Raw genomic sequence first — 64,029 nt, 5'->3', positions numbered from 1 at the left:
AAGACCCAGGCATCCACAGATCAGGGGAAGTTGTCAATGCTTCCAAAGACCAGCCCTCCTTGGAACCTAATAGTCTTGCCCAAGTCTGAACAGACTCTTACAGAATGAGACCAGAGCCAAGTCCTGGATCAGGGATCCAGGGATATCTGTTACAGGGAATGCAGGAAGAGATGGATCAAGTATCACGTTCCCAGCTGGACTGTTCTGCAAATTCTGTCTGAGCCGGACTCAAGGAAGAAAGGCATAGGCTCGGAGAAGAGGAAGGCTGTAGGCAGTGGGCAGAACGCTCCCTGGGTGTCCCTACCCTGAAGGCGAGTGGGGAAGTCACACGTAACCCAGGCCAGCAACCCTTATTTAGCTTCATGAGGCCTCCCCACTGCCCTTTGCATTTTTGTACAGAATCCCAAGGGGTGTCTAGAAAGGCCCAGGCCACTCTGACCCCATCCCATCTAATTAAAAATCCTGCTGATACCTGCGAACTCTTTTGGCAACAGGCATGAGGCTAGGGGCAGGAGAGGGCTGGGGTCCTAACCGTGTCTGTTGCCTGCTTCTCTTCTTCCATTCGCCTACCGGGATGGGCCGGGTAGACCCCGCAGCCCATCAGAAAAGGACCGGCAGCCCAGGTCAGCCCAGCCTGGGTGCGGAGGACTGTGAGCTCCTGGTTTAGAGTACAATTGAAACCCCCCCTGGTGTCCCCTCCATTTCCTCCAGCCACCCCCAGCCCCACTGCCAGCTCCTTGGGTTTAAAGTTCTTTCCCTCTCCCACCCTGGAGCCCCAGGGCAGCGGCAGGAGGGCATGGTGGGGCAGCCAGTGGTGTTCGAGTGGGGATGGGGAGAAATGACAAAGGGGATGGGCAAGAAGCCAGCCCCACTTCCTCTCTGATAGGACCCCACCCTGGGGGCTCCCTGCCTTCAACTGTGTTTACGGGGAGGCCTTGAGGTGATGGAGGAGTGGAGAGGAAGAAAGGGAGCAATGTCAGTAGACAGGGCACCAGGGGCCTTTGGAGAGGATCCGTGCTTGGATGTTAGTTCATCCTCTGAGCAAATGCTTACCCAATTCCTCCTACCCTGGACCAGCACGACACTGGGCTAAAAAGGCGGCATAGACAGAAGGAGCTCAGGGGCTCTGCCGCCCCTCTCCCTCCATTCCTGGCCCCAGGGAAAGCAGCCAGGCTAGCAAGGAAGAGCATGGATTTCAAAATTGGTTCTTCCTACTCGGGTGGGGTGGGGGGAATGACTTGAGGTCTCTGGGCGTCGGTTTCCTTGCCTATGAATGGCAACATGTATGACTAGGTATTGGCAAAGATGGAGGGAATGCATATGTAGGATTCAGAGGAGTGCCTGGCACCTAGCCAGTGTTTGAGGGCCATTAGCCTTCATTATTATCATTCTCCTCGCCTTCTGGGGATCCTCGCCTCTAAGTGGAGGTCCTCTTCCTTACACAGAGCTCCCTCCCCTCAACACACACACACACATGGCCAAGGCAGGGTTGGAGGAGCTTGCAGGTGCACACCTGTCATGGAGGGCCACGCTGGCACCCCAAGGGAGCTCACTGCCCTGCTCACTCCCCCAGCTCCACCCCTGTGGGCAGGGCAGCTTCTGTCTGGAGCAGAGCTCCCCAAGGAAGGAGGAGCTGGGGCTGGAGACCAGTTGACCATGCCTGGCCTGAGGGCACTCTGTTCCAGTCCGGGGCTCTGCTCCACCCCATTATCTCCTCTTGCAAGGCCTCCTCCGCCCATCAACCCCCAACCGAGATTAGAGACCCTCAACTGTCTCCAACTGCTCTGATTCAGGGATAAGGCTGGACCCTTGTCCCCGCTGCTACACACACACACACACACACACACACTCTCACTCACACCCCGGCCACCCCATCTCTGTGCCATGGTGAGGGAGGCCGTCTGTTCTTTGGGTCCCAGGGAGCTAGGAGGCAGGTGTCCCCAGTGGGGAGAGATCTAAAGCCTCCCTCTGTCTTCTTCTTGATTCAGTGCTGCTAAGTCTTTCTTGTCTCTGCCTCTCTGTGTCTCTAGGCTGCTCTGGCTGCTTCTGTCTCGGGCTGCTCCTCCCCCACCCCCAGAGCACACCTGGCTCCTCACATCAGATAACCCAACCACAGCAGCTCCCCTCACCCCCACTCGGCTTCCAGGAGCCCCCTCCTCGCCCCTTGCCCTCTTCCTCCCCCTCTTCCTCCCCTGCCTCCCCCACCTCATAGCTCCCTGACTCACCTAGATTCCGGGGTGGGGGGTGAGGTGGGGGGAACAAAGCTTTAAGGCCCTATTGTGTGATGAAGGTGCAAGAAGACAACTCTTTTTACCCCCTAACACATTCTCTCTCTCTCTCTCTCTCTCTCTCTCACACACACACACACACACACACACACACAGAGTGTGGAAATTCTATACCCCCATGCCCTGTAGGAAACAGAGTGGGGGAGGGACCCAGGGACCAGCCTTGAGGTATGAGGAAAATCCAGCCTGAGGAAGTGAGGGGGTGGTGGTTGGGGGGCGGCTGCCTCTGTGTCTAGGGGCTCCACAGCTTCTAGGCCGAGAGAAACTTCTTCCCTTTTCCAGGGCTTCCTGTCTGTGAGTGGTCACCTCCAGTCCCAACACCACGTGCCTTCCCAGCACAGCCTCTCTCAGGCCAGGTCCTGGGCCTGGGAAGCAGATGGACTCCATCTGGGCCATTTGCTGCCCCTGCCTCCTGCTCCCCAAGGAGCCAAGGAGGGAGAAGCTGGGGTGGGGTACTGTGGAGGAAAAGGGGCTGAGAGTGGGGGGTGCGGCCAGCACTGGTAAGACCCATCGGGAAGGGGAGCGGTGGCACACAGGGGTGCTGGGGCCAGGGGACCAGTAGGTGCCTGGGAGCTGGGGATGGAGGTCTTAATGCCTCTTGACAACATGTGAATCATAAGCAAATTATGTGGAAATGATGGCATAAATAAAGATGTGTTATTTCAAGGCCCCAGTATGTCAATGAAGGAAGAGAGTGGAGGGGGAGGAACGGCAGGCTGGCCAGGCCGGATGGTGCCCGTAGGTGGGGCCCAGGTAGAGTTCCTTGGGGGGTGGCTGTGGAGGTGATGGCCCACTCCCACCTCCCATCACCTTCAGGGAGGCATGAAACAGTAGGTGACAACCACAGCCCCCAACCCCTCCCCCAGGGCAGAGCAGTATTCACATCCCCCAAGCTCTTTGGTGATCCCCCAACCCTCCCCCGCCTCCCTGGGGCCACGGTGCCTGCTCTTGACTTCCCTGGGTTCTGTGCCCTGGGGTATGTCCCTCCGTGCCCAGGACCTTGTCGGTAACACAGGACTCAGTAAAGCTCCAGGAGCTCGGAACCCAGACAGGGACTCAGAGCTTCTCCCATCAGGGAAGGGCTGAGCTGATGGCACAGTGACAGCACCTGGCAGGTGCGCAGAGCCCTGTAAATAAACTCAGGGAATGAAAGAGATCATCACCTCCAGAAGGTGGTCAGGGCCCTCCTTGTAGCCCAGCCCAGGCTTCTTTTTTTTTTTTTTTTTTTTTTAAGAAGGGAGAGACTCAGAGACACAGAGGGAGAGAGAGATAATTTTTTTTTTAAAGATTTTATTTATTTATTTGACAGAGAGAGACCACAAGCAGACAGAGAGGCAGGCAGAGAGAGAGAGAGGGAAGCAGGCTCGCTGCCGAGCAGAGAGCCCGATGTGGGACTCGATCCCAGGACCCTGAGATCATGACCTGAGCCGAAGGCAGCGGCTTAACCCACTGAGCCACCCAGGCGCCCCAGCAGCCCAGGCTTCTGATCGACTTCCATCCCCACTCTCCACAGCCCCTGACAATGCTGACAATCCTTAAATGACTAGAAAAACACGTACACTCATACCACCCCACCTGATCAGTACCAGCTGCGTATTTCCTCTCTGTCTTTTCCTCTAAGCCCCTGTTGGGGTTTTTTTTGTAATATGTTGCCATCACATTTCATACACAAATCGATACTCCCTTGCGATGCTATGTAGCATTCATAAACATCTTTATAACGGCTTCATAATTTTCTATTAAGTGGAAATATAATTTGCTTCACAATTTTCCAGTTGTAGGTGTTCAAATTGTTGGTAACTTTCCATATTCTAAATAATGCAGGGGTGAACGTCACTATGCACGTATTCCACTCCCCCTCCTGAATTTTGGCTGCAGAAACCTGGTTTAAGGTACATTGGGTGGCGTAACTGAGCAAAGGGTGAGGCCATTTTATAGCTCTTACTATCTGTCGCCAAATTGATTTCAAACATGTAAATTTCGCCACACTCTCGCTACGGCTGGAAAACAGTGTCTACCTCCCTCTTATTTTAATTGGCATTACTTTGATGGCGATCCCCACCTCCCCTACTAGCTGTAGCTCCTCTTCCCCTGAAGAGCCTTTTGCTCTTTGAACCTCGGTCCACCACTCTTTTCGTGTTCATTATCAGTTTGCGTCAGTTTCCGTCAGAATGGTTTTAAAGCATCATCAGTCGCAGCAGAGGACAAACCTCCCCTTTCCCACCTTCTCTCTCACTTTGGATTCTGACACGTACTTTCGCTTGCTTCTTTAAGATCTCTGACCCCTCCTTCTCCGCCTCGTTCACAGCCTGCAACCTCTCTGCCCACCCCGAAACTTTGTTCTCTCACACTCCTAGAGTTAGCGGTCTTTCCAGTTCCCATCCCTTCCTTTCCCTGCTCTTATGATCTCATCCATTCCTACCTACAACTCCAGTTCTCACTCAGGACCCCAGATCTTTATTTTGCTTCCCTCCTTAGATAGCAACCATTCACTCAACCCCCGCTCCCCCAGATGTCCCACCAGCATCTAAACTCCACACGTCCGCTGCTTGACTGTATTTCCCCCCAAATTCACTTCTCCTCCCACACTGCCTAATTGTGCTGCCTGCATCCCTTTGGGTTTGCGGTTGTGTTTGGAAGGGGACAGAGAAGGGTAGAGGCTGGCCACCTGAAGAGGAAATAGGTTTCCTCTAGCCTTCAGCTTAGAGCAAGAGGTCGAAGAAGAGAAGGAGAAGACCCGTTGTCTGGGAAGATGCTGCTCTGTGATTCAGTTTCCCTGCTTGCCTATATGTTAGGACTGGTTGCAGGTCTAGATGCTTGAAAATTGAAAAGTGGGGAGCCTCCCTCCTAGAGCCTATTAACACTTCATGTGGCCCTCACCTGCCACTCCTCCGTTTCTGGAGCCTCTTCCCCAGCAAGGAGCTAGAAGGGCTGAAGAAGCAGCTCGGCTAGGGGCCAGCTAGACCTGGGCTATTCACTACAGGGGCTGCTCGCCCTGGAAATGTGGCCGGCCAGGACTGTGATGTGCGGCAAGGGGAGAATTCACACCGCTTTTTCAAGACTTAGTCTGAGAAAAGGATGTAAAACATCGCATTAATAATATCTCTGTTTCAGTTACATGCTGAAATGATACTATTTTACATACATTAGGTTCAATACGCTGTTAAAATTCACTTCATCTATTTACTTTTACTTTGTTGGTGGGATGGTGGAAAATTTTAAATTACATATGTGGCTCACATTCGGTTTCTACTGGATGATGCTGGTCTAGACTTTACCAGCAGGCAAAGCACGGGGCTCAGGTCGAGAGGCAACGATGGGTCGTTGACAGATACCGCCACAGACCCCAGTGGAGACGTGGGCCAGCCAAAGCTCCGAATGGATGTCATCAACCAGTCAGAAACCGAAGGACAGAGTCTCAGTGGCCAGCCTCTCTCGGGCAAAGCAAAGCAACATTTCTGGGAAAACTTCTTTAATCCTAGACTTCATGAAGCCCTCTGGCCTAGGGCTTGGCTCTCCAGAGTGTGTCCCTGTGGATGCCCTGTTACTCCAGGAGAACAGTCACCCAGAGCTGCCAGCCCCCCACCCCCCACCCCAACGCTTTGGATCTCTTCAGCCCAATGGTTCATGGGGAAGTTCTCCATCATTCCACTGGGGCCAGGCCCTGGGCCCCTCCAGCAGCCCAGAGGCCTCCTTTCTCCTGTCTCAAGACCTCTTTCCCACCTGCTTGGGTTTCGGCTCAGCCCACCTGTGGTCTGGGAAGGGACGGGAGAAGAAGGTGGGGTGGACATAACACCCAGCTCTAGATACACGGCCTGCCTGGTATACATATTTTGAGCTCCATTTCTAATGCCTGTCCTTCCTGTCGTCCCACTGATAGGGGAACAGAAAGGGAACAGGAGAGGGCCGGGGTGGCAGCCCCAGTACACTGGACTTCCCTTGTCTGTTTGTCTCCCTCGCCTGTGCCCCAGCTGAGCCATAGGAGGGCCCTGGGTTCTGGGGCGACAGCCTGCGTGGGTCTGCCCTTCCCTCCCCCCTCTCAGATGGCTCCACCTCTCCCAGGTCCTGGCTGGGATCCGAAGGCCCCAGGCAAGTGGGGGAAGGGGAGCCACTCCTACTTTCCCAGCAGCTGCTGCTGCCTCTTCCTGTTTTGCTAAAACGCTGGCTCTGGACCCAAAGGGGTGGGGGAAGTCGTCGACAGCCGCTCCCGCCCCCCAAAGGTCAACCTCATCCCCCTGGTCTTCTTAGCTAGTTATTTATAGCCCCCTAGGCCCTGGCTGAGGAGCTGGATCTCTCCACCCTCAAATGTCAGCAGCTGTGAACATTGCCCCAGGGATGCAGCCAGATGTGCAGATCACTCCAGATGCTTGGTGCCAGGATTGGAGAGATGCAGCAGGGCCCTCTCTGCTGTCTGGTTGGCCGTTCCCAGCAGCCCAGTCCATCCAGACTTCCCTCAACTGAGTCAGCTCGGAACCCACACCTGTACCTCGGGAGGGTCGAGAAAGCTTGCACATAGTTCCCCATGGCCACAGCCCTGCCAGGCTTCACTGTGTGCCCCAGAAGGGTTAGCTGGCGCGAGACTCTGCAGATTTCTTTGCATAAATTAGGACAGTATTTATTTTGAGACTGAGTTTGTAGGGGGAAACCGTGTCTTAGAGGGTCAGAGGGGACAGGACACTCAGGACACTGTCTTCTATAACTAACATCCACGTTGGGCTCTGCCCCGAACAGAGCCCAGTGAGGCCAAGCTCTGCACAAAGCACTTCACTCCCCATCCAGACGGTCATCACGGCAGCCCTAAGGAGGCGCACACCTGACATACCCATTTGGGGATGAGGAAATGATCTTCCCAGAGGTCAAATAGCATGCTGAAGGTCACACAGTGGATAAACAACAAACTCCAGCCCAAGCAGACTGACTCTAAACTCTTGCCTTGAACCACAATACAACACACCCTCTATTTAGCAATACCTTTATAGATTTTTTTTAAAGATCTTATTTATTTATTTGACAGAGAGAGACAGTGAGAGAGGGAACACAAGCAGGGGGAGTGAGAAAGGGAGAAGCAGGCTTCCTGTCAAGCAGGGAGCCCAACGCAGGCCTTGATCCCAGGACTCTGGGATCGTGACCTGAGCCAAAGACAGAAGTTTGACGACTGGGTCATGTAGGATCCCTTCCTTTACAGGTTTTTAAATGTTTCCTTGAAAGTTCAGTGTAGAGGAGCGTGGAGCCCAGCCTCAGGGTGTCTTCTCTGCCTCCTGTGCCCTCCTACCCCTAACCACTCTGGGAGAGCTGGGGTGAGGGATGCAATGGGGGCAGAGACTTCTAGAATTATGGCTTCAGGAACAGAGGGCAGCAGGTCATTGCAAGACAACTGCCCTGGCCCGTCGAGACCCCATTGTCCAGCGGGTCCCTTCAAACATGGAATTTTCACGACTCTGAACCCGGCGTATTCTTGAGGGCATGGGTGTGATTTCACTGGATGAAAACGATTTCACTGGATGGTCATATGTAAGTGGGGCACTTCAAGGTCCTAGCAAGGAACCCCATTCACATCCCAAGTAGCCAGTCTCACCCCATTCACCCTCCCCTCCGCTCCTTGCTCCTTTCTTGCCTCCACTCCCCCAGCCTACAGAGACACCGTCTAAACCCACCCTGAAACACACCTCTGGGGACGATGGGTACAAGCCCGGAGGCCAGGACCTCTTCAGGGTCTTCCTAGAGATGCTGGGGCCAGAGATAAGTGCTTCCAAAAAGGAATCATCAAGACCCATAACCAAGTCAGAAACTGCCCTCCAGCCAATTCGGCAGTTGAGGCTGCAGAGGGTCCTGCTGGGGCCAGGGAGTGAGGTTGAAGGCCCCAGCCCCCCCCCCCCCCCCCCCCCCCCCCCCGGTGGGTGGACCACAGCATCCCTGCAGGGCCACGCCCCACCTCCAGAGCCAGTAACAGTGGGCTGGTCGCAGAAAGGCATTTCGCTGCTCAGACGGATTTCTTCTTGCTCAGGATTAGAGTATGGCCCAGTGGCTGCCTCCCTGACCGTAATCTCTGCTGGCACAGGCATCCCCAGGGCTGGGCGGTGTGGGCTGTTAGGAGGAGAGCTGATCTGGAAGCTGGGACACCTGAGTTCTCTGCCTGCTCCCCACCACTGATTAACCATGTCCTCTCCGGCAAGTTATTCCCGCTGGGGCCCCCAGTTTCCTTATCTGTAAAAGGAGCGGTTTGGATCAGATCAGTGTCCTAAACCAGAGATTACCTGATACTCTGCACCCCAGAGCGCCTGATGGAGTCTGTGAGGGGGGTCCAGATATCTGTTTTTCACAGATCCTTCTAAGTGATTTTGATACAATGTCAGTTTTGGGGGGATCGTACAGATGAGATAATCTTATAAATCTACTTGCAGCTCTTCAAGAGCCAAGATTCTAGTAAACAGAACAATCGCCTCAAGTAGTTCCAGGGCTGTGGGTTTGGCAGGCGGTGGGGGAAAGGGGGACTTTACCTCCTTGTCGTCGTCTTCGTCATCATAACTATTATGATGATTTTGCCCCTGGTGTTCTTGTTGTGGAAGGACGTGGCAGGGTCCCCATCTGTTTGTTTCCATCACTAATGGAGGCTCTGGCTCCAGGGGGCCCTGGCTTACCTCAAGGCTGGGAGTGGGGCTGGGAGAGAAGGGAAGGGTGGACGGGGCCTCTTGACAAGAGAAGCTTTCTTTCCTTCTCTCCTGGGTGGAGTTTGGCTGGATGGGCCCTGGCACCGACCTGTGGGGGCCAAGAGAGTGTCTTCCCACCCATATCCCTCCCCCACTTTCTTTTTTTTTTTTTTTTTTTAAAGATTTTATTTATTTATTTGACAGAGAGATACAAGTAGGCAGAGAGGCAGGCAGAGAGAGTGAGAGGGAAGCAGGCTCCCTGCCGAGCAGAGAGCCCGATGCGGGACTCGATCCCAGGACCCTGAGATCATGACCTGAGCCGAAGGCAGCGGCTTAAACCACTGAGCCACCCAGGCGCCCCCTCCCCCACTTTCTATCTCAGCAGCCTCAGCGGTGACTGCCTTTCCCCCTCCTCCTGTCCTGACGTCCTCTCCAGATTCCCTGAGTCCTTACCAACCTCATTCCTGAGCCTCCCTAATCTGTTTGCCACCCCTCTGCTTCCTCGCCTAGACTCGCACATGCCATTCTCCCCACCTGGAATGTCACCCCCCCCCTCACCTCACACTGATTCACATTTCTGGGCTCCTCCAAAACCCAGCTCAACACTTCCTACTTCATTCGGGCCCCAGTCCACTCAGGTTGCCCCTCTTTGCCTATGCACTCGTGGACGCTTGGAATAACAGGATCCGAAAAACTGCTTTGACTCAGAAAGATAAGTCAAGGTGGCCGAAACCGGCTCCCTCACTTCATAGATGAGAAAACTGAAGCCCAGAGAGGCTGTGACTTGGCCAAGGTCACACAATAGTGAGATGTTAAAAAGAGTTGTTTTCTTCCAAGAGGCTTTCAAGTACTTTATATTTTTGTTTCCTCAACACACTGTGATCAATAGGAGGACAGAGATTGTGTTTTTGTTTTTGCCTTTAATGTCCTTTATCCTCACTGTGGTATGTGCATGCACACGTGTGTGCTGTATCCAGGGACTATCAGAACAATGATTCTAAAACTCACAGTGTTTGGACATGTCCTTCATGTGACCTCAGATCAGCCCTGTGAAGAAGGAGCCAAGATACTGCTATTTTACAGAGCAGAAGACTGAGGCTCTACAGAGCAGAAGACTGAGGCTCAGAAAGGTGTGGCTTGGGAATTTAATGGCAGAACTAGGTCTGGAACTCTAGTGGGTTGGCTCCCAGCCCAGAGCCCTGATCCCCACAATGCCTTTCTTCCAGTTCTCTCCTGATAGTCCCAGCTGGGGCCCTGGAGTAGTCAAAGGGGTGACCTCTGCCATCTTTTGCATTCATTCTGTTTTCTTCATCTTGGGGTTAAAGAGACCCTGTCTTTGGCTTCCTGCCCCTCCCCATCCTGTCCTACCGCTTTCCCTTGTGTCCCCCACATGTCATTGTTGGTACATAGACACATACACGTATACTAAGAACTGCAGGTGTCTAGAGCAACAGACCACAGGGGAAACCACATCACCTTTGTTGACATTGAAGGGGGGCAGGGGGACAGGCTAAGGGACTCACTTCGTTCCTTCCACCTGCCTTAGTCCCCACAGTCATCTGGTCTACCAACCAACCTGAGCCATCTGAACTTGTAGTCTCTTCTGGACTTAGCCACCCAATTCTGGCCTGGAAGGATGTATCCCCCCTTCCCTCCCATCTTGAAATCTGAGGTGGGGGGCCTGGCTGGCTGCACTCCTGGTCCTAAGTGGAATACTTATATAGCTCCTCTAATTCTGACTGTGTGATGCTGACAGAGAAAGGGGGGAGCCGGGGATGAGACACTATGGCTGGGGTCAGTTGGGAGGTGCATTTGGCTTTGAGAATGTCACACATAGATCAGCTGAGACCTCAAGCAGCCAGGTTTACACGAGGCCAGCAGCTTCTCCATTGTTCCGACGTGCCACGAGATACTGCACAGGCTCTGAATCAGACATTCAGGATTAAGTCATTTACTGGCTGTGTGGACTTGGGCAAATCATTTTGTCTTTCTGAACTTACGTTTGCTCATTGAAACAATGGGGCTGGGGCGCCTGGGTGGCTCAGTGGATTAAGCCGCTGCCTTCGGCTCAGGTCATGATCTCAGGATCCTGGGATGGAGCCCCACATCGGGCTCTCTGCTCCCTGGGGAGACTGCTTCCTCCTCTCTCTCTGCCTGCCTCTCTGCCTACTTGTGATCTCTCTCTCTATCAAATAAATAAATAAAATCTTTAAAAAAGAAAAAAAAAGAAACAATGGGGCTAATGACAAGATATAAGTGAAAGGACCTTGAGCAGCACATGATACAAAGGAGACGCTCAGTAAATCCAAATTATCTTCCCTCCTTCCTTCCTTCCTTCCTGCCTTCCGCTTGCTATATCTGGTCCCACGAAACCCTTTATTTGGAGCCGGAGACCTACCTCCCCTATCAATCCGCAAATCCCAAACCCTGTGCATTGACATTTGATCCCAGGTTCAGAAACGGCAATGCAAGGCCCACCCCAACCCGGTGAAAACTGTGAGGTCTCACGGAGGCCATGGGGAATGAGCACTTTCTGATTGGCTTTGTGGGGAGTGTGTGGGAAGTGTGGGTTAGGGAGGAATTGTGGCTTTGGCTACCGCATCTAGAAGGCAGGGACGAGAGTGGTCTCAGAGCCCTGAGTGTAGACTGGATGACTTTCTGGAGCTTTGAATCCTGACCCAGGGTGGGCACCCAATAATATGTGTTGAAGGAGCAAATGGTCCCATCGCTTACTAGTTGGGTAACTTTGGTTCAGGTTTCATAACTCTCGTGGGCTATACTTTAATCATGAGCATAACAAGGATTATTAAGAATAAATGATCTAATGTCTGCCAAGGGGATAACATAAGCCTGCTACATGACATATAGTTGTAAAAAGTACTTAAGTAAAGAAAGGAGAGGAGAAAGAGAAGTTCAGGTAGGCCCAGAAGCCCAAAGAGAAGCAGAAGGGGTGTGCCCTGCAGCTTGGGACTGGCCAGAGACTCCAGGAAGATTCGAGGGAGCCAAGGGTTGTATGGGGGCTAAAGTCTTCTGCAAGGTGCTTGGCTGAGCCCCCTGGGAGATAGGCCTGACTCCAGAGCCCTGCAGAGAAACTTCCCATGGTAACCAGGATAGAGGAGAGACAGGCAGCCTGCACTTTCCTGCCTCATGTCTCTCAGGGTTTCTGGGGCCTCTGATACATCCCAGCAAGGGGCATGGGACTTAGAAACTGGCTTAAGACCCTGCCTCAGGTGGGAGGGTGGTGGTCCTGGAGTGAGGAGTTCAGCTGTCCAGGGAGGGAGGGACACAGTCCAGCTTTCTGGGTGCAGGTCTCAATGTGGTCTTGCTGTCTACAGTTTGGGGATGGTGAGTCCTGGTGGGTGTAGAAAGTACTGGATACTTGGGGGACAGACCGAGGCAGGGGGAGACAACCATTTTTTGCTCCAATCTCTTAGAATTCAGTGATTAGGTCAAAAAGAAAAAGAAGGCTCAAAAGAAATACGTGAATGATGCACATGGCAGAAATGAGGCAACAGGGGCCTGATTTCAATCCAGAAATAACTCCAGGAGGCCTGGGGTGTATTAAGGTGGGGGGATGGCAGGGTTAAGGGAGAGAGACCATGTGGGGGAGGGGAGAGGCAAGGAGTCTGAAGTGGCCAAGCAATTTTTCTGGAAGCCCTGGGCACGGAGGAGGGATCTGGAAGGATCCAGTCATCTGGTTTGGAGGTGAGAGCTGAGAAGAATGCACCTGAGGCAGAAAAACATGCATCTTGCAGTGTCAGCATGGGGGGTCAGGGGGAAAAGGGTGTCCAGCTCGGGGAGGAATGGTCCTTGACATCCGGGAACATCTGTCTCACTTCAGCAAAGAACTCATAGAGAACTTGAGTTCTGTGCAAGTCATTTAGCAAGACACTACAAGAAACACACCCATGACTAAGGGCTCAGGGGACATCCACTCTTGAACATTCTTGGGAAGAAGGAGAGTTGAGACACAGAGACTAGGTAGATGAAGGTCAGTGCACCGAGTAAGACTGACAAAGTGCTGGTGGGGTCCTTTCAGGGAGGGGGAGAATCCCTTTGGCTATAGGAATCCTGGAAAGTCTCCAGGAGAAAGTGGCTACAGACCCCTGAGAACTGGGAAGATTTCAACAGGAGCAGCAAGGGACGGGGAGGGCATCATTTGTGGAGGAAACGTGATGAGCCAAAGTAAGGGAGTAGAAAAGCCTGAGGGCATGATGGGGCGCAGACAGTAGCCCAGTTTAGCTGAAATAATGCGAGAAATAACAGCAACTAATATTGTTGAGCACCAAGTACCAGGAGCCACTGCGCAGAAGAGCGAGAAAAAAATAGCGGGATATGGGGGGAGGGAGGGGTGTTTGCACAGTGTGCTGCCGTGTCATAGAAGGGCTTGGGTGCCAGGCAAAGAACTTGTGAGCGTAAGTTGACAAGAGCAGAGGGGTTGGATCTGCCTGCTGACTGAGCCCTGCGACAAGGAAAGGGACTGCTACAAACCCCAGGCAGCAACAAGTGAGGAGGCCCAAGCTGCGCATGCGCGAACGAGAGTCTGTAGTCAGAAGCTGGACCTTGCCATGTCCAAGCCCTCCTAGGCCACCGTGGACTCTTGCTTCCCATGACTCTGCTTCTGGCCCCGCCTCAGTTTCTCCTTTCGTAGAATCGTGAGGCTCTTGGGGTTCCAAGGATAGAGAGAGGTAGGATGGGTAGGAAGTCAGAGGGAAGCAGCATCCTGCCCCTGGAGGTGACACCTCCCATCACAGGAGAATCTAGTGTTTTGGGCTGTGGACCTCTCCCCTTCCCAAAGCCAGCCTCTGTCTCCCACCCAGCCCATTGCCAGAGGCCACGGAACTGATAGGCTAGGCCAGGGAGCACAATGGGGAGGTCCTCAGCCCCTGACCCCTGAGTCTGACCTTCTGGTTCTGTTAAGAGGTGGGGGGTGGGGGTGCAGGGAGGACTGCTGCGCAAAGCTGGCCCAGAGCTGAGTTTACTAGCTGAGGGAGGGCTGGAGGCGGCTGCATTCCGACTCACAGACTGGAACATTTCTGTGATCCGCTGTAATGCACTGGGAGACACTGGGCACATTGCTGAAGTTTGACTCATAGGGACCGGGAGGGGGAAAGAAGGGGGGAGGGTTGTGGGGGGAGAGGAATGGGAGGAAGAGAGGAAGAGGAGAGGAGGGAAGGAAATCCCTTGAGAAATTTCTTTAAAAAAAGAAAACTTTCAAAATCAGCACCGCCCCCACCCCCTTTTTCTTTTAATAGGAACAGGCTGGACCCTTCTGTTCCCCTCGGCAGGCGTGGTGGGGGGGGCAGTGGGGAGGGCTGGGCAGTGATTCAAATCAGATCCTGGAACTTTCCTCAGGCAAGTCGTGTTGATGAGGGGTATGGGGGGGCAGGGGTGTCCGTCTGGGATTCCTTGGCCGGGACTTGGGACTCCACGAGTGCCTCACGTCCCTGTGTGCGGCTGTTTGCTGGTGGGGCCGTACGTGCGCGCACTTGCGAGCGCGGGGGTCCCTCCCAGAAGTGTGTCTGTGCGAACGATTGTGCCCCTGTGTAAACAGGGCTGTGCGCTCGTGTACGCTGTGTATGCAAGGCTGCGTGCGCTCAGGTATCTGGGTTTCCGGGAATTGTGCGCGGTCGGCGCGCGGCGCCTCGGGCTGGGCGGCAGCGCGGCGGCCGCGCGCGGGTCGGGGCCGCGTCCCGCGTTCCGGGTTCTGCGCTGCCTCCCGGGCGGCGCTGGGTGTCCGCCCGCCGCCCGAGCGCCGCGCGGGGCAGTGTCTGCCGCGGTGGTGTGTCCCCGGGCCGCGAGCGCCTGCCCCCTCCCTCCCCTCCCCCTTGGCCCGCTCTCAGACTCAGATAAAGCATTTCCTTCCATTGTCATCCTACCCGGCCGGCCGGGCTGCCAGGGCCCTCCCCCTCCCGGCCCCCTCCCTTCCTCTCGCCGTCTCTCAGTCGCTCTGCAGCCGCCGGCGACTGGGGGGATGTGAGGCCGGCGCCCCAGCCCCCCGCCCCGCCATGAGCCCCCCGCTCTGAGGGCCCCGGCCCCTGGATGCACAGCCCCGGCGCTGGTGAGTACTGGGCTGCGCCCCCCGCCCCGCCCGCCCCGCCCTGCGCGCTGCACCCAGCGCCGCCCGCCCCGGCTCGGGCTCGGCTCCGGCTCCGGCTCGGGCTCCGCGCGGCCCGCGGGCCGGGCCTGGAGTGCTCCCCCCGGCCGCGCCCGACCTGCCCGGCTCCGCGGGGGCTCTGGCAGGTCCCCCCACCCCTCTCTCGGCCGGGGCCGGTTCCGGGGCCGGAGGGCTCGGGCCTCCCGCGGGGCGCCCACATCCGCCCGCCCCGGGGCAGCGACAGGCCCGAGGGAGGGAGTTGGGAGGCCCCGGGCCGCCGGCGCGCAGGCCGGGCGTCCCATCACCCCCAAGCCCGGGGAGGACCGACCGGCGGACCGGGGAGGGACAGAGGGCCGCCGCGGGGCCCGGGAGGGGGCGGTGCTCCGGGGCGGAAGGTTTGGAAGCGCGAGGGCAAAGGGCACGACCCACCGAGTTGGGGCCCGGCTCTTGGCGCTGGGCATCAGCGCCCCCATCCCGCGGGGCCCGGGAGGGCCCAATGCAGCCGACCCCTCGGCAGGGGGTCCCGGACCGTGAGGTTTCTCTTGAGCACCGCCCCCCACCCTTGCTCACCCATCAGGGCGAGGAGACACCTGTGCCCAAGTGAGCTGCTGAGGTGCCGGGAGCGGCACGAGAGGGTGGGGACCACAAGACTGTGTACTGAAGGGTGGGGGACGGGATGTGCGCCCCCCAGGCTGAGGTCTGTTGGTGCTGGGGAGCGTGAGCAGGGGTTAAATCTGGCAGCTCCGACGCCCGGAGTTCCATAGGCCCGTGCTAGGAGAGAGCCCGCTGGAGCTTGCAGGCCACCGAGTTCCCCCAGCCCCGTTTCCTTCTCTCGGGCTGCCCATTCGTATCTGACCTCCCAGCCACTGCTGCTCCTCCCCCTGAGTCCTGGCCGTTCCCTTGTCTATGCTGGCTGTCCTGCACACAGAGGCCTCCCGCCGCATCTGGACACTGGCTGTCTTGCTGCTGCCCATCCTTCCCCACGCCCAGATTCAACATCTGCTTGAGGCCCAGCTCTGCCTGCCAGTTTTTAGGTTGAGAATGAGGCATTGGCCCTCAGTGACCATGCTGGGGACTCAGCATCTGGATGCATCTGCCTGTCCCCTGGACTTGCAGCAGGACCCATGGGAACCTTCCCCAAGACCACTGCCCAGCCACTGGGCTGAAAGAAAGTAGACCGTGACTCAGTTCCCTGCCTCCTAATGGGGTACTTTGGCAGCCCATATCTCCCCAACAAGGACCCCCATAGTCCAGGTCCCTAAAGTGGCTTGGCTGCCACACACACTTCTTTCCTCACTCCTCACCCCAACCCTTTTATACTTCCCAGTCTCCTTCTCTGGCTTCTGCAAGCCACTCTTAGCTCATTGTTGCTTATCAGCTCATCCTCCTTACTCTCTGCTCTGTGTTCCCTCTACTTGCCTTAGTTTGTAAGTAATTTTCTTCTCTGTAGTCACTTTAGAGGGAAACTAAGGCACAAAGCAGTCACTGTGTTGTACCCAGTGAACCTAGACCGGAACCAGGTCTGGACCCGCTAGTACTCTTCCCTGCCTTTAGTCCCCTGATGTTCCCCCACCCTGTAGGGACAGGCTCTGAGCTGCCCCTTGGTGTTACATCCAGAATGGCCCTGGGGCAGTGTCCTCCTGAGGCCTCTGTGTTCTTAGCTTTGGCCCCCCCGGTGGGTGTCTCTCAGGCCACTTGGTGTTAAGCTGGGATCCTTAGGCTGGCAAGGTTTCACTTGGCTCTCGCACTGACCCTCCCCCCCGCAAGAATCTAAACTGGTCCCTCTGCTTTGACACTGAAGCTCAGTTTCCCCATCAATAAAATGGGGACAGTATTTCAGGTGCACTTCCCAGAGCACAGAAGAAGAGAGGTTGACTTGAAAGAAATGGACTGGCGTCTAGTGTGGAGACTGTTATGCTGCCCCCAATTTCCTTCAGGGATGATGGACAGACCCCAGCTTTCATCCTTGGTGGCTTCTGGGAAGGAGAGTTGGAACTCTTTCTTTCTCTATCATCTCCCCAATCCTCAGTGAAAACCCCTGGGAGTGATGATCACATGTGTGATGGGGGTGGGGACCCCCCTTTAGTGTAGGCATGCTGGCTCAAGGACCTGGAAGGCAGAAGCTCTTGTAGCTCCGGCCTCCTGTTGTCCTTCTCCTGGCCTTTCATTAAGAGCTGGTAATTTTCAAGTGCAAAGGGGAGGCCCGAGAGAAGATGAGCAAGGCCCAGGGTCACCCAGCCAGGGAATGGTAGGCTGAGTGGGCCAGAACCAGACCCTCTAACTCTGCTCGTGCCCATTCTCCTGACCTTCCCCTCCTCTGGCCTGGCTGAGGGCCTTCCCAAGCTCACCTTTGCACCTTGGCCTTGGCCTGTCCTAGGTCAGACTAAAGACTGGACGGGAGGTATTGCTAGAAGCAGGGCTGGAGGAAGGCCCGGGAGCTGGGGGGCCGGGGGGAGGGCTTCTGTCCAGGACTGTGCATTTGTGTGTGTTGGATTGGTTCACTAGATGGGGCACTTCCTCTGGGGCAGGAAGCTTTGATTTCCTGTGGTGGGGGCGTTGGTAGGATTAGGAGTGGGGGGCTCAGCTCTGGGCCATCCCTGATGTCCTTTAGAGCCACAGAGGAGCACTTTTTGTCTAAGGCTGCTTCCCCCAAGCCAGAGGAGGCAGGAAGGAGCGTGCTGGTGAGGAGGCCCAAGCTGAGGCCAGAGAAGGAGGCCATGAGGGCAAGGAGATGGTGTGTGTGTGTTGGGGTGGGGGGGGTGGTTAGTGGTGGGCAACACAGCAGGAAGCCTGGTCAGCAGGTGACCCTACCGGCTATTGTGCTTCCCTGTGATATTTCCCCCCTGTTTCTGTGGTAACCTTCCCAAGGGGACCCAGGCCTTTGGGCCACAGGAAGGTGCCCCCAGACAGCCCTTTCCTTAGAAGCCTGAGTATTAGGAGGAGTCCCTCAATCGGGCCACCTCCCTAGCCCTTTTGGCTCCCGAGAACCAGGGCCTGGGAATCCGGGCGAGTGGCTGGAGCGAGCACTGATGGGGGTGGAACCTGGGCGTGGACCCCTTCGCATCTCCTGGTTAGGGGGTGGGGGGCAGCAGGGGAAGAGGAGGGTCTGCTGGACTTTGGAGAGGGCTCTGTACCTCCCCTCATTCTGTCTCTCCTCTCTCCTCCTCCAGCAGCCCTCCCTCTACCAGGGGCCAGTGGACGGCATGCTGCCTGGGGCGTGGGGTTGGGGTGGGGGTGGCAGAGGCCGGACAGACGTTTTCATCAGCAGAGCATAGCTCCTTTGGTCCTGGACCGGTTCCCAGAGGCAAAATAAATTCAGGAGAGCATTTGTTTAGTGTGGGTCCCCATGTGATGGGTGTGTGTGCATACGGGGTTTGTGGTGGGGGTCTGGTTGCGCGCCCTCTGGGACCGGTGTGTGTACTTGTGGTGTTCCCGTGGCAGTTTGTGACCCATGTGGTGGCTCTGGATGAGGTGTTTGGAGAGCACGCACACATGTAATTCAGAGGTTCGACATCCGTAGAGTTGTGTACCTTTGCAATTTATTGCTCTGTGTGGGATGTATGGACGTGCGTTGGGGGAAGGTATACCCATGGAAGAGCGGGTTTTTCATAGAAGTCCGGATGTTTGCTGGAAAGCACTGTCTCGGCCGTGGTCCTCCAATGCCGGTTCCCGAACTGTTTGCTTCCGGCACCTGGGAGGGGGTTAAAAATAAGGATCCTTGGGCCCCATTCCAGACCAACTCAGAATCTGCAGCATTGGGGCCCAGGAATCTGGGTTATAATATGTGCTTCAAGTGATTCTGGTGCAAAGGCATGTTTGAGGACCACTGATCGGGGCCAACATTTTCGTTTTTTCTTTTGAGAAGACCGAGATCCATAAAGGTAATTTGGTTTGTCCAAGGACACAGGGCTATGGAGAGGAAGATCTAGGACAGAAGTCCACCCTTTCGAAACTAGTACAGGACCTACCCAAGTGTCCTCTCTGTGCGCGTGTGTGCACGAGTCCACACTGGGCCTGATGGGGCTAGTGTGGATGCGAACTGGGCCTTGACCTTTCCCCTGGGGCGCCAGGCTTCCTGACCTTGCTCTTCCTGTTACAGCCTGCTTTTTCTCCCTGACAAGTGCTGGAACTGTTGAGCATCTACTTTCAAGGGGATGGTGACCGCCGGGGGGGCCCCCATTACTAAGCTGGTCGTTCAGCTAGTCACACCTTCGTTGGAGGCTTACAGGCCCTGCCATGTGCCAGGCACCGGGCACAGATATGCAGTGAACACATAGGCAGAGTGTCTGACCTCAGGGAACTTCCACTTTAGCGGAGGAGAGAGACAGTAACGAGGAGGCAAGTCAAGAAATGAGTGTATATATATCTCGTACATTGTGATAAGCCCTAAGGAGGAAATGAACTGGGTGCAGCAATAGAGAAATAGCAAGAGGCTTCCTTAGAGAGGGTGGCCAGGGGAGGCCTGCTTGAGAAGGTGACATTGATGCCTCCTCTCACCTCCCCAGACCAGAAGTGAGTCCTCAGAGCTTCTGAGCGTGCTTGGGAACCGCCTGGATCCCGGTGGGGCCCCTGGGCTGAGCACTGGCCTAGGACTGAAGCCTCTTTCGGGGCATGGCAGGCAGCAGGGTCTCAGCTCCGCAAAGCAGTTGGCGGAGGGGAGGAGGAGGAGGGGGAGCTGGGCAGTGCTGGAATTGAGGCTGCTCCAAGGAGCAGCAGCTTTTCCCTCTGCCAGGCTGAGTCCGGGGGCCCCATGCAGGCACGTGCTGGGTGTGGGGAAGGCAGCAGTCTCTCCGCAGGAGCTCCCAAGCACCACCCCATTCCTGACGCTCCAGCCTCTCCTTCCTCCTGCCTCATCCCCTTCCTCCCCATGTTTCCACCTGGGAACTCTGGTGCCAAGTCCCTCCTCTCTGGGTCTAGCCTGGCTGCCTCTGTAGCCACTGGGATTTATTCACCTGGCTCAGGAATCACTGTGGAGAGGGTCAAGACTTAGAGAGGACCCGGCCCTGGGAGGGAGAGCGGACCAGAGAGAAGCTCTGGGCCAGGGACCAGAGAAGCCAGGGCAAAGGAGAAGGCCAAAGCTGGCCAATCGGTCTGGGGTCCGGACAGGAGAGAAGGCCTGGAGAGGTCCTTTGGCTGGGTGCCCCAGAGCCTCTCCTGGGCCCTTGGAATCAGCTTCCCAAAATGGGTGAGCCTCTCAGCCCAGGGGGCAGACATCAGCTAGTACCCCTGCAGTCCTACCCCTTCTCCCTCTCAGGAGGCTAATTTTCACATCGGGCAAGAAGCCCTCAGACCCTCTCTCCTCCAGCCTCTTCTGCAGTGTGTGTGTGTGTGTGTGTGTGTGTGTGTGTGTGTGTGTTGAGGGGGGTTCCCTGGGGGACATAGAGCTGAGGCTGCAGGGAGCTGCAGCCCTTTCCTTACAGACCCAAGGAGTTAGAGGAGCCCCCCAGGTAAGAGAAGAGCCCTCTTCCACCCTCTCCCCCTCCTGCCTCGGCTAGCATTCTACCCCGGGCCTCCTTTAGGCTGCTCAGTGCACAAGCCCCCTGGACTCCTGAATCTCCCAGGCATTCACTCCCAAGCTTAACCCCAGCCCCTGTGTACCTGCGACAGCAGGATGGGGAGGGGACTTTCAGTAAGGAGGGCTGGGGGCTATACTCACCATCCCCACCCTGCTTCCTTCCCACTTCCTTTTTTCCCCACATTGCCTGCAGGGATTGGGATTGGAAATCCCAATCAGAGGTTGGGGCTGTCAGAGACCTTGGGCATTCAGGGAGAGCCTCTGCCCTGGGGTACCCTATTCCCACTCAGCAGTACAGCTCAGCTCCCTGCAGAGCCCACTCTGAGGAGCCCAGCTTTGGCTCCTGCTGTCACTCCCAGCCCAGGAAGTCTCATTCTTGCCTCCCCCAGCTCCCAGGAAGGCTGGGAAAGGCGGGGCCAGCTGGGAGCCACAGGTTCGGAAAGAGTCCGGGGTGGGGGAATTCGGCAACTGGGCTGTAACCGTCTTGTTTTGCTTGCCCCACAAACCTGCCCGGGCATCCGCTGCACCCGCCGGGGCGTTCAGGTTAGAGAACTGCTCTCAGAATGACAGGCTGGTGGCACCCGGTTGGGGCAGGGGATGGGGGTGGGGTGCAGGGGGGAGCCCCAGGCAAGGGGGAGCTGGAGGGTTAAAAATAGCAGCAGCCGGGTTTCGGTTAGCAAATGTGGAGGCGGGGAGCTGGAGGCGGGGCAGGAGGCAGGCAATGTTTGCCCGCAGCGCAGGGCTGTGTTTCCCCTGGGTCCCAGGAGTGAGTCACGGGGGAGACGCCGAGGAGGTGCTGGCACAGCACCCCCTCCCCCAACCCCCCCACCGGGCCGAGGGGCTGAGCGCAGCCTTCATCTCCATGGTTCTAGAGGACGTGCACCTCCCTTCCAGGCCTTCAGAACCGTCCTGAGAGTTGGGCCAGCGGACTGTAGGACCTAGGGGAAGAAATGTACCCTTCTGAGGCCAGAGACCTGGCTTGGATTCTGAATGGTTGTGGAAACTTGTGCAAAGCCACGAAAAGCCCCCCAAGGCTTGGTTTCCTAGTCTTTCAAGTCGGGATTTTCTCAGATGTGGATGCAAACACGTGGGGGACTTGAACGCACCCTACAGATGTTCCTTATCACCTTTGGACCCCCCTGTGCCCATTGCAAAGCCTGGCAGCAGAGCCTTCCAGTGAGGACACAGAAGGAGGGATGGGATGGCCTTGCCAGAGTCCCTTTGCCTCCCGCAGACAGCTAAGTGTAACCTCAGGCACGTGGCTCTCTGTGCCTCAGTTTCTCCATGTCCGTAACATGAAAGCAACAACAGTTTCTACCTCGTGGAGTTGTCGTAAAGTTTAAAGTAAATAATGGCAGTGCCGTGCCCCGTGTGAAGCTCGTGCACGCAGAATACGCATCATTCTTATTGATGTTATTGTTCATATTTCTGAAGGTCAGGGATAGGGAACGTTAAAGACATGAAGAACAGAAACTGGGCCCAGCCCCAGTTCACAGGCAAAACCAGGCCAAATTCACTGTTCCAGATTCCTCCACCCATAAGGGCCTGGAATAGCAGGAGCCTGCTGCCAGAAGTCCCAGGGTGGACCCCTTCTTCTCTCTTTCAGTCCACTGCCCCCAGGCTCCCCCCGCAAGGCAGGATGCTGGAGGACCCCCGGGCCTCCCAGCCAGCCGGCACTGGGGAAGGGTCTGGAATGGGGCCGCCCTCATGGGCCTGATGTGGGATACCTTGCCAGCATCTGCTGCAGTGACCTTTATTTCAGCCCCTCCCTGGCAGCTCCTAAGAGGAACATGAGGCTGAGGAGCGGTGGGAAGGTCAGTGATGTCAGCAGTGAGTAATCCCAGCACTGTGGCCCTGGAAGAGGCAGGAGGCATTTCTTTCAGGAAATGATCATTATTCAGCCTACAAGCATTTGTTAAGTCAGTCCTAACGGGGTGCCCAGCCCTGTGCTAGGCCCTCTGGGTGATTCAGGAGAGGCAGGGGATGCAAGGTGGTAAATAACGCGGAACCATGGGGGCTGTCAGGGTCCCCGAAAAGGATGCACGGAGTTCGCGAAAGCCTGCTGTCCTCGTTCTCATGGGAACCAGAAGCCGAACCTCGACTTCGCGACCCATCATGACATCCTTACCACACACGTGTGTTTGTGTACATACCTGTCTGTGTTCTGTTTTATCGTTACAGAGGCAATTCTTGTGTATTGTACATGATCAGACAACCCAGACAAGCAGAAATTTAAAAACTGAGAAGCATTCCAGTCCCAGTGGCCAGAGACCATGGCCACAGTACCGCTTCGCATCTCCCCGTTTCCTGACATGCCTCTCTGGGTCACATTTTTTACGAAAGCCAGATGACACTGCACCAGCACTTGCCGCACCTTCCACAGCAGTAAATTCTCCTCTCCTCGAATTCCCAGGTGGCCAGAAATTGTCCTTCGCAGCTGGTTTGTCCAAATCAGTACCCAGGCCCATGCATCTGTTTGCGGAGTTCCCTGAAGGCTGTGTGAGCACTGGCTGGATTCGTGGTCAGGAAAAAGCCTGGCCCACCATATCCCAAGGGCAGCCGCAGAACCCTGGTTGCAGGAGGGAATCCTGTCACCGGGAGAATCTGCCTGGCACACCTCTGCCATCTTCCAATGATAATAGGCAAAACGAGGGGAACACCTGGGCCCAGCTGGGTTGGGGATCTCTGGGTACTTAATGTCATTAATATTAATGTGGGGTCCTGTGAGTGCCAGCATTCAGAGGTATTGCTATTCACAGCCTCCTCTATCTGTAACGGCCTGGGCCTCCACAGTGGCCTCCACTTCCCCCTGCCCTGCCGCAGGTCCGAGGGCACTGATGGTCTTTGGCTGTGTTCCTGGTCCCCAGGAGTCTGCCCTCCAGGAGGGTGCTCTGTTCTGCACTGGTGAGGGCCTCCGTCTCTTCTACCTGCCCAAGGCCTCCCAGTGTGTCTGAGACCTGGGGGAGAGAGCAAGAAAGAGAGAGGTGTGTGTTGGGAGGGGGCAGAGAGAGGGAGCAAGCTCCTCCTGAGGGAATTCACTGAAATAGCCGCTCCTCGGGGGACTTGCTCTGGTTGTGCAACCTGCCTTTTCTCCGGTGCTTGACTCCTTTTTTTTTTTTTAATTTATTTGACAGAGAGAGAGGTCACAAGTAGGCAGAGAGGCAGGCAGAGAGAGGGAGAAACAGGCTCCCCGCTGAGCAGAGAGCCCGATGCGGGGCTCGATCCCAGGACCCTGAGATCGTGACCTGAGCCGAAAGCAGAGGCTTAACCCACTGAGCCACCCAGGCGCCCCTCCGGTGCTTGACTCTTTCCAGAGCGGCTGCACATGCGGCTGACCCTTCGTGGCAGCCCTGGGAGGGTTGCTTCTCTGTTTATATCCTGCTGGAGGCTGCTTACAGGCAACAAGGACAGGGGAACAGGTACATTTAAAAAAACAGGGAAAACAGAAGACGTAAAGGGGAGTGAAGATGGGTTCGGGAGCACCGCCTGGAGACAAAAGGCACGTGGAGGACACAGGCAGAGATGACTCTCTCTGTTGTTATTCTTGTTGCCGGCGATGTCTTCTGGGAACACACCGCCCCTGGGGGACACACCCAGGCCTTCGGATGCTGGGACCCACTGTGTAGTCCTCTGGCTTCTCATGACCTCACCTTATCACTTGGGGAGGTGGGCGGACCAGTGTGCCAGGGTCTCAACTATGAGCGTAGGTCCTGGAGCCCCAGGAGCCCACTTCCCAGCTGTGCGGCCTCTGCAGGTTTCTTGAGAACTCCACACCTCAGTTTCTCCTTTGTAAAAGGAACATGCTTACCGTATCTGCCAGACAGGGTCTTTGTGAGGGCCAAGTGAGACAGGACGAGGAGGGTGCTTCACACAGGAGCTGCCACCCAGTAGGTATTTGGTACAGAGTTGTAGATCACCCCCCATCTGATTCATTCGTCATTATAAGACACTAATTATTGATATTAATCTGATAACTTGAGCTTTTCCCTGCGGTCTCTGGAGTGGGCTGAGTGGCCTCCTGGTGGCACGGGTGGGAGGAGCCAAGGAAGGCACATCTCGTGGCTCAGGGGCGGTGCCTTGCAGTGGGCAGGGGGCCAGCGGGGGTTGGGGATGCTGGAGGCCCTCCGAACCAAGGAGGGCCCAGAAGCCAAGGGAACAAGGAGGAGTTCCAGGGAGGGAATTCGAGACCTTGGAGGGGAGAAGGAGCAGGCTCTGAGAGGCAGCCCCAGGGCGGTGACCATGCTTCCTGTTGGGGCAAGCGCTGGCCCTTGAGAAAGACTGTCTGGGGCTGGCTGCTAAGAGGGAGCAGCTGGTCTAAGTGGGGCAGCAGGGGCTGGGGGAGGGGAGAGACAAAGGCAGGAGCTGACGGAACCTCCACCCCTCTCCCCACATTAGAGCTGGGGCCCCCATCTTGACTGCTCAGGATGTTTTGCTTATGATAGGAAAGATGGTGGTTAGATACCATGGGGAACTTCCTATCTCAGGGATTGGAGCTCCTGGAGCAGTGGAGCAAGGGTAAGTGGGCACTTAGCCTTTGAGGGCTTTCCGGGCCAGAGAAACCCTAGGGCAGTCTGACCAGGGGGCTGGGACTGGGAGAACCTACCAGCTCAGGAATTCCCTAGGTGCTCAGGCCGGCCTGGCTGTCCCGGAGAAGGCTGTGGGTGACAGGAAGTGGAGGCAGGCTCTCCAAGGCCAGCCACCCTGAGTGAGTAGTTCGGCCGCCCCTTTGCACCCCTACCAAGGACAGGCAAGGAAGACTGAGGGGTGGTCTGGAAGGCCCCTGAAGGTGGGCCGGGCTTGGAGGAGACCCTGTTTCTCTTTGCCAGAGGACAGTGAGGCTCTCCAGAGAGGGCCAGTCCCAGGCCCAACTCGGGATGGCTGGGCTCCCCCTGCCTCAGCGTCCCACCGGTCTCTGGCTAGGAGGAGAGGCTGCGGGATGGAGGAGAGGACCTGGGCTGGGGGCAAGGAGCCAGGAAGGACGCTTTCCCACCCCCAGGGAGCTCGAGCTGCCGCTGCCATGGTTACGTCTGCTTCCTGTTTGATTCATCTCAAACAGCAGAAGGGGGGGGGGTGCTGGCTCCTAGCTCAGGCCACCGCTGCGTGGGGCTGTTTACAACAGCCGCATGTGGGATTCCCAGAAAGAGACTCCAAACCGGACATCCTGCGGCTGCAAAATACCCAGGTGTCAAGAGCTAAAAATAGCTGCCCTAGGGCCCCAGGCAAGGAGAAAGGGGCATGCTCACCACGGGGCGGGCAGCCGGCCTGTGGCCTCCCATCCAGCCTCCTGCGAGGCCCATGGCTGTGAGCTGCAGGGCCTCAGTCCCCTCGGACTGAGTGCCCACCCCCCCTTGGAGTGACAGGGGCCCTTTGTCTGGGCCCATGGCCCAGGCCACTCACCTGCGAGCAGCCCAGCTTGCTTTGGGACGCTAATGAGAGTCTCAAAGGGACTTGGGAGCTTCTAGAGAGAGGACTTAGTAGGCCCTGGAGAGCAGGGGAAATGAAGCTGATGCTCTTCCCAAGACCCTCACCCATCACCAGCCCCTTGTTCCCACACGTGGTCTGAAATCATTGCTTGGAATCTACGAAGTCAGCAGTTGCTGTCCTTCTGTGATTATTACGGAGACCTCGAGATGAAGTGGGCAGCTTCTGCCCTCTGAACCTCCAGCGGGCCTGGGGCCTGCCGCCGCTACTGGTTCCTGGGGGGCTGTGTGCTTTCTCTGTCTTTCCCCACCTGCCGGCCTGCGGGAGCGGAAGTGCTGGGGAGCAGCCGGGGAGGGTAAAGGTTGGGAAGACGGATTCTGGAGCCCCGTTGCCTGGCTCAAGTCCCAGCGGAGCAACTTCCATGTTATGTGACTTCACACAAGTTATTTAATGCTCTTGGGCCTCAGTCTACTGACCTATGTAATGGGGATAAAGGTGGTACCTACCTCATCTGGTGAGGGTTGGATGACTTCGCACATGTGAGGCACTCAGAACAACTGGCCGGTAGCGAAGTGTTAGTTTACAGAAGTTCGGAGGGAAGAGAAAGGGAGGGGAGTGCAGTCAGCAGAGGTGGGGCAGGGAACACATGGGGAGAAAATGACTGTGGCGGGAGAGGAAAGGGCGCAGCCGGGACCAGATGCTGAAACGCGCGAATGCCGGGAAAGAGGCCGCCCGGTTCAGGGACAGATGGTAGTAATGGAGACTATTGAGGGAGCACCTACCGTGTGCTTGGAGCATGCTATGCAGGGCTGCTAATCTCAAATGACCTCTTCCAGGTGCATATTCTTGCCAGTGGGGCAGCCAAGGCTTGACCGGATTATCCTGTGTCCCTGGCGCTCCCTGCCAGTCACGGAAGGGAGCCAGGGTTCAAACCCACATCCATCTGACCTCAAAGCCAAAATGCTCTATGTCGTGGGGCCTCGTTTCCATTACTCTGTGTGGCAGGAGTTTCTGGCCAGCTTGCGGCCCCCTGGGTTCTGGATAAATCTGAGCAATAAGCAGCTTCATGCCAAGATAATGAGCAGTAGAATTAATAATGAGCAAGAGAATTTCTGGAAGGTGGGGGAGAGAGAAGAAACCGTTCGAGGGTTGACTCTAGGCAAGTTCTTGGGAGTCGGACGACTGAGAAAGTTTTTGTCTTACGCTTTTTGAGACTCAACTTTTTTTTTAAGTATCTGCAAGTCGTCTACTTTTTAATTTTTAAAAGGTTGTGGGCTGTTTGTGAAACTCCTTGAAAGTGAGAAGTGATTTCATTCATAGGTCCATCTTTTCAGGGCCTGGAGCGGTGACCTCATGTAGAAGTACGGGGTTCCTGCCTTTGGGATTGCCTTCTTGGCTTTTCCCTGGCCTGGCCAGACCGCTCCCCTGCTGGGGGACAGTGACCTAGCCCCTTCCCCTTGCTCTTTTCTCCTCTCTGAATTGAGAGGGTTGGCCTGAGTGGGCTGTCAAGCCCCATCAGCAACTAAGGTTCTCAGATTGTGTGACCAGAGTGCCTTCGAGAAGAGCCTCTCCTCGGTGCTCAGGCTCAGTCTGTGTCAGGAGGGCCTGGCAAGCGTGATGTTCTTTCTCGTGTTTATTTATTCTTGGATCTTCCTGAAGCCATTTCAGCCCCAGCTTTCATCTTCTCTGCCAGCCCCCATGCAGAGTCAGGCTTTGTCCTGCCTGTGTCAGGGAAACAGAACCAGAGCCGCAATGTGGGGTGTGGAGGGAGACAGCCCTGAACCCGGGACCTGGCCTCCTGCTGCCGCCTGCTTTCCTCCAGCATGCTGGGGCCCAGGCCTTCCTGCTGCTCCTCTTCAGCTAGCCGGGAGATCAGGGAGGTGGGGGTAGCCTCAGAAAAGACATCAGAGGCATGGGCAGGGGGCTTCTGCTCCTGGGGAAGCCGTCTTCCTGACAAAGGGCCTGAAACACCTGGGAGGGCAGGTGAGCAGACCTGGCTCAGGTTTCCAGTCACCGTGCGCCTGCCTTGGGGCAAAGTCCCATCTGTGGGGGAGGTGAGGCCCAAAGGAGGCGCGGGAGACCAGCTTGCCCAGGTGACCCCGGGAGACTTGTGTCTGCTCTGGGGGTTTCTGAGTGCTGTGGAGGATGCACTGCGTGGACCCACTGTGGCAGTATTTCTGGGGCTCTTCGGTTCTGAGTGAGGTCGGGGCTCTGGTCTGGGAAGGTAACCTAGTAGGCCCACATGCCTCAGTGCCAAGTAAACTGCACCTTCAGTCTGACTGCAGCGGCTTCGGAAGGTAGAGATGGGGGGATAGTCAGAATTCCAAAACGGAGAGCTCTCCACCCTGGCAGGGAGCTGTGTGGAGAAGGGTCCAGGCCAAGGCATGGTTCAGGCCCTCAGGTCCATTCACGCCTGCTTTTTATTGCCTGGTCCCAGAGTAGTGGGAACAGCACCCTGAGAGGGGCCAATGAGAAGTGTCCCGCAGATCACAGCCAAGAAGCCTGGCTTGCAGGATGTTCGCTTTCTGGTGTGAGTTCAGCTGGCACCTGGGTCCCCTCAGATACCTGTCCTCTCTCTGGGACCCAGGAGAGCTGGTTCACAGCTCTTATCTTCTTTGCTTTGGGCTCTTCTGAACTCAAAGACTGTCAGCACAGAGACAAGGAACTGGGGGAGAAGCAGAACTTTTTCCAGGAATCGCTTCTGGAAGCAGCTCCTGTTGGCAACATGCGCGCGCACACATGCGTGCGTGCTCCCAGCTTTTTGAACAGAGTTTCTATCATAGATCATCATCACAAAACATCCCTTTGGGCCCTGTAACAAGCACTGTGGAGTTCAGGGCCATTGGCTGGTCTCCTGTCCAGAGAGTGCATGGTGTCCTGACTCCATGGTTACCAGGGGAGCAAGGCTTGGCTCTGATCCCAAGCGCAATTGCTGCTGACCGGCCCTTGGGCAGGGACTGAGGGGAGGTAGGGGACAATTCCCACTGACAGGGGCTGGAGGCACCGGACTGACACACGGGCCTGACGCAGCCTCTGGGAGTGTACGCGGGAGCCCAGTTCAGAAACCTCTCCTGTGGGACCAGCAGAAGAGAGAGGAGGTCCTATGAGAGCCTGGAGTGCGGGTTACCGCATCCTGGGGAGGGAGTGTGTTCCTACTTGCCACACTTGTGTTCCTGGGGGGTCCCGGAGCTTGAGAAGGCAGGGAGCTGGGGGGCAAGTCACCCCTTCCTGATGGAGCCTGGCATGTGTGCACCATGGTGGTAGGTGCAGTGGGCACAGCTTCTGAATGACACCGTGGAGGCCATGACTGGCGGAGTATTGAGGTGGCGCACACAGGGCGGGTGCTCTGGGCAGGGAGCAGGAGGGAGGTCGGGGCGAGCCTCATGAGGAAGCCCGTGGACTGGGGCCGGCAGAGTTTGGGGAGGTGGAGCTGCCCTTCTCTACCCAACGTCAGCATCTGGAGCATGGGGCACGAGTGTTTGAGGGTGGCTGGTGGGGAGCTCTCTGGGCCTAGTGTTGCCCCCTCCCCCAGCGGGCCTGCCTGCAAGGAGTTCTTTCTTCGGCTTCTGGAAGAGGAACTGTGGTTGCCCCTTAAACACAGACGCAGGAGAACAGCACCCACTGGTCATTCTTCAGAAAATAGTCCTTCTGCCCCGAGGTTGGCTTGAGGAGGTCTTCTGTGTGTACCTCGAGGGCCCCTTCCGGGTGGCCCTCCAGTCTCCCAGACTCCTGTCCCTAGCGTCCTGAGCTGGGACAGCAGGAGGAAAAGGGGTCCATCTGGGACAAGTGACCTCAGACTTGTGTCTGTCTCCCTACCCCACTGGGCTTCTGGGCAACTTCGTGCCTCTGCTTCAGCCCTGCTTGGGCCCTACCATGGGGTTTCGTGGGTTCTATATGGGATAGGGGGCTCCGGGTTCGGCTTCTGAGCTGAGAGAGGTGACCATTTCCAAAAGGAAAGACTTCTATTTCAGGTTATCCAAAAAAAAAAAAAAAAAAAAGTCTGAGAGGTTCTGTTCACTGGGGGAGCACAGGCTGCAGGACATGGGACAGGGTGGCAGGAGGAAAGGGCATTCCTACCGTTGGGGCCTTGGCTGTGTGCTCCAGACCTGCAGCTTCACAGCTCCCTCCATTTCTGACTTGATCTTCAGGCCATGACCCAGCCCCTCCCCACCTGGGAAGCTCCCCTGCTCTGGGTCTGCTTCTCCCCATCTCCCTCCTGGCAGCCTCACTGGCAGTGCTCTCTCTCCTCCGGCCCCCTCCTCCCCCAGATCTCTTTCCCTTTGGGTTATGGGAGCCTGGGCCCTAGGACGATGAGGTCAGAGCACATCCGGGAGGGCTGAAGGCCGTACTGGGTGAACTGGGGCCTCCTTGGGCCTGCTGTGGACTGGGCTCCAGCGGGGCGACATGTCTGAGTCACAAGGTGACTTGGGTGAGGAAGAGAGGGCTGGTGAGTGCTTGCCTTCAGCGTGGAAATCTGAGGGAAGGAATGGGGCGGAATCCTTGCTTTTTGGTTAGCTTCTGTTGCAGGTGCCGGGTTTGGGGGTGCTCAAGCTGGAGTGGGGCCTTCCTGCCTGATCTGGCCCTCACCCTTTCCCCACCCCTTCCCTGCAGCCCCTTCACACCCTCCCTCTTCTCTTTACAGATGGGACCCAGGTGAGCCCGGGTGCCCGCTGTCCCAGCCCCCCCGGCACAGGTAAGAGTCAGGCCTGAAGGAGCCTGAGGCGGGAGTGCAAGACGTGGGTGGAGAGGACCTACGAGGGGCGAGAGAAGCAGGGTGGCTAGCTGATGGACGGGAGGGTTGGGAGGTTGGGGTTCTGGGTGTGGGACGAGGAGTGGGGTAAGGGGCAAGTCTGGCTCTCGGCTGGTCCCACTGTTGGGAAGCACAACAGGAAAAGGAAAGGCAGGAGGCTCTTCTTGTCCTTGTTGGCTGCGGGGGAAACAGGAAGGCAAGTAGGAAGCTAGTGTTTACACTTAGACCCCTGCCTCACATCAGGCTCTGGGCGAGGCGCCTGGCTCTTGTTTGTTAGCCTCAGGCCTCACACTGGCCCCGCAGAGGGGGCGCAGAAGCCCTCACAGGGGGAAAGATGCCTCTTGCTGTTGGGACGGGCTGCGGGGAGGGAAAGGATCCCTCTCCTGGGTTCTCTCACTGCCCCTTGCCTCCTCTGCCATTTGGCCGTTTTCTGGTTTAGGATGTGGCCCTAGGGCCAGGGCTGGAGTGGCTGATGGCCTCGGCCAGTGTCCTCAGAGGGCCTCCCGGGTGCCTGACGCCTCGCAGTTCCGTATGGCGGGGAGGAGTGAGGACTGGGTGTCTTCTTTGCTTTGCTCCTGGTTGTCCAAAAGCTTATAGGCAGGCTGGGGAGACCGGACACACCAGGAGGGGAATGCCGTATGTGACCAGGGCCAAATGAGGGCACAGTGGACAGAGTTCATCCCTTCAGTCAAGAAACACTAAATCCGTACCTGTTGCCACGTAGTCCTCCTAGATATTTAATATAAAAAAAGAAGACAACAGAAATTGGAAAAAGAAACATTGATGAACCCCATTCCTGTGCCCGGGCACTCCCTAGGCATTTTAAGGGGGCAGATATAGACATTTATTCATCGATTCAGCCAGTATTTACTAGGTTCTTGTCATGTGCTGGGTACCATTCTAGGTGCTGGGGTCGTGAGAAGTAAACAAAACTGAGTTCCTGCCCTTGGAGCTGGACTCCGATGGTCCCACCCACGCTGGGCTTAGAGGGCACCGAACCGTCAATGGGATTGGAATCCAGAGAAGGGAGGGACACAGGGCGGTGGGCTGAGTGCAGGGAAGAGGGAAGATTCCAGCTGGACTTGGAAGAAAGGGTAGGATCTGGAAAAGTGGACTCTGAGGGGGTGAGGGCGTTACCGCCAGGGTCATTGCAAGCACACGCTCAGAGGGTGAAGGGTACGTGGGCTTGCGGCAGGATGGGGCTTGACGGCTGAGAGCAAGGGTTGTGTTCAGATGTAGGAGACAAAGGGAAACTGGCTTAGCCAGATCGTGGAGATCCCCCACATGCTAAATGACCCAGAACCCCATTCTGAGAGTTGCTGGCAGAGTCCCTCCCACATTCTCGGCAGCCCTGCACTCGGAGGGAGGGATGGGGCCTCTCGGGCCATGCGAGGCCAAGGCAGCAAGCCCTGTGTCCTGCGGCCTGCCTGGGGTTCTCTGAGGTCCCTCTTACCTCATCGGAGGAGTCACCCCAGGAAGCCAAGACACCAGATGTAGACGAGTGTGTTAGCCTCAGAGGCCCGAACTCAAGCCGAATGAGAATCTGGGTTCCCCGAGTGGATGTGTGAGCAGGAGTGGGGGCATGGAGGCCATGCATGGCCTGCACAGGGCATGTTTGGAGGCACAGCCATCCCCTCTGGTCTCTTACTATCTGGACAGTCGTGGTGGGCACCTCCCTGCTTGGCTCCCCTCTTGTCTCTAGCTGCTGGGCAGAGAACCTTAGAGCAGATGCCCCTAGTGCAAGACCCTGTCCCTCTACCCAGCAAGAAAGCCCCGGGAGGAGTGCTGACTTCCTGAAAGTCCAGGGGACAAGGGAGCCAGAGCAGTGGCCTCGGCAGGCCCCGCACCCACGTTCACCATGCCTCTCGCTGGATGGCTTTGGCGAGGTCCCTTCCCCTGAGCTCAGTTTCCACACTTGGGATAATGGAATAGCAATAACCACCTCCCAGGGCCTGTGGGAGTTTCAGGGCAGAAGGGTTTTGCAGGCATGCCCGCATGTGTGCCCTAGATCGAAGGGAACGATTGGTAACGGTTGGTAACGGATGAGTTGGGTCTGGAGACTGCGTCCCCCGACTGCTCGGCTGCTGCTCCGTCACAGAGCCTTCCAGCGCCCCTCAGCCTGTGGCTGCCTGATGGGGGCCGCCGCGTGTTGGTGGACGAGCCGAAGGAGGCCTCTCCAGAAAGGTTTCCCCAACTGTGTGCTCTGTCCTAGGGCCCCTGCTCTCACCCCCACCAGCTTCCCGTGCCCCAGGATAACGGCCCTGCAGACGCTCCAGCCGCTCAGTCCAGCCTGGCCCAGCTGGCTGTGTGGGCCTAGAACCTGGTCTGGCAGCCAGTGAGAAATAGCTCCTGCCCCCACGGCCCTGGAAAAGTGCTCCTGGTGTGGGCTCAGAGCACACTTGAGAAGAGGCGGCTGGGCCTGCCGTCCTCACAGGGATGGGCCTGGAGCAGGCCCCAGGGGTGTAGGGGCCCAGTGAACTGAGGAGGTTGCCCAGCGAATAGGGCCGTGCAGGCTCGGGGTGGTGGGCCTGGGCTGCTGTCCCTTCAAGGCGCAGCTGCTTTAGCCTCTGGCCCCGGGTAGAGCATGGGGTGGGGGCTGGCACCTGGGAGAGCCCACGAGGCCGGGGTGGGGCTGGAGGCTGAACAAAGGGGACTGGCGGATCACTGTCTTTGAGGGCAGCAGCCTGACCAAATCTTTATTCCGGCGGGAAGAAGGGAAGGAGATGGCAGGGCCCAGAATGTTCCCCCGCAGGGCTTGTCACTCAATCTTCCTAGCTCCCAGCCCCTGCCCTGGGGCAGCAACACCAGTTAGTGGAAAAGCATGGTGCTCGGGATCAGGAGGGTCCTTTCCGGCACAGCCTCCATGGTCTAACCCCACCTGGCTCCACGCCTGCCCTCCGCCCCTCTCGCCCCCCCCGCCGTGAAATGGAGCTGGAGGTACCTATCCCGTGGGACCACAGTGACAGAGGAAAGGTCCCTACACAGTGTCCCGCTGTGGCCCAGGGAACCTGTAGGAGGCTGAGCGGGCCCTGAGCGTGCCCCCCTATGTGTGCCCGCAGGCCGCCCCAGGCCCCGCGCGGACACGCCCAGCCTTCAGCCCCAGCCCATGGACCTGCGGGTGGGCCAGCGGCCCGCGGTGGAGCCCCCGCCGGAGCCCGCGCTGCTCGCCCTGCAGCACCCGCAGCGCCTGCACCATCACCTGTTCTTCGCAGGCCTGCAGCCACGCTCCGCCGAGTCCATGAGGGTAAGGTCTGCGCTCCCTGCCCCTGCGGCGGCCTTGAGTTCAGCCCCCAGCCTCCCACCCTCCCTTCCGCCTCCCCAGACCCTCGGCTCAGTCTTCAACTCCTTGCCCCTTCCTGGGCGGCCGGCCCTTCCAATAGCTCCCCATGGACACGCCGGTGCCCCAGCTGCAGGTGGGGCCCCAGGAGCAGGAGCTGCGGCAGCTTCTCAACAAGGACAAGAGCAAGCGAAGTAAGCAAGGATGGAGGCCTCCCCAGGCCGGGGTCCAGGGCCCGCCGCAGAAGGCAGGGTGGCGTGTGAGGGCTGGGGCGGGAGTTACTCTGGCCGGGGGCCTCCCTCTGCTTGCAGTGAGTCGTCTGTGAGTGTGGGTGGGGGTCTGGAGGCTTTGCGGAAGGGGCGGGGCACCAGGCTTGGCTCTTGGTCGGGACAGGGCTGTGGGCAGGCAGTGGGCCAGGGAGGCCACCGTCCACCTGCCCCCGACCCACTCCTGACTGCCCTGCCCCAGGTGCCGTGGCCAGCAGTGTGGTCAAGCAGAAGCTGGCAGAAGTGATTCTAAAGAAGCAGCAGGCAGCCCTAGAGAGAACAGTCCATTCCAACAGTCCCAGCATTCCCTACAGGTAACGCTGTCCCAACGGCTCCCTTGTGTCCCTGTCGTGCCTCCTCCTGAAGTGTCCACCCCATGAGCCCTCTTACTCACTCCACCTGCCTCCCGGCTGCTTGTCAGCAGACCCATCCCCCTCACTTCTAATTACAACGCTGCCCAACCTCTCTCCTCCCACCTGCCCCCTTTTCTCCTTTAATTATCACTCCCGACCCCACCTGAAGCCCTTCCTACCTGTCCCCCCCACCCCCGCACAGACATGCCACGCTGGCTTTCTTCATCCTACACAAGTCCCTTTTCTCTTCAGGACTTCCCCAAAGAACAAAAATATCCTGATTCCTAGAGCAGTTTCCTCCCACAGGAGACAGAGTCCCCACTGTGACTGGCCCACACCCAAGTCCTGGGACCCTGGCTCCTAAGCTTAGATGGAGGCCTGCCTAACCAGCAGCTGGCAGGGAGGCTGGCCCGGTGCCGCCACCTGGAGATACCCCTATTCTTGACGGCCACACGCTGCCTGGCCCTGTCAGCGACTGCCTCTCCTGGCAGGGTCTGGGGGCCCAGGCTCAGGAAGAGCCCTTTGCAGAGCCTTCTGCTGCCAGGCCTCTGGGCATCCCTGCCCCTCTGAAGCCACCTTGGCTTTCCCTCCACAGAACTCTCGAGCCCTTGGAGACGGAAGGAGCTGCTCGCTCTATGCTCAGCAGCTTTCTGCCTCCTGTTCCCAGCCTGCCCAATGACCCCCCAGAACACTTCCCTCTCCGAAAGACAGGTGAGTGGGACAGGCAGGTGAGGACGCTCTAGGGCAGGGTCAGGAGCCTGGAGGAGCGGGAGAGCCCGTGGGGCTGCAGCAGGTCAGCTCACCGTGCTTTTCTCCCTGATGCCGCCCTCTCTGGCCTTCGCCCAGAGGTGACTGGGAGGGAGGAGGGTGGTGTGGGGCCAAGTAACACCGGTGCTCCCACAGTCTCTGAGCCCAACCTGAAGCTACGCTACAAGCCCAAGAAGTCCCTGGAGCGGAGGAAGAACCCCCTGCTCAGAAAGGAGAGCGCCCCGCCCAGCCTGCGGCGGCGGCCCGCCGAGACCCTTGGCGGTGAGGGCCAGCAGGGCGGGCGGGGTGGCCCGTGTCGTCCCTTTGGGTCGGGGCCTGCCCAGACAGGGCGACTATGTGTGGTTATACAGCCTGTGTCCAACACACTTGCCAGGGGGGCTGATTGAGGCCGAAAGCCAGCCCCTGCTCTGTTGGCTAAGGTGCCCTTGAAGAAGGGGCACCTTAAAAAAGTGGGCAAAGGCACTGGAGATGAGTGGTGGCCTTCCTTCTTCCTGCCCTTCTGGGAAGAAAGCAGGACGCAGAGGCCACCCCCCTGGGGAAGGGGGACTGGCCCCACTGTCCCGGCCATACAGGGCCTCTGACTGTGCTTCCCTCTCGGCTGCCCCTAGACTCTTCCCCAAGTAGCAGCAGCACGCCAGCGTCGGGCTGCAGCTCCCCCAATGACAGCGAGCACGGCCCCAACCCAGTCCTGGGCTCCGAGGTAAGCCCTTGCCAGGCCGGGCTCTCGGGGGCAGTTCTGAGGCTCAGCCTTCTTCTCAGCAAGTAGCCCTGACCGAGCTGGGGCCGCAGCGTCTGGGCAGCCCGGACCTGAGCCTCCTGGGGGTTCTGGGGAAGGCAGGCCTGGGGTAGAGGTCTGGGACCGGTGACCCCTGCCCTGCTCCCCATGGCAGGCGCTCTTGGGCCAGCGGCTGCGGCTGCAGGAGACCTCTCTGGCCCCGTTCGCCTTGCCGACAGTGTCCTTGCTGCCCGCAATCACGCTGGGGCTACCTGCCCCTGCCAGGGTGAGTGGCTGAGGCGCCCTCCCCCCCCACTGCAAGCCCCCAGCTTCTTTCTCTCCCTTCTCCTACCACCTCACCCCAGCACCTTCACTGCTCTCTCTCTGGGGGATCTTACCCCCTGTGACTTCTCCCTGCCTCCCCCTAGGCTGATGCTGACCGTAGGACCCATCCGACTCTGGGCCCTCGGGGGCCGGTCCTGGGGAGCCCCCATGCTCCCCTCTTCCTGCCCCATGGCCTGGAGCCTGAGGCTGGAGGCCCCTTGCCCTCTCGACTACAGCCCATCCTCCTCTTGGATCCCTCAGTTTCTCACGCCCCTCTGCTGACTGGTGAGTTCCAAGGCTTCTCCAGGGGAGGGGCTGGTCCCTGCATCCTGCTAAGGGCCAAGCTTGGGAAGGGTCCCTTCCTTCCTTCCTGCCCCCTCTGCAGCCCCTCATCCTGCGTGTCTCCCCACTGAGCCCGTGCCCCCCACCACCCCGTGCCTTTGCTTCCTTCCATTCCTCCCTTTGGTTCCCTCCTTATGCCCCACCCACACCCCATTCTTTCCAGTGCCCGGGCTTGGGCCCCTGCCCTTCCACTTTGCCCAGTCCTTACTGACCACCGAGCGGCTCTCTGGGTCAGGCCTCCACCGGCCACTAAGCCGGACCCGCTCAGAGCCCCTGCCCCCAAGCGCCACCGCCCCCCCACCGCTGGGCCCCCTGCAGCCCCGCCTGGAACGGCTCAAACCTCACGTCCAGCTGATCAAGGTGAGGGGAACTGGCTAGGGGAGGTGATGAGGGGTTGCTTCACTGGGCCTCTGGGGGCTGAAAGAAGGGAGGCGCAGGAAGGGCTGGGACCTGGAGGGCCAGAGACAGGATATGGCTCCCACGGGCCCAGAGCCGTGTGGCCCAACAAGATGAGTGGCCACACAGCACAGCCCACCATGGCCCACCGCATAGCTTGCATCCCAGCATGGCTTCTCAGTGGGCATCTCCCTTCCCCAGAGGCCAGCCAAGCCCAGTGAGAAGCCCCGACTGCGGCAGATACCCTCCGCCGAGGACCTAGAGACAGACGGTGGGGGAGTGGGGCCAGTGGGGGACGACGGCCTGGAACACAGGGAGTCAAGCCACGGGCAGCATGAAGCCAGAGGCCCTGTTCCCCTCCAGCAGCACCAGCAGGTATGGCAGCGCCCACGTCCCTGGAAGGTGTAGTCGGGAGACCCTGGGCCTAGCATAGATGGGAGGGAGGGAGCCAGCTCCTCAGTGCAGGAGGCAAGTCTGGGACCCAGGTTGCCCTACCAGATCGTACTAAGGTGCAGACATGCCCCCGCCATGCACACGTGTGTGTACGTGCACACACACAGGCACTCTCCGGCAGCCTGCCAGTCTTGGGGGAAGCCATGTCCCTTGTCCGGTGCTGAGGCTGTCCTCTCACCAAGCCGTGCACGTCCCTGCCCCAGCCCCTCTCCCCTGTGACCCGTTGTCTGGTGTCCAGGACGGGGTCTGGGACCGGAAACGGGGCAGAGCCAGGTGTGGGCAGGACTCTCAGTGTGAGGCAAGTCATGGGGGCTGAGTTTGCTGGGGCTCCTGGAGCAAGGACCAGAGACCCAGCGCCTACAACGACAGAAGTACGTCGTCTCACTGTTCTGGAGGCCGAAAGGCCGACACTGGGGTTTGTCTTTCCCAAGGCCATGAAGGAAGGGCTGCTCCCGCCTCTGTCCTCAGCTGTAGATGGCCGTCTTCTCCCTGCGTCCTCACACCATCTTCCCCCTCTGCCTGCCTGGGTCCAACTTTTCCCTTTGTATAAGGACAAAAGTCATACTGGATTAAAGCTCACCCTAATGACCTCATTTTAACTTGATTATCTCTGTAATTACCTGTCTCCAAATAAGGTCACATTCTGAGGTACTGGGGCGGGGCTTAGGACTTCATGAATGGCAAGTGGCGGGGACACAGCTCACCCACCATGCATGGCAACAGTCCACACATGTGCAGTGGCTCATGCACGCCCCTGTGTCCTTGGGCAGTCGGCCTGAGGCCCCTTACCTGGGTTCTGGCTTTGGAGTCCCAAGGGTCTGAGAAAGTCTGGTGGCACAGGGTGGTCATTCTGGGCTGCAGACTTCTGGCAGTGGTGTGGGGGGCCGAGGGTTCAGAGATCAAAGACCAGAGCCCTGCCAGGAGGCAGAGCTAAGAATCTCTCCCAAAAGGGATCTGCCCAGAGGGTTTCCAAGGCCTTGGGCAGCAGCAGATGGAGCAGAATCCTGAGACCTGGAGACTGAGGCCCCCTGTGTCCCTCAGGTGTTCCTCTGGGAGCAGCAGCGACTGGCTGGACGGCTCTCCCGGGGAGGAACTGGGGACTCTGTACTGCTTCCCCTGGCCCAGGGCAGTCACCGGCCCCTGTCCAGGGCTCAGTCATCCCCGGCCGCACCTGCCTCACTGCCAACTCCAGAGCCCGCCAGTCAGGCCCGTGTCCTGCCCAGCTCAGAGACCCCTGCCAGGAGCCTGCCCTTCACCACAGGTAAGGCCGAGATCAGGGTGGGACAGGAGAAGGGGCAGGGGGCCCACAGGGGCTCAGGCATAAGTCCATGTCTGGTCTTGCTGTCACTTGAGACATTGTTCGAGGCCACAGAGCACTTGCTTGGCCTTGTCACAGCCTCACGGTGTCCCATGAAGGAGTTGGAGTGGGTGGTGGTCCTCACTGTGCAGATGAGGACACCTGGGCTCGGAACTAAGGTGACAAGCTTGTGGTCAAAGAGCAAGCTGAGGGTCAAGCCAGGTTAAGGATCTGGGTCTCCTGACAACCCAGACCTCCCCCGACCTTTCAAAAGTGATATTTATTATGGTTGCTCTGTTGGTAAAGAAAGAACTCAAAAGTATTTTAGAAATTTTGAAAAACACCAAAAAACATAAGAATACAATAAAAATAGCCAACCGGTCTCCCACCACCCCAAAGCCACCTCTCCTAAGTGCTGCTGTGTAGTTCAGCGCCACCTTTGTTCTGGAAGGCTGTGTAGATACCACACACACTCGTTGCGTGTCGAGCCCTGCTTTATTCTGTTAATATATTATGAATACGTCATGATACAATTAACCTTTAAAAATTTATAGTATTTCATCACAGTATTTATTTATTTTTTTGACTATTTCTTATTGGTGGGGCAGATAGGTGTCCACTCATTTTTCCCCATGAGAATTTCTTGTCCGTGAATCTTCGCTCATCCCTGGTGTTGTTTCCCAGCGGCTGCTCTTAAGGAGTGGCCTCCCTGGGTCAAGTGGGGTGAGCATTTTGAAGATCCCAGTGTCCTGAGGCATGCTGAAAGTGACCCGTCAACCGTGTGCAGGGCACTCTAGGCGGCCTGCTGGTCAACCCAAAATAGTCACTTCCCCAAAACTGCATCTGTCTTGTCACATGGCTCCGCGTCACTGTGAGCGTCCCAGCTCTTGGCTTGGGGCTTTCTGAGGAATTCTTTCTCCTCTCATACCCCTGTGGCAGCCTGGCTAGGCTGTGAACATTCAGCGTGAGACCCCAACATTAGGCCCTCTCGAGGTCTTGGTGACCACAGGAAGCCATGTGTGGAGGGTCAGGGTGGCAGGAAGTCAGGGGCTCTGTGGTGGAGGTGTTGGCTGGGGCACACCTGTGTGTGTGTGTGTGTGTGCGTGCGTGTATATGTGTGTGAAAGGCTGAGGGGCTGGATGGGGATGTGGGGCTGGGTGAGTCTGGGGGCGATGGGACGTCAGGTCTGACTCCATGTGGGTGTGGTGTGTGCAGCCCTGGGGGGAAGAGGGGACCCCTGGGCTCTGGACCCTGAGTCCTGCTCTCGGCAGGGCTGGTCTACGACTCGGTCATGCTGAAGCACCAGTGCTCCTGCGGGGACAACAGCAGGCACCCGGAGCACGCGGGCCGGATCCAGAGCATCTGGTCCCGGCTGCAGGAGCGGGGGCTCCGGAGCCAGTGCGAGGTGAGGAGGCAGCGTGGGGGTACGTGGGACCGCAGGGGCGGGAGATGAGGGGCCTGAGTGGGCGGTGGTTGTGGCAGGGAGGAAGCGTGCAGGGGCAAGGGTGGGGGGAGCCCGGGCTCAGGAGCTCTATGGGCCCGTTCTCAGTGTCTCCGGGGCCGGAAGGCCTCCCTGGAGGAGCTGCAGTCCGTGCACTCGGAGCGGCACGTGCTCCTCTATGGCACCAACCCGCTCAGCCGCCTCAAACTGGACAACGGGAAGCTGGCAGGTAGGGGCCCCAATGCTCCCGGGATCCCCACGCCTCCTCTGATCCAGCTAACTGCTGTGTTCTCTTGTCCCAACCCCACGCAGCCCGCCCCTCGGGCATCCTGGGAGTCCCCCTGCCGCCCGCTGTCCCCCTTCCCCAACTCCCCGGCCCCAGCCCCCCTCAGGCCAGAGCTGAGAGGCTTCTGGGCTCACACACACTGGGCCTCTCCCCACAGGGCTCCTGGCACAGCGGATGTTTGTGATGCTGCCCTGTGGTGGGGTAGGGGTAAGTGTGCCCGGGGGGCTTGAGCGCCCATTGCCCTGGGCTCTCGGAGCTCCTCCCTTCTGTTCTCCCAGGCCCAGCCCCTACCTGCTTGTTCTTGGGGTCCTGCCAGACCTGTTGGGCCGGGGGCTCTCCCATAATGCTCCTCTGCCGGCTAGAAGCTCCTTGTGGCCAGGTGTGTCCTCTACCCATCAGTGTCTCCTGAGCGGGGAGCCCTTTGCCTTGCACTTAGACGGTGTTCGGTAGATGTGGAGTGAGGCTCAAAGAGCAGGGGATTATCTCCCTTTGTAAAGCCGTGGTGGTGGTTGGGATTCACCCTTCCACGCCGCCCTTCGGGCTGAGTCGGGCTGCTTGGCCTGGGGCTGTGGGGGTGCCTCCAAGGTCCTTGGTGACCCAGGCAATTTTCTCCCACAGCCCAGCTTCCCCTCCTCCCAGTTCACCCTGCTTAGTGGGCTCCTTGCCTCCTCTGGTGGTGTCCCAGCCCAGAGTATAGAGGCAGGGGATGGAGGCCTAGTTCTGGAGGGAAGTGGGAGCTGTAGCTGGGGGGCTGTTGGGGAGCCAGTCAGCGCCCTGTTCACAACTTCCCATTTCTTGCCACTTTCTGATTTTTCCAACTGTTGTTGCTTCTGTTTTCTCCTCCCTCCTCTCCCTCTCTGTCTGTCTCTCTCTCTCTCTTTCTCCAGCCTCTTGCGACTCTCTCTGCCTTCCTCGCCTCTCTTGGTCCGCCTCGCCCTCCCCATCTCCCCATCATGCCCCCCGGCCCCTCCCTAGCCTTGAGGCCCAGGGACTGGGTTTGGGGGGCCTCCCAGCCTGGGCTAGGGGCCCTGAGTGGAAGACAGTGGTGCAGACGGCCCCTCGAGCTCCGACCGTCCCGCAGGGCCTGAGCAGAGTCAGCTGGGGCTTAAAACCCCCTCCCGGTCCAAACCCCAAGTCCCGCCCAGGTAACGCCATGCCCCCTCCTCTGACTGGGGAGGCAGGCGCGATGCTGCTGGCAGAGTGCTGGCCAGATACGGGCTGGTGATATGGACTGAAGCTGGGAAGGAGAAGTCATGCTGGGATTGGGGGACGCAGGAGGCCTTGCCTTTGGGTGGTGGGGCCCTGGGGAGGCAGCGCTGTCTGCCCAGTTCCCTGCCCCTGGGGTCCTGGCCGTGGGGTGGGCACTGCCCAAGTGGGCCCTGGTTTCTGTGGGGGCCTTGGATGATGCAGGCCCTGACTCTGGCCCCCACAGGTGGATACCGATACCATCTGGAACGAGCTGCATTCCTCCAACGCAGCCCGCTGGGCCGCCGGAAGTGTCACTGACCTCGCCTTCAAAGTAGCTTCCCGTGAGCTAAAGGTAGGAGCTATGAGTGGAGGGTGAGTCAGCCACAGAGAGGGTAGCAGGATAGGGCAGTAGGGAAGGTCAAACCCAGAACCGCAGGCCTCTCACTCCTCTTGGATAGCACCTCAGAGGTTTGGAAGGGAAATCGAGTTCTGGCAACGAAGCTGAGGTTCGAACCTTAGGCTCATGCTGTTTGCTGGGGGTCAAGCCGCTGGTCTCCAAGAGACCAGAGTCGTAATTATTCAGGATCGTTTCACACATAGACCTACTGTGTGACCCCCGGGCAGTTGCAGAGCATCTCTGGACCTCTTCCGTCAGCGGATCTGTTCTTTGCCATCCGAGGTTTTATAGACCGGGTTGGTGCCTGTGCTTTTCACTCTGGGCCGGGCACCTAACAGGGGCTTGTGCTGAGGCCCGAACCCCCTGCTGTTGAAGAGCTCACAGCCCAAGGGGGGCATGTGTCCAGTGTCCCGGCTCCTCAGAGTGGTGTGCAATAAAGAGCTGGATGCTGGGCTGTACCTTCTGGCTTCACCCTTTGACAGAAGGCAACTTCCCACAAGCTACTTAACTTGCCCAAGCTTCAGATTCTCCTCAGCTGTGAACTAGAGAAAACCCTGTTTCTCTCATGGAGACGTTGTGAGGATTAGGCGACATTTACCTCAGGGAGCTATCAGGATGAAGTCCCGCGTTTATGGAGTGCTGGGGCACAGTGCCGCGTATGGAGTTTCTGCCCGACAAACAGTAGCTCTTGTTATAAAGTGATGAGAGTCAGGACACATCAGGGTGGGGGGTGTTCACTGTCACCCTAAAAGCACCCGCCAGGCCTCGGGGCACCTCAGATCCTGCCTGACCGCAGTCAGATCTGCTGACAGTTGTTGTCCTATGGCCCCTTCTCGAGGCATGAGCCTGGGCTTGGGGCAGCTTCATGGAGATGTGGGTCTGAGTGCCGGCCGTTTGGCTGACAAGCATTCTTTCTGTTTCCAGAATGGTTTTGCAGTGGTTCGGCCCCCAGGACATCATGCTGACCATTCCACAGCCATGTAAGGCTGGGGGGAGGTCAGGGAGGGGGTGAGATCGGGGGCAGGGGTGCATTCCCCCCTCTGTCCCCTGGGCCTTCTGGGGCCGGGCCGGACCGGGGCGGCCAGAGGAAACGGGAGAGGTGAAGACACGGGAAGAATGGCCAGGCAGAGCCCCTCTCTCTCTTCCTCCCAGGGGCTTCTGCTTCTTCAACTCCGTGGCCATCGCCTGCCGGCAGCTTCAACAACAGGGCAAGGCCAACAAGATCCTCATTATGGACTGGGTAGGTCCCGGTTCCTGGTTCCTGGCCCCTTCAGATCCGAGAGCCCTGTAGAAAGAGCCCCAAGCCTGGCAGCAGAGGATCTGTCTTCCCGTCCGAGTTCTGCATGAGCCTCCTGGGCCTCCACGTCCCTCTGTATATAAAATATGGGCGAAGATAAGAGCCACACTGGGGGGTTGCCGGGAGGCCCGGAGGCAACTGCGTGTGGGAAGGCCCTAAGCCATCATGAACTCCCACTTAGTGCTCTTTGGCCTCCAGTGGCTTCTTTCTGCAGGTGTCACTGCATTGCCCCTACAGTCACAGGGATAGCAGGTCACCTCAACGTGCCCCTAATCACATCTAGACCCTGCAGTTTGACCTGTGATAGGTCTGAGCCTTACTGTTACCTGGTTTCAGATGAAGAAGGTGAGCCCAGAGATGTTAAGTAACTCGTACACAGTCACACATCTGGTAAATCCCGAGACTGGGACTTGAGCCCAGGCCAGTTAGCTCTGGAGTCCATGCACCTAAGCCGGACACTCTGCCTGAGCATCTGCGAGTGTGATATGCCTCTACAGCCGTTGACTGCAGAGGAACTTTCTACCCTTGTGCCCACACACGGTCCTATGACTTACCAAGTGTCAGACCACAGCTCTTCCTAGCAGTGGTGGTCCCAGGCCTCACCGACCTGCCCCTCCATAACCGAGCTTGGTTTCCGATCACCTTATCACTCCTTGACTGCGGACAAGATGCATTAGTGAAGGTTCCTGACACACGTAGGCCTGGACTTACCCCTCTTCTGCCATACATGTCTTACGCCCGCTGGCCAGTTGGCCCTTGGCGTGCCTCCTCCCCTTCAGAGTCTCACGGTATAGTCTCCCTGGTCCAGGGCTGTGTGCCCAGATGTATGCACACGGAGAAGCACAGAGAGGGCCAGAGGACTACTTGGGACAACTCAACAGTGTAGCTCTGGGAACCCCAGCCTCCTTACTCCCAGTCTAGGGTCCTGACCCTCAGACAATGGACCCTTGAAATCTCCGTGAGCTGTGCCAGCCCCCATCGGCGTGCCTTCAGGCCTTCCCTAATCTGTTGTCCATCCCCCTGCCCAGGACGTTCACCATGGCAACGGCACACAGCAGACCTTCTATCAGGACCCCAGTGTGCTCTACATCTCCTTGCATCGCCATGATGACGGCAACTTCTTCCCAGGAAGCGGGGCCGTGGATGAGGTAACTGCATGCTCCCTTCCAGCCCCGTTGGCTATGCCTGTGTCCCAACTAGCTCTGGGATCCTGGGCAGGTTGGTTAGCTTCTCTGATGCTCCCTTCCTCTATATGGAAGTGAAAAGGTCAGGCGAGCCGCTCTCGCAGTGCTGGCGTCCTGGGGTTCCTCTCCTGGGACCCTGCTCTCCTCTGGTCTCTCTTGCCTTCTGTTTTGCAGGTGGGAGCTGGTAGCGGTGAGGGCTTCAATGTCAATGTGGCCTGGGCTGGAGGCCTGGACCCCCCCATGGGGGATCCTGAGTACCTGGCCGCCTTCAGGTGAGTGCTCTTGGGGCCCAGAGGAGGTCCACTCAGCAAGGCCACTCTTTCGTGCCTCTTGTCCCAACAGTACCAGGCTGGAGGTGATGGGTTGGTTTGGCAGCCGGTCCTCATCCAGTTATTGGACATTATAAGCCAGTCCTAGGGTAGGCCTTTTAGACTGTGACAAATAAAAGGAAAGGCACTGTTACATGTGGCCTCTAGGAGCCTCCAGTCCCCATGAAAAGACAGGAGACACAGTGAAAAAGTCAGGGGTACTTTATCAAGTCACGTGTTACCCAGAGCCAATGTTGAACTGAGTGCCAGAAGATAGGCAGGGTGAAGTGAGCATAGCTGCTACATTCAGTCAAGGAAGGCTGCTTGGAGGAGGTGGGCTTTGCGCGAGAGATAAGAAATTTAAATTGTGGAGGAAGAAAGCAGATGATGTTCATATTGGGGGAGTTGCTTAAGAAAGCACATTCTAGAAAGGGCTTTGGGTTCTGTTTAGGGGCCCTTATGTTTCCCCCTGGGGTGCCTATACTCCATTTGGGAAAGGAGAACCCTGGAAGTAGGTCTCAAATACTTTTCTGGAAATAGTCTCCATGAGAGCTAATTCTGGAGAAGCCCCAGCCTGGGCTTCCTAGTGTCTGTGTGCCCTGAGCCCAGGACTTTGAAACACATCAAAATGGACCTCAGAGTTGGGTGAGGGATGGAAGGAGGCAGCTGTGGGGGGCCGGCAGGGGCAGAGGATAAGAGAATGAATCTGGGTGGCCCAGGACCTCAGCAGAGTCAGCTCTCAGGGGGCGAGAGGTGAGGTGTGGTCAACCCAGTCCGAAGTGAGTGGCAGCTGCGTCCCAGTAGTTTCAGTCCCCAAGGCTTAGTGACCTGCCCCCACTGTGGCCCTGCCCCACCGCACCCCACAGACACACACACACACACACACATGCACATATACACACACTCTTCTTTCTTCTCCTTTGGGACCCCATCACTAACTCCTTCCTGCCCCTTCCCAGTTAAGAGCTCTGGGTGGCTAAGTCCTTAGACTGTGGATATGGGTGGCCAGCCAGGTCAGAGAGGCTAGATCCACTTATCCTGCTGGGAGATTGGGTGACTTGGAGTCCCAAGAGCAGGGTACTCACGGTAAAGCTGGTAGGAAGGGGCCCATCCCTGGCAGCCCCGCACAGAGTGCTGAGCTCCTGCGTCTGGCCCCCACACAGGATGGTCGTGATGCCCATCGCCCGAGAGTTCTCTCCGGACCTGGTCCTGGTGTCAGCTGGGTTTGATGCCGCCGAGGGTCACCCAGCCCCACTGGGTGGCTACCATGTTTCCGCTAAATGTAAGGAGGGCCCGGCTCAGGGGGAGAGGTAGGGAATGAGGGCTAGGCTGGGAGGAGAGGCACTGCCCCAGTCCTGGGGAAGGTGGCAGTGGCCAGCTCAGGACCATGAGTGAGGATGGCTGTGGCAGCTGGGCCTGATGTTCCCTGGGCCCTCCTGGCCTAGCCCTGCCCAGAGCCCTTTCTCATGACCAGGTCTGTCACCACAGAAGACCTATGCTACCACCTGGGGGTGACATCTGGTCGCCAAGAAGCTTGGCCTTGGGACCCCCCCCCCCGCCCCACAGTGCAAACCTCAGTTGTGTCTCCCCAGCTGAGTTGCCAGCTTCTCCTGGAGGAGGATGGGGAGGAGCCCACTCAGCCTGCTGGGCCCCAGGGCTTGAGGGGACAGAAGGACAAGATGGTGTGACTTAGTGGAAAAGACACAAGCCCCAGGTTCCAGTCCACTTCCTGGCTGTGAACCTCATGCAAGTCCCTTAGGCCCCGCAAGCCTCGACTGGGGCCTATGGATAGGTCTGACATGGGGGACCCTGTGAAAGGCCTGGAAGGAGAGATGTGTGCATCTGAGCATCATTTATAAAAAAGGATGCCAGCAGAGAAATCTCAGAGAGGGTCCACCTCTCCTCCAGGCCTGCCTCTCCTCTTCCTCCCCACCCAACCGTCTAGGTTTTGGGTACATGACACAGCAGCTGATGAGCTTGGCGGGAGGTGCGGTGGTGCTGGCCTTGGAAGGTGGCCATGACCTCACAGCCATCTGTGACGCGTCTGAGGCCTGTGTGGCTGCTCTTCTGGGCAACAAGGTGAGCTGCCCGCCCATCTGTGTATCCATAGGGCGGGAAGTCCAGCACCCTGAGGATGGTCCCGGAGTGCAGGCAGATGGGGTGTCCCCCAGAGGGCTTGCAGATAGTGCTGGGGTGGCAGGCCTAGAACGAGGGGGACAGGGTGGGTACCCCTTCCCCAGGTCAGGTCTAAGACTAGCGTTTCCAGCCTTAGGCAGAGCCGGGAGCACGGGCATGTTTATTCCTGGAAAGCCAGAGCCATTGGGGTGGAAGATTCCTGGGCCTGTGGGTCCCTAATAGCTGACATGCTATGTTCTCTTAAAGGTGGACCCTCTCTCAGAAGAGGGCTGGAAACAGAAACCCAACCTCAACGCCATCCGCTCTTTGGAAGCCGTGATCCGGGTGCACAGTGAGTACGGAGAAAGGGTACCCGCTGATCCCAGAACCTCAGGGGTCTCCTGCCCTCAGTAACCCGTGCCCCATGACTCCCAGTGTCTGCCAGGCTGGAGTGGGCTTCCTACGAATGACCCCAATAATAACGGTGGGACTGCCTCCCTCCCCGTGAATGGGTGCTCTTGGAGCCCTCTATGGATCCAGTGGGGACTGCCTGCCTCCTCAAGACAGGACAGGCCTTCCATCCCCAGCCACAGTCCTAGGTCAAGTCCAGACCAGTAGCAATAGGCCTTTTGCCAAAAGCGCTGGTTCTTCCTTGACCCTCAGTCCTGTCCACAGCGATCTTGGGAGCTCTGCCTGTTTTGGGGGCTGGTCTTAGAATAACCCCGTATTTGGGGGTGCCTGGGTGGCTCAGAGGCTTAAGCATCCAACTCCTGATTTTGGCTGAAGTTTTTGATCCTCAGGGTCATGAGTTCAAGCGCTACATTAGACTCCACACCCGATGTGGAGCCTACTTTAAAAAAAAAAGAAGAATGTTTGGAAGACAGCTTAAATTTTCACTTGCAACTTAGCATCTATGGAACATTTTATGGGAAGACCGGGGTTCAATGCTAGGGATACAAGAACGAATAAAGTAGGTTTGCCCACATCCAGGGCCAGTAGAGGACGCATGTAGAACAGTAAAGATGGTGCTGGTACTTCGCATAGAGTCTTCACGCTGGGCCAGCCTCTGGGCTGGGCGTGTGCCGTGGACATTATCTCTTACAACAGCAGGCAGGATGCTCATGTCCGTGGCTTAGTGGGGGCAGCGGAAGCCCAGGTGGTGCGTGACCTGCTGACGGCCACCCAGAGCAGCCATGGTGGTGGTCAGCTCTCTGTGTTGTGACCTTCCCCCCTCCCCTGCCCCATCCTGTGTGCTGCGTGGAGGTACAGACCCTATCTAGGGAAGAATGGGCCCTACTGGTGCTCTTCAGAGCCCCACGCTATGGGACTGGGTCCAGGTCGGGGAACGGCCAGGGCACCTGCTAGGGCCCCCTGGTGGCCACCACGAATCCGCTCTGCTCTCCCTGGCAGGCTGCGGTGCAGGGGACGGTGAGGGAACTGAGGGTAGAGGCAGGTGAGAGCACTGATCCCCGACTGAGGAGGTGCCCGCTCCTGTCTGCGGTCGGGCCCTTGGCCTGAGAGGTCCAGCCTTATATCAGTTTAGGACGCGTGGCGTGGCTGGGGGGACGGGCCTGTTTCCCCAACCCTTTCTGACTCTGCTTCTTGCCGCAGGTAAATACTGGGGCTGCATGCAGCGCCTGGCTTCCTGTCCGGACTCCTGGGCACCCAGGGTGCCAGGGGCCGACACAGAAGAGGTGGAGGCAGTGACCGCGCTAGCATCCCTGTCCGTGGGCATCCTGGCTGAAGAGCGGTAATGCCCGGCCCCTGGCCCACAGCCTCTCCACCCCTCGAACCTTCCTGGCTCGAGGACCCCCGCGCCCAGTACAGCCACCCCAGCCTTCTCAGGCTTCCCAGCAAGCTGGGCTGAGGCCCTCTGGCAGCCCCACCCTTGTCTCTCCCCGCAGGCCTCCAGAACAGCTGGTGGAGGAGGAAGAACCAATGAATCTCTGAGGCTCCAGAAGAATGGACCTGCTGCCCACCCTGCCCTTCGGACCTGGTTCTTGTCTAGCCTCTGGCAACTGAACCCATTCCCAGGGTCTTCAGACAGCCTTCGGGCAGGTAGTCGGGGCCAGAGAACAGCCCCTTGCGGTCACCCCAAGGAGCCTGAGAAGGGCCCTGGGTCTAGGATAGGGACCAAAGAGGACCTGGAGAGGAGGCAGGCTGGGCAGCCAGCCAGGCCTTAGTAGCACTCTTTCAAAAACAGAGTCTACCCCTTTGGGGTCCAGGCCCAGGGCTGGGCCCCCATTCCTCAGGACTGCACAGAGGAGGACTAGCTCAGTCGGGCCCACCGATAACCACTATTCTTGGCTCTGTAGACCCTGGGCTTTGCACACAGCCCCAGGCTCCACACAGAAATGTGAACTTGGCCTCAGCCAGGGTGGTCCTTCCTAAGCTCTGAGGGCTGGGCTGGAGTGGGGGGAGGGGGACGGGTAGGAGGAGCCAGGGGTCCGCTATCCCTGAGTGTGGGGGCGTCCTTCTTGCCTGCTTCCTCAGATGACTCTGGAAGCTTCCTCTCCCCGCCCCCCCCCCAACCCCGCCCCACTAATGAGCAGGGAGACAAAGCTCCTTCCGAGAGAGCAGTCATCGGCAGGCCTCCCATCTGGTCCCTGCCCCCGCCAGAGGCCACCCTACGTCAACCATCTCAGTGCCCTGGTGGAGCAGACAGGTGCTCTGGGAGTTCCATGCTTCCTGAGCCAACGGTGCCAAACTCTTCATCTCCCCTCAGCGGCACAGCATGGCCGCCAGGGGCCCTTGGGTCACTGCCCCCCTCCATGAGCCTTCTCTCTTTCTGGGGTCTCCCTCACTCAGCTCTGACTCCTGCCCTACATAGGACTAGCTTGGCTGAGGGGAAAGGGGGTGGGAGAGTAGACACAAGACGTGGGGGAGGGGAGGCTGCCCTGGCAAAGTCTTCAAGGCTTCTGGGGTTCAGGCCTGGGGCCAAGAAGGAAAGTGTTTGTGTGTGTGTGTGAGAGAGAGAGGGAGAGTAAGAGTATGTATGTTTGTGAGTTAGAGAGTACGTGTGTGTGTGTGTGTGTGTGTGTGTGTTCCCCAGGACTACCATACCCTGTGTATGTATGCATGTTTTTGTAAAAAAGAGAAAAAAAAAAAAGAAAAAAATGGAAAAAAAAATCTGAACAATAAATGTTTTATTTGCTTTAACGGTGCCTGTGGAGGGGCCTCTGGGGATGAGGAGTGTACTGTGGGCGTCGGGCTATGTAGGGGCGAGCGGCGGGTGTTCAGCTGTACAGCACAGCATGCGTCCCATTTGATGTGGTAAAGGGACCCGGCTGGGCTGCGGGCCAGTCCCCCTCCAGCTCCTTGCCCTCCTGTGGGCAGCGCCCTTGCAGGAAGAATCCATTCTGAACACATCCCGGCTGGCCCCTGCTTGTCCCCCTTCGGGGTCGTAAAGGCAGCAGCTTTGGGCTGTGTCCAGAGACAGAACGCCCATTGAGAGGGCGGGGGTATAGAGACGCAGCCCCAGAAGGCCTCCCCAGAGAGCGGTGAATCAGACCTCTCTGGGTTCAAGTCCCAGCTGGGAGCTCAGGTAAGTCACGTCACCTCCTGGGGCCTCTGTTTATCAGTTAAAGGCTCCAGAAATAGACACTGTTTATGGTCCCTTCCCGCTCGAATGCATCATGACTTCTTAACAGGTAGTGGGCCCAGGAGAGACCATGCGCGAGGCAGCAGGCTGGGACTAGCTCATCCAGTCACCAGAGAGGAAAGTGCCAGGCTGCCAGCGCCGGTCTTTCTAGTTCCGAGCCAGTAGGAGTAGCAACCTCATCACCTCAGACCTGGCTCCAAGCCCTCAGCTGGGGAGAGCATGAAGGGAAGCAGGTTCGCCTCCTTCTCGTCTGTCCTGGTCTCTTGGGTGACACACTAAATGTCACCAGTGGTGCTGTACTGAGGCTGTGCCTCTGAGCACCCTTGCTCTGACCGGCATGGCCTGAGAGTCAGGCTGCTGGGCTCTCCTATGCCAAGAGCGGCCAGAGGGAGAGGGCCTCCAGCCCGAGTCAGTGGTCTCGCCTCTGCCTTCCAGGGCACAAGGTGAGCTAAGGAGACGGTCTCCTGAGACACCTCCAGACTGGCCACCACCACCCTTCCCACTGGCCACTCCCACAGCACCGGCCCCACACCCCCAACTCCTCAAAAGAGTCCTCCACCACAAGAGACCACCAGAGGCTGTTGGGTACAAATGGCCGCTGTATTTCTGCTAAAGTGACAGTGACACAGATAAGGCAAAAGAGCTGAAGGGCAGGACATACCAGGGGGGAAAAGGGCAGACCGTGCAAAATGGCAACCTAACGTAAAAAGGTGTATGTAACAATAGTTCCCTCCTGAGTTAGTGAGCCCTTGTGCCCGTGTATAGGCAGAAAAGCAGATTTTGTCCTTCAGAAGGGAGATTTTCAAAGACGAGAGCTCTAGGCAAAGGGCAGTGAGTGGGGGAGTAGAGGACTATCTCGTGGCCAGGGGTGACGCCTGTGAGAAGTAATGGAAATACAGGGCTGTGGGTGCATGGACACAGATCTGCGGGGCTCCCTCCAGCCTGCACCATGCTGCCCCCTTGCCCAGAGTCCTTTTGGGGGCAGGGCACCTTCCCCAGACGCCTAGTCTGGCCTTGCTTAGGGAGTCCTGCTTCGGGGTGTGTGGTGTGGTGAAGGAGATGACTGGCTCCAGCACACTCATGGGACACCAGCCCTGGGCCAGGAGAGGGACATTCAACTCTCCACTCAGGTCCCCAGGCCTTGGGAAAAGAGAGCCAAGTGTTGCCATCCCTGGGACTGAGGGGTTAACCTACCTGACTCTCAAAGGACAACAGGATGGGGGGTTGGGGTTGGGTTGGGAGGTCTCCCGTAGAGACCCCTTACTTGACCTGACTCCCAGGTTCTCAGCCCAGCCTGAGGGAGAGTGCCCCTAGGCAGAGGTCAAGGCTCACTGCCCTACCCCTCACTCACTGCCCTGGCCCTGCTTACGAAGATTCCTCACTGAGTGCTAAGAAAATGGATCCATCTGAAAAGGTCTAGAGCAGCCCTCCAGCCAGGCCGATGAGGAGCAACATGGCAGGAAGGACCCCTTAACACTGCACCCAGGTGTCCCACAAAGGGGACAGGACAGCTTCCTAGGAGACCGCAGTCCTCTTGCAGTGTTTCTTCTGCCGCAGATCCAGGGTTTCCAGGGGGTGCAGCAGGCCTGCCCAGTGTCTCAGAGGCTAAGTCCAAGTCCTGAGGACCCCCAGGGTATAGAAGCCTCACCCCGTGGGTCAGAAATCGCTGAGGATGCTGATGTCGGCGAAGTCAGCCCGGTAGCGATGGGCGTAAAGGCTGAGCAGGAAGGCCCACTTGAAGGAAATGAAGCTCCAGACACAGGAGAGGTAGTAGCTGTTGGGGTCCATGAGGCCTGCAGGGGGGAGGAACCCCACGGTGACTTGAGAGGGCTTTGCCCTGGACCCCTTCCACCATGCCACAAGCCCAGGGCCACCCCTCCCCACCAGGGGAAGTGGAATGTGATAAGCACTTCTAGAGCATTTGGGGTTTGCAGGCAGGAGGCCGTGGGGCTGAGGGAAGGTCAGAGCTGGCCAATCCCAGCTCTGTATCACCTACTCTGCCCTTCTACATTGACCCTGGGCCTGCTGGAAGCTTTAGACTCCTTAGGGGCAGGAAGGGCCTTTGCTTACTTGCGGGCCGCAGCCACCAGGGGGCGCTCCCATCCCAGAGCTGGGCAAAAGGACCAACCCCCAGAGCTAATAAAAACTGCCCACTGCCGACCTGCAGAGCCCACCCAGCTCAACACCTCCCACGCATTTCAGTGAACCCTTCCAACCCGAGGGGAGGGGGTCGTCTAGGTACTGCTTTCCCCTCACCGAGAAAACCTAGGCATGAACAGGTTAAGTGGGCTGCCCAGGCTCCCTGGACGTAAGCTTTGGAACCAGGACCAGAATCCTTCTAAGTCCCTCAGGGGCCCTCCCACGCCCTTCCCTCCCTGACCGCCCTCACTCTGGTGTCGGGTGACAGCCAGCACAAGGAAGGTGCAGAAGGTGGCAACGGACACTGCCGAGAAGAGGACGCCCACGAAGAAGAAGCCACGCAGTCCCTTGAGCCAGGTCCTCCAGTAATCCTGCATGTACATCACGTGCGTCACCAGCACCCACAGGGCCAGCACACCTGCGGGGACAGACCCATCATCCGAGGGAGCGGCCCTTCCCCTGCCTCCTCCTCACCCAGCCTCCAGCCCGGGGACCCCAGGGACCTCCATGGACCCTTTGGCCCCATGGACCAGTGCTGTTTGCATAGTAATACTAAGGTAATGTTGGCCTTCCACTTTCATGGCTTTCTGACCCCAGAGTGGAATGTTCTGGAGGCTACAAGGCCTCCGGCATCACCAACTTGAATGCTAAAGTAGATATGAGAATCTACCGTCTTCTGTTAAGCCAGATGTTAAAGTGATTTGCAAAGATAGGAAACCATGCCATTCTTTCCCCTCATTTTTTTGTTTTAAAAAATCATGACTATTTCTTAACACAAATATGTTATTTATGCTAACACAATGTTATTTTTCATATTACTTTAAAATGCTTGTAATGAGCACTGAGTATTATAGAAGACTGATGACTCACAGACCTCTAACCCTGAAATAAATACATTATATGTTAATTAATGGAATTTAAATTTAAAAAATAAATTTAAAGAACTTTTTAAAAAAACGTTATAAAACAAGCAGAAAAATTAGGACACTGGATATTTGATGACAATAAACAACAACTGAAATGTTTAGATTAAAAAAATAAAACGCTTGCCAATGTGTCCTAATTTCTGGTATGATATGCATCGAGAGATATAACCCACAAACAAGATTTCTTTGGGGTGTCACTACTTTTCAAGCATGTGAAGAGGTCCAGGCATCAGAAGGTTTGGGAATCACTGCAGTCGGGCCTGCCTTCCAGAACCTGCTACCACCTACCGAGGGCCCTCCCACCCCTCCGAGGCCTGTGGCTGGGCTTCAGGCCTGTGGGGCACTTTCAGAACTCTGTGGGTTGCTTCTGCAGAGTGAAGAGGCCCAGCAGTGAGACCCCCCCCAAGGCCACCCAGCACCCAAGTGGCCCTCTTACTCTTGACCATGTCACTCCCTCTGGTTTGCTGAGAGGGCAGGCCAGATGCCCCCAGCCTCTCCAGGGCCTGCCCTCTGGGCCTGGCCGGGCACTTCCCCAGATGCCAGCTGCTGCTCAGCAGATACAATGAGTGCCCTTGGTGCCAGGCCGTGCCTGCCGGCGCAGCCCCAGGAGTGGGACAACTATCAGTCGCACTGGCAAGGGCCCACAGCAGGGCCACAGGTCCCTGAGAGGAAGGAATGAGGAAAGAGGCAGAGCCACGGGGAGACGTTTCCAGCAGGCAACCAGCCGCACACCCTACAGGCAGAGGAGCATCTGGGTGTCGGAAGGGCAGGCATCTGGTTGGGGAAAGTGGTTCTCTTGAGCAAGGGCAAGAAGGACGGGAAGTGGACGGGAGATGGGGGCGGGAGCGTGCTTTGACTGGGTCTGTAATATTTTATTTCTTAGACTGAGTGCTAAGTATAAGGGGGTTCATGAAATCATCTAACCTTTTTTATATGCCCAAGAGATCTCTCTCTCTCTCTCTCTCTCTTTGAAGTTAGGAGGGAAAAGAGGCTGGCGGGGCGGAGGGCATGGTCACAGAACTAGGCTCTGGTTATCAGCTCGGCAGCTGTCACAATTTGGGCAGCCTGGCGTGGGACACAAAACCACGGGACTGTGAGCCAGGAAGTCTGGGGCCTGGCACTGCTGTGCTGCTTGTGACCTCTCAGAGCCTTGGTGTTTCCGTCTGGAAAATGGGTGAGCCCAAGGGTCCTGTCAGCTTGGAAACTCAGCCACTCCCACCCTAGTGAGGGCTCAGCCCTGCCAGCCGCCCACCCCCCACCTCCTGTCCCACCCTCTTTGACCCAAGCTCTCCCAGCTCTGCCCCTCCTTCTGTGGGGGGTCTGGGGCCCGCAACATGGGTTCCGCCACTCCTGAAATTAGGGTGAACTGGGACAAGCGTCTTTCCATCCCCGCCCAGACAGGAAGCCAGAGCAGGCCAGAGGTGGGCAGAAATATGATCTCCCGGCTTTTCCGCTTACACCTTACACGATCTAGAGCAGGTGCCCAGAAGCATTTCCCAGACCTCTCACGTGCATCCCAAGTGTTCATCTGGGGATGGTGTGTGAGTCCTTAAAGGGCTCCAGGAAGAAGGCATGTTGTTCCTGAGTGCATCCCAGGACAGTCAGATGGGCGTCTGTCTGGGACAGCGCCACCTGCCCTCTGTCTGCTCAATACTCCACGGAGGGCCTGGAGTGGCATGGAGGGGCTGGATAGGATGAGCTCGGAGATCCTCCACCACCCGAAGATCCTGGAGCCAGCTTAGGAGAAAAATAAGGAGGGCAGAGTAATTCCTCTGTGACTCAGCAATTTCTGGGTTAGGAAATGCTGAAATGGGGGCCTGTGGAAATGCCATGTGTTGGTCTACTGGCCGGCTGCAGGAGTGCCCCCAGACACCCCCCCCACCCCCGCCGCCATACACCCACATGCCAAAAAGGGCTAGGAGAAGGAAGATGGCCATTTTGGGTGTCCCGGGTACTAGTTCTTTGTTAATAAGCAGGCCCAACCTTAACTACCTCTCACTTCCCCTGTGCATAGGCCTTGCCTCCAGATAAACACAAGCCACTTCTGGAAGCAGGTCCATTCTTACACACCCGGGCTCCCACCGCTGTCCTTGGACCAGGGAGCTCCCCCAAGGTGGTCAGTGAGGGAGCAGGACCCCCCAACTGGTCCCCTCCCACATCTCAGGCAGGAAGCAATTGTCTCTCAGCTTTACTCTCTTCCTGAGGACACTCTGGGCAGGATGGTCAGTTCCCCAGGCCCACCCAGCTGCACGCTCACCCTCGCCCCCCACCCCACCGCACCACTTCAAGGAGCAGAGCCCTTGCTCCACTGGGGGCTCGCAGCTGGCAGGCCAAGGGCAAGGAAGGGTCGGAACTGGCCAGTGAGAGTACCACCAGGGGCTGGGATGGAGATGAGGAGCTGGGAGGAGGACAGAGGGGCCCACAGAGAAACTCAGACAGGTGGGACCCCAGGGTCAGGGCCCCAGTCTGTTCATGAACCTCTGCCCTCTACACCAGCCTGGGGAAAAGCCAGGCCCCGAGCCCCAGGGCTCCTCTCACTCCCAGGTCATGTGGGAAGAACATAAAGCCACTTAGACTCCTGGGGCAAATTTTTCAATTCTTTTCCCCTTTCCTTGGTCTACTAGACCTGGAACAAGAGTCTGGGTTTCCCCAGGATTCCCAGGGCAAAACCATATTCTCTGCAACTGCCTTTCCTCCAAGCCACTTCTTGCCAGATACCCGCCAGGATGGGAGACAGTGCATCTCCGCCCATGGCCTCTGGGGCCCCAGGGCTGACACTCCCTTAGAAACTAGCACCCCCATTAGCCTGGTATGCAGAGGAGAAGGAGCCTGCTGGGGCTGCCCTCTGGTGACTCAGCAGTTTCTGGGCTAGAAAATGCTGAGTCAGAAGTGGGGTGCTCACAAGTCAGTAAATCTGCTGATGCTTCCCCCCCAAAGAGGAAGAAGGCTGACTGGCTACAGACTTTCTCAGAACCCACTGGAGGTGGGGAGGGCTGGTGGCTCTGACCTGGCCAGTCCTCCGCCTGCCCGAAGACCCACCACTGCCAAGCAGCATGGCTCATCCTTTGCCACCTCCCTGTCGTCCACAAGCCTGGACTGCCTGGGAGGCCCCAGGCCCTGCTCCAGCTGCTGCTGCCCGTGCTTCTCTCCCTGCAGGCAGCTGCACAGCTGGCCTGCCTCAGAGGCTGAGGGAAGCCTTCAGGGAGGGAGAGAGGGCAGGGTTCAGGTCAGAGGGAAAGCCCACACTCCCTGGAGCCCAAGTTACAGGGCCTCTTCCACAGCCCCCTGAGAGGCAGCTGTGGGATGATCGCTGCAGAGTGTTCTAAACTGTCCCTGGAGGGGGTCCCCGAGATCACCTCTTTCAGTGGTGTCTCCTCCCACTTCTTACAGATGAGGAAACTGAGGCCCAAGAGGCCTCAGCTCCACTCAGCTCCACCGGGCTCAGCTCCTCTGGACCAGACTCTAACAACACCAGCTCGGATCCCAGGGACAGCCCTCCTTCCTCTGACCCCACCAGCCCCTCCATCTCAGGGGTCACTGTGGCCACAGGCCCTCGCTGGAAGACACCTCCTTCCCAGGAACAAACACACAAAACTGCAAGGAACAGAGCAGCTGGACGGGGGCAGAGGGGAGCCAGGGGTGTGTAGAGAACTGAGCAATGTTGGGCTGGCTGCCTCCAGGGAGGCCAGGAACCCACAGGTGGGGGCCATCTAGGCAGGCCTGAGAGCAGCCCAGCCAGGGTGCCCACCAAGGACTCTGTGGGCCATTGCTCAGGCTGCAGCTCTGTATGCCCCTCTATTAAGGCAGAAACCCCACCTCCCGTTCCTTTTCTATCCAGGGACAGCCCTCAATAGGCTTGGTGGCAACGACTAAGTCTAGTTTCTTTCAGTGAGTACACCTACAGCTCTCTGGGGCAGAGGATTTTAGGAATGGAATGAGATCACCATACGTAAAAGTAATATCCTTACACGTATTTTTTTCCAAAGTTCTTCCCCACCCCCCCACACTGTTTCGTGTAGCTGTGTAGCCCTGAGCAAGCAATTTATTTACTCTTAGCTTCAGTTCAATCCTTGTCTGTGAAATGGGCACAATAATAATGCCCACTGCATAGGACTAACGTAAAGATGAAACAAGATGACAGAAACACTGCTTAACACGGTGACTGACACACAGAAAGTATTCAGAAAAAATGTTGGCGAGTAGGAATAATATGTTTTGTCTTCACACGGATTCTGCAACCCAGAGAGGTTCACTGGGTGTCTGCAGGTGCACAGTGAAGACACAGCATTGGTGAGGATCCTGTCTCCAGCAGCAACCTGACGCTCTCGCTCTAACACTCGCCTCCCCTCTGCTCTTTAAAGCCCAGAAGAGGCACCAACACAGGCTTCAGCAGACCTCGGCCGAGGAGCCACAGCGGAGGGGTGGCAAAGAGACACCGTGGTGGGAAGAAAATGTCCACTTTCTGCCCGATTCCCTCGCGCGGTTCCCCCCTCCCCGGGCTCGGCTGAGGGCTCTGCTGGAGGTGGGGTCCGCGCTGGCGGGAGGAGATGGGCTTCCCCAGGACCCCCCCGGCCCTCTCGGCTTACTCCTCCTCTGCCTCACCCAGCCCCCAGGGAAGGGGCGCGAGCGGAGGGTGGCAGGCCGGCGGGCGCGCAGGGAGGACGCTGTCACCGGGCGGCTGGGCCGGCGGCGCGGCAGGCGGGTGCCAACGGCAGTGGCGGCGGGGGGCGGGCGGGCATCCGTTCCTGCAGGCGCCCGTGCCCGCGCGGGGCCTGCGCTTCCCACGGACGCTTTTGGATAAACAGCCTCCCCCGCCCCGGTCCCCGGGGAAGCGCCGCCCGCTAGGAGCCTCCCGGAGCAGCCGGCAGCGCCTCCCAACGCCGCGCGCCCATAGCCGGGACCACGCGCCCCTCCCCCTCCCCGGCCAACCCCCGCGCGCCCCGGCGTACCTGCGAGCCCCCCCATGGCCGCCGTCCCCGGCTGTCTGTACACCACGGTCCAGACGAGGAAGATGGAGAAGCCGGCCGCGGAGCTGAGGCCGGAGTAGGCGGCGCGGAGGCCGAGCTGCAGGCGGGACGGGGCCATGGGGCTGCGGGCGCGGGGCGGGGAGGGCGAGCGCCGCGACAGTCACAGGTGCAGGGCCGGAGCCTGGGCGCGAGCCGGGAGCCGGGAGCCGGGAGCCGCCGGCCGCCCCGCGCTCCGCCCCCGGCCCGCCCCCCGCGCCGCGGGCACAGCGCCCTCCCCGGCCGGAGGCCGCCCGCGCCCGGAACCCGCGCTGCGCTGCGGGAGCTTCGCCAAGTGAGGTCCTGGGGCCGCCCGGTTGTTTGGGGGTGCCTGGGGAAAAAAAGTCACGTTCCCGGGCTCATCCTCAGACTTACCCTGTCGGGACATTCGGGGCTGGACAGGGCCCGGAAATCTACATTTACACAAGTCAGGAGCGGTGAGGACTGCAAAATTTTTCTCTCTGAACACAATTCTCTTTTCAAATGTAAATTTCTCGTTAAAAATTAAGATGTAAAAATTGAGAAACATGCAAATACAGAGTGAATAGGATTCCCTCCACCCTGTCCCTTTCAACCAGGTGCCCTCCCTCAGAGGTTGTGCGCATCTCAGAGGATTCTCCATACTGACATTTGAGAACCCCTGCGCTCTGACCATCACCTCCTAACCTCAAACCCTTCACCGGCGCTGACAGTTTCCCCTTCCTTTCACGGCCATAAGCTTCACCCCCACCCCAAATCCCTACCAAACATCACTCCCACTCTCAGAATCTATAGCAAGAGTATAATTGAGCTTCCCCTGTGAGCCCGGCTTCCTTCTGGGAGCTGGGAGGGAAAGTCGAACATAACACAGAGCCTCCAACCACGTATAATCTAGTTGGGGAGGCCCATCATCACATCCCTGCACAAAATAAGCAGCCAGTATCCCTGTTAGTTTCTTTTTGTGGCTCTAACAAATCACCACGAATCTAATGGCTTGAAACAACAAATATTTATTCTCCCACAGTTCTGCAGGTGAGGAGTCCAACAATGAATCTCACTGGGCTAAAACCAAGGAGATGGCAGGGCTGCCCTGCTTCTGGAGGCTGGAGGGGAGAATCAGCTTCTTTTGCTTTTCCACGTTCTATAACCACCCACATTCCTTGACTCATGGCCCTCTTCCTTCATCTTCAAAGCTAACAATCACATTACCCTGACCTCTGCTACTGTTGTCACACCTTCTCCACCAATGACTCTGCTCCCTCCCACTTCCCTCCTAAGGACACTTGTGACTAAGAATCTGGATGATCTGGGGCACCTGGGTGGCTCAGTCGGTTAAGCATCAGACCCTTGGTTTCGGCTCAGGTCATGATCTCAGGTCAGGGTCTTGAGATTAAGTCCCGAATGGGGCTCTGTGCTTGAGATCCTCTCTCCCTGCCCCGCCCAGCCAAGTGCAGTCTCTCTCAATTAAACAAACAAACAAACAAACAAATAAATAAATAAATAAAATCTTAAAAGAAAAAGAACCCAGATAATCCAAGCTAATTTCTCCACTTCCTTAACTTAATCACATCAGCAAAATTTCTTTTGCCATTATGACAACATATTCACAAATTTTGGAGATTGGGACATGGATATCTTAGGGAGGCATTATTCTGCCTACCACAACCTTCTAGAATGTAAACTCTATGAATAAGGACTGTGCCACTTTCATTCACATGGACACCTACAAGGGTTCTTGGCACCTAGTAGCCCCCTATTGAACATTGAGGAATAGGTGAAAGCAGTGAATGGGGTAAGCACTAAATAATGATAAAGGTGATCGTTATAGGAAGTCCAGGCAGGACAAGATGAATTGCCCAGGGAGTCATATAAAGCTGTGTGAACCATACTTGCCTCACTTCAGAATAGTCTGGGAGCTTCTCAAACAAAGAAACAAAGAAACAAACAAAAAACCCAGACTCCATCCATGGCTTCTTAAATTTGAATCTTTGAAGTGTATTTTTTATGCGGGCTCCATCCCCAGACCCTGGGATCATGACCTGAGCTGAAGACAGATGCTTAACTGACTGAGCCACCCAGAGGTCCTTCAGAAGTGTATTTTTGAATGAGAATTAATTTTCATGTGATAAGCTCATCACTCAGCCCTTCTTCGGGAGTCGGTGATGCAGTCAGAGAAGGGAGTCAGCTCCATGGATCAGAGTACCCTGCCACAGATGACTTTAGTGCTGGCTGGGCTGGGCTAACACACCAGGTGGTGGGAACGGCACGTGTGCGGCCCAGAGGGAAGAAATAACATGGCAGATTTGGGGAAACCGTAAAATAGTTTGTGGCCTGTGGGTGGAATGGTGGATTTTGAAGTTAGAAAGATTCTGAACATAAAGGGCCTTTGTGCTCTGCTAAGGGGAGGGAAGTAAGAGCTCTTTTCTAGAAATGTGGCCAGTGTAATAGCATGAGGACCAGCTGCGCATGACAAGACTAGAAGCGGAGAGCTCATTCGGACAAGACCTTCCCCTTGCTGTGCCTTAGCAACCTCATCTGTAAAATGGGGACAGCAGAGATCTTGACTTCCGGTGTTCTGCTGAGGAGTCGGTGCTTAGAAGCATGCCTAGCACATAGTAGGTGCTCAGTAAGTATGATTAGCTACAGTACTGCAGCTGCCGCAGCAAGAGATGGGGGAATCCTGAAAGGGGGTTCCGCTGAGAGAGTGAAAAGGGAAAAGAGGGTACTGATTCAATAGATATTGAAGCTATTTGAACCTTAACGGTCATATAGAAATTAATTATCTGGGCAGACAGAAACGAGGGGAGTGAAAATATTCTGAGTGTACATAGTGGGAATATTGGAGAGCAGCAAGCAAAGGCGTCGCTCTGCAGTAGGAGATCGTACAAGACATTAAGGAGAAATAATTACCTAACTGTAGCTGGCCCAGGTCGTCCAGAAAGGTTAGGAGCAAGCTGAACCTTCTTCTTGATTGTGAAGGTAATATGGAGCCGTTGGAAGATTTTATACTCAGATGGGGTCGCCACTTACTCAACAGTGTGACCCTAGGCAGGTTCCCATAACTCAACAGAACTTTCTAACTTTCTGCCAAGAAACTACTCCAGGTCTGTGCTCTCCAAAATGGTACCTGCTACACAGGTGTGGCTACTGAGTACTTGGTACAGGGCTAGTGTGACAGAGGAGCTGAATGTTTAATAGTTTTTAATTTTAATTTTTAAATTTAATTTTCATTTTAATTTAGATAGCCACAGGTAGCTAATGGCTACTGCGATAGCATGGGAAGCTCTCGGGCCCCCGTTGCTCTGCGTGTAAAATGGGAAGGATGGTAACACTTAGTAGGCTTGTTATAACGATTGAGACATGTAGACATACTGCAATTAGAGCACTCAACCCAACTTGTCATCCGATAAGTTATTTTCGCTATTCTTAAGATGGTTATTATTGTCCTCATTGAACAGGAGTAGCAGGAAATAAGCCATGTCTTAGGAAGACTACCCAGACTGTGATGTCCAGCTTGGATCTGACAGGAAAAGACAATTGTAGAACAGAAAGCACTAAGGAGACTAGTCCAGTGGTAAGGTGTGGGATCACTAAGGTCCTATCTGGAGAAAGGCCATGACAGTGGGAAAGAACGGAAGGATTTCTGTTGTGTTCTGCAAAGCACAGGAGTGTGCCCACATACACGTCTTCCCACATCAGCTTCCTTTCCGAGGTGCTTTCAGAGAGCACATTCCCGTCCCAACCCAAGACAGACACCGCTGCGCGCTCCTTGCTCACTAATGCTCACCATTAGGGACTCTTCTTCTGGAACATCACCCATTAAATTTGAACTTGGAACACTTCCCAGTGTCCTTGCAGTGAGACTGATGCCACAGGATTGAGTTCTGAACAATGGAATCAAAGCGGAAGCAATGTGTATCTTTTCCAGGCCAGATCCATAAAAATCTTCCTGTGTACCCCCAATTCCCTATTTCCAATCCGTCAGGATTTCGGGGGCCAATGAAGGTGGTGGACCCACATGCTGGAAGGAGCTTGGGACTCCTGAATGAATGGAACAAAACTACTCACTCTGTCCCCATGGAACTGTAATGCGAGTGAAAAATATAGCTTTGTTGTGCTAAACCACTGAGATCTGCGGGTTGTTTGTTACAGCTAACCTGATTACCTTAAGACACCACCCCCATCCCATTGCAGGTCATGTAAACAGATCCCATATGGCTAACTCCGTCTGAACTACCCGGCCCTCAGGAATCACTTTCAAATTGGGCCCCACCAATATTAAGACAGACTCTCCTACCTGCAGGCATCTTGCCTCCCAAGACATTCCTTCCTCACTGCCCCAAAGCAGGCACATTCCAGACACACATCTCCCCCAACACTACGTCAAGGATAACCCCACTGAGCTGTATTCGGGTTGACTGAGTTTATTGGACTCGCCAGGGCTTCCTCCTCTCTGCTCCTTACTCCCCACACAGAGGGATCTCGAATGCCTTCTGAGCATGTCCTTGTTTACTGTGGCTCCAGCCCCAAACCCCAGCATCATTTCTGAGTCCTCTCTTTCCTTCCTCCCCACATCCAATACATTGTCATTCAGAGGGGTCTGCCCTGTCCTTCTTCACCTTCTCCCTGTCACCACTCTAGTCCAGCCACCACCATCCCCACCTGCCCACTGGCAAGGGTCACTGGCAAGGTCAGATCTAACCTGGACATCACAGTCTCAGTAATCCTCCTAAGACTTGGGTTCTCTTCCTTCCAGCCCATTCTCCAGCCAGCAGCTGGCATGATCTTTTAACCATAACAAGCAGAACATGGCACTCTCCTGCTTAATTCCTCCGTGAGCTTCCCATCTCTCGTGGAGGAAACTGATCGGGCCTTGCCAACTCCAACTACTCTGACCGGTCATCCCGATTCCGGCACACAGGCCTTCTCTCTGTTTCTTGAATGTGCCAAGCTTGTGCCTGCCCCAGGGTTTTTGGACTTCAGGCCTAGAAATCCCTTCTCTGAGTGTCTAGAAGATGGATTCCTCCTTCTCATTCATCAGCTCAGACTCTACTTCCTCCGAGAGGCAATGCTGTCCTCCCTCTCTCAAGTACCGTCTGCCACCTGGTTTTATGTTTTTCATGGTACCTATCACTATGTGAAATTGTGTTTGTCTACCCTTGTAGGCCTCCACTTCTCCTACCCCTTCGGAATATGACCTCCAAGGGCTTTATTTGATAGGGTCCGACTCCCCTTGGTTTGCCCAGGGCTGTCCTA

General features: G+C 57.1%; 2 protein-coding genes across 5 annotated transcripts; one reads left to right on the top strand and one right to left on the bottom strand.

Annotated features, from left to right (window-relative positions):
* The first annotated feature begins 14,499 nt into the window (after positions 1–14,499).
* On the top strand, positions 14,500–51,174 carry HDAC7 (histone deacetylase 7). Of its 4 annotated transcripts, none has more exons than XM_046010926.1 (26): positions 14,500–14,536; positions 30,611–30,661; positions 33,778–33,962; positions 34,099–34,189; positions 34,464–34,575; positions 35,210–35,325; positions 35,518–35,643; positions 35,991–36,082; positions 36,273–36,383; positions 36,526–36,706; positions 36,927–37,123; positions 37,361–37,534; positions 38,654–38,873; positions 40,181–40,314; positions 40,459–40,579; positions 40,794–40,843; positions 42,069–42,176; positions 43,146–43,201; positions 43,374–43,461; positions 44,547–44,666; positions 44,877–44,974; positions 46,174–46,292; positions 46,956–47,089; positions 47,393–47,477; positions 48,737–48,875; positions 49,030–51,174. In XM_046010926.1, the coding sequence occupies exons 1-26, from the start codon at positions 14,515–14,517 to the stop codon at positions 49,073–49,075; spliced, it is 2,976 nt and encodes a 991-aa protein (XP_045866882.1). In that variant the 5' UTR covers positions 14,500–14,514; the 3' UTR covers positions 49,076–51,174. The 4 variants fall into 4 exon arrangements, with proteins under 4 accessions (XP_045866882.1, XP_045866883.1, XP_045866881.1 ...); XM_046010927.1 differs by lacking the exon at positions 14,500–14,536 and adding an exon at positions 14,611–14,996; XM_046010925.1 differs by lacking the exon at positions 14,500–14,536 and adding an exon at positions 24,996–25,062.
* A 133-nt stretch (positions 51,175–51,307) lies between these two features.
* SLC48A1 (solute carrier family 48 member 1) lies at positions 51,308–59,003 on the bottom strand. The gene is made up of 3 exons (XM_046010938.1): positions 58,741–59,003; positions 53,116–53,283; positions 51,308–52,519 (listed from the first exon to the last, which is right to left on the bottom strand). The coding sequence occupies exons 1-3, from the start codon at positions 58,874–58,876 to the stop codon at positions 52,383–52,385; spliced, it is 441 nt and encodes a 146-aa protein (XP_045866894.1). The 5' UTR covers positions 58,877–59,003; the 3' UTR covers positions 51,308–52,382.
* Between the last annotated feature and the right edge of the window lie 5,026 nt (positions 59,004–64,029).

The sequence above is a fragment of the Meles meles genome, chromosome 7, assembly GCF_922984935.1.
Source record: "Meles meles chromosome 7, mMelMel3.1 paternal haplotype, whole genome shotgun sequence".
Taxonomy (NCBI): domain Eukaryota; kingdom Metazoa; phylum Chordata; class Mammalia; order Carnivora; family Mustelidae; genus Meles; species Meles meles.
The sequence above is the reverse complement of the archived record's forward strand: the minus strand, read 5'-3'. Positions and strand labels throughout refer to the sequence as shown.

Coding starts and splice junctions, on each gene's coding strand:
- HDAC7 (XM_046010925.1), top strand. CDS start 25,011: ATGGGGAACTTCCTATCTCAGGGATTGGAGCTCCTGGAGCAGTGGAGC. Junction 38,874..40,180: donor GAGCCTGCCCTTCACCACAG/GTAAGGCCGAGA, acceptor TGCTCTCGGCAG/GGCTGGTCTACGACTCGGTC. Junction 42,177..43,145: donor TAGCTTCCCGTGAGCTAAAG/GTAGGAGCTATG, acceptor TTCTGTTTCCAG/AATGGTTTTGCAGTGGTTCG.
- SLC48A1 (XM_046010938.1), bottom strand. CDS start 58,876: ATGGCCCCGTCCCGCCTGCAGCTCGGCCTCCGCGCCGCCTACTCCGGC. Junction 53,284..58,740: donor GGCCATGGGGGGGCTCGCAG/GTACGCCGGGGC, acceptor CTGTCCCCGCAG/GTGTGCTGGCCCTGTGGGTG. Junction 52,520..53,115: donor GGCTGTCACCCGACACCAGA/GTGAGGGCGGTC, acceptor TCCCCCCTGCAG/GCCTCATGGACCCCAACAGC.